The following is a 61,211-nucleotide window of genomic DNA, read 5'->3' on the forward strand; positions in this document are numbered from 1 at the left end:
TACTATCTTCTTTTATCTCTTATTGTGGAAGCTCCTATTATGAAAAGCCCTTCATATCTTAATCAAAGTGTCATTCCTCTGTTAGTTTCCTGATTACTTCGAGCTATCAATAATGTTTGACCTTGCTGGAGCATCAAATTTTATAACCGTATAATCTAATATGTTAAACCATATAGTTATGTTATCCCTTGCAAGTAGGTAGTTGCTCAGATATTCATATTTTATGAGACTAATTTTGAAGAAAGTTACATATGTGTCACTTTTGACGATTTATAGATTTTTATGATGATCCATCTAGCAAAAAAGTCCACATGAATTAGATTTACCGAGAAATGAATTATCATGATCTACCAATAATTACAAATAGCCATGTTATTCTTTACTGCCCCTTCAACATGATTGTTGATTCACGGACTTGTGTCGTTGGAAAAAACTATTAGGTCTTCCCTTCAATTATCCAAAACACCTCACAACGAGGCAAAATGCCATATACAATAGAAAAGTAAAGCAAAAATTTGGAATGACAATTAGCTAATATGGATAATTCACAGAATTAATCAGCATTGGACTTTTTTTGCAGGCTTAGCTCTCTGTATGTGTTTGAATTATCTTCCATCATGAATGTTTGAATGACCCAAATTGGAATATTTCTTATACAAATAATAGAACACCTTCGATATTAGGGAGGGATAGAAAAATGTAAACCAGTATCTGTAAATGCCTTGCTTCCATGATCATTGATAAAATTCCAGAATTGGTGGAGAGGCTTCTTGGCATGTTACTTGTTAGGTTCTCAGCAAGAATATCATCCGAAAATTAAATCAAGGCTAAGTATTATTCTTAAGATTAAACAAGATGAAACTTCTAATTGGCTAATTCAACAAAAATTGATGACTCTAATACTTATTATTGGATCTTTGGATAATTTATGTGATAACCGGTTCAATTACTAACACACACTAAGTCATCAGATGTTCTTCTGTATATCAAGCTCATATAATCCTTAACCATCAGCTTTGAACGTAGATTCAGAAATCATATTTGTGAAGCCACAGTGAAGGGAGATTTTGTATTGAAAATTAGGGGATAATACGAAGATCACTACGAGATCAAAGGGATTTTTGGACTTTGGAGTAGGAATTCAAGGCTCTTTAGAATAGGATGGATGTAAACCATAGAAGTAAAAAACAATTGGAGCCTACGAAGTTAATCAAATTGAATTTTAAAATCATTATTATAAGAAGAAAACTATGTAAAGTAATCAACGGACGTCCATGATGTTGTATAAATACTTAAGGGTTGCTTGGTTTGCTGTAAACTGTGTGAAGGAATCAAAATTCAGGAAATCTTTTTGTTCGTTTGATTTACTGCATAAGTGCTAAATTTTACATGTCGTAAGTTTAACTTTTAGTTCATTGAACTAATGTTTTAAAGGAGATCTCTCATGCTGCGAGGGCAGATGCTTATGTCTTGTCTCTTAAAAAATAGCTCCCATCACTCCGTGTGTTGTTTATGTTAAGCTGATACAATAACTGCAGAAAAACTTCACAGAAGAATTGCAGGAAGCGGAAATATGTAAACCGCAGGGAACTGAGAGAAGGAAACTTCTAGAGTTTGATCTGTATATTCAAGCTACAGTACACACACACAAAACAGAGCTTGTTGTAAAGAAAAGGGTGTGATTGCAGGAAATTGCAATCAAAGGTGAAGATGAAGATTTCTGAAAAAGTTGTTATTCTGTAGTACTCGACAAGTGGAGCTAAGAGCCTAATTTTGGAGATAACTTATCACATAAAGCTTATTTGGTATCGCCTACCCTCAAGTTAGCAATGTTTTCTTGGATTGTTAACTTGTTTCATAGTTGAACAAACCTAGTAGAAGCATGAGGGTTGGGGAAAATATTAAGTGTTTGATCTTGAGAAGTAATGTGATGAACTGTAATATGTTGTAATTTGATACAATATGCTTAGTGCAAGTATGAAATGTAGGATTATTATCTAAGGCCTGAGTTGAAATGTTATTGCAAACGAGTGCAGTAGGTTGAGATAGTGAAATATGAAATTCGCTAAGTAATCTTCTTAAACCAAATAATGTCAGTAGTAGCTATGGCTAAGACACGATGGTCAGCTTCGATGCACGAACAAGCAATAGTAGTTTGTTTTTTAACAAGCCACGAAACTAGTGTTGTGCTAAGATAAGCACAATAGACAGTAATAGAACAACGATCAGTTTTATCAGCAGCATAGTTGGAGTCTGAATAAGCATGTAGGTCAAGATTTGTGCTAGAAATAGGGAGGCCAAAGTGTAGTGTTCCACAAAGTTATCTTGGAATTCGTTTTAGCAATTGAAAGTGAATATGATATGGCTGGTGCATATGCTGACATAAGTAGTTGACAACAAACAAAATGTCCAGTCAAGTAATTGTTAGATATTGTAGTGAGCTTACAAGTTGTCGATAGAATTCCTATTGAGAGTAAATAGCAGAATCTGTAGCAAGAGGAGGTAATTTGGATTTCGAAGGGGAAAGAACTAGTTTATAGTCCTTCATACCATATTTCTCAAGTAGTTTAGCATCATATTAAGATTGATTTAAATGAATTCCAGCAGCAGTGGAAGTCACTTTTATCCCAAGAAAATAAGCCACAAGCCCAAGGATGTGCATAAGAAATCTAGAATGCAAATTTGCTAACAACGTCTCAATAGCTTTATCATTATTTCCGATGAGTAAGATATCATCAACATAAACAAGAATGTATAGTCAAACTAGGCCATGATAATAAAATAGAAATGATGGGTAAACAGAGCTTACAGTAAAATCATAGTTCACAAGATGAGAAGAAAAGTAGAAAATTGCTTTCGAATAGCCTACTTAAGACCATAAATAGCTATCTTGAGCAAGCATACATGATTAGAAAATTAAGGATATTGAAAACTAGGAGGCTGTAGCATGTTTACAGTTTCATCAAGTCTCCCATGAAGAAAAGCATTTGAAGCATCAAGTTGAAGAATATTCCATTTGCAAGCAACTGCCACAGTGAAGAAAATATGAATGGCGGGGAATTTTGCAACCGGACTAAAAGTATCATTGTAATGTAAGCCAAATTTATGTTTAAATCGTTGAGCTTTCAATTGAGCTTTGTAACGAGCAATAAATCCACATCATAATTATATTTAGTTTTAAATAATCATTTGCAACCTAAAACTTTTTGATCAACTGCACGTGTCTTGGTTTTGTAATGCTTCAAACTCTTCACACATAGCTGATCACCAGATAGCACATGCTTGTTGGCTTGGGGAAAACAGGAAGGAGAAGGTGGAATAACAGTACGTTGAATATAAAAAACTGGTTTGGGTTTAAGCTTTCCATTTTGGGTTTAGGGCGATGACCTTATGATCGCGCATAGGAGCTGGTGGGGTGGTGGGTTGAGTAGAAACAACAGGGGAAGAGCTGGGAAGAGGTAAGGAATCGAGATTTGCAAGAGTATTTTTAGGAGGAATGTGCTGAGAAGCTGAAGAAAGAGATGCGACAGCTGGAAGGTATGATCTGGAAGCATTTGAAGACGTACAGGATGAGGAAACAAGCACTAAAGGTGGAACAGTAAGTGATGAGGAGGAAGAACTGGGTCAGGAAGAGTAGATTTGTAAGGAAAAAAATGATTTATGGAAATGGATATGCCTGAAAATATGAATATGTTCAGTGACTAGATTAAAACATTTAAACCCTTTAGATTGAGAAGCATTACCCAGAATAATGCATGGACTATATCTGGGTTCCAGTTTGTTTGTGAGCTTGGGAGGCAACCAAGGATAACACAAACAACAAAATGTTTTGAGGTGACTGTAATGTTGAAGGTGTTGATAGAAACATTCATAGGGAGAGATATTATGCATAATTTTGGAGGGCAACTTGTTAAAAGGTAACTAGCAGTTGTAGAGTATCCACCCAAATTTTTGACAGTAAATGAGCATTAAATAGTAGCACACAAACTATTCAAGCGATTATGTTTACATTTAGCTATACCATTTTGCTTATATGTGTAAGGACAACTAATTTGATGGACAAATCCAAATCGTTGAAGTTGTTTGTGAATAGAAGAATTGTCATATTCACTTCTGACATCAGTTCTTAGAATTTTTATAGGTTTTTGAAATTGTTTTTCAACAAACAATTTGAATTATGAAAATTTAGATTATGTTTCAAATTTGGAGTACAAGGAATAAACCCTGCAAGAAGGATAAAAATCATCAACAAATAAAAGATAACATTTATAAGATTGCATAGATGAAACAGAGGAAGAACCTTATAAATCACTATGTATAATTTTTAAACATTGAGTTCTTTTTGGAGAAGATAAAGAAAACAGTAGACGGTGACATTTGGCTCGAGCACAGGACAAGCACTGAGGGGTAGTAAAAGCCAACTTGTGGGACGGTAGAATTGTTGAAAGTAAATGCTGTGTAGAAGGAGATGGGTGACTGAGTCGTTGATGCCAAAATTTAGAGGAGGTTGATGTGGTGATAAAAGCAATAGGTGATGCAGTAGAGGACAACCAAAGAGAGGAAGCTGGAAGTTTGATATGGTACAACCCATATAGATTGGGACCTTGGAGAAGAATCTTGTTGATCATGGAGTTCTTGTTAATTAACCCATGAGAATCAAAGAAAATAGGAGGATTAGAAGAGGTTAATTTGTGAATGGACAGTAAATCATGAGAGGGCTTGGGGACTTGGGGACGTAAAACATAGTAGGTAGATTTAGCTTATGCAAAGATGTAGGAAGTATTCCCCGACCATAATTAACAATAGGTAATGTTTGGCCGTTTCCAACCTGAACTTGAGAAGAGCCAATGCATGCCTGGAGGGACTGAAGATGAGAAGGATTGAATGTAAGGTGAGAGGAGGTGCCTAAATTTAGAAAACAATTAGCAGTAGAGGTGGCATCGTGAGTTATATAGGTATGTGGGGAAGGCTGAAAGGAGTGCTAACATTGAAGAGCTGAGTGGTCAGGATTTTTGCAAATATGACACTTAATATAAGATCATGAATGATTACTGCATTGTGCAGGGCCAGGCATATGTGCCCGTCGTGAGTGTAAGCTGGCGAAATGCGACCTCTACTAGTTGTGGGAAAGGAACCACATCCACGGGAACAGCTGTGAATGGTAGTAAGTGCCGATGGCGTATCAGCTGATGCAGTAGAGGAAATGTGACAAGTAGGATCAGCAATTGAGCTCTTTGCTACATGATAATGCATAAAAATCATCTAAACCGATAGGGCGTATATTAGTGTGAATTGCAGTTTAAAAAACTTGATATGAGGGAGGAACCCATTCAACTTATACAAAATTATATCCTCAAAATTAATGTTAAAGCTGGCAGCCACAATAGCATCTACTTTTTGCTTAATTTTAGTAAGGTAATGAAGCGTGGTTTTATCCTGCTTTTGAAGTTGGGAGTTCATGTTTTCAATTGAAGAATGCGAGAATGATTTGTAGATTTCAGACAATGCTTATGGTTAACCAAATGTCATGTCAGGAATTCAAGACATATGGTAGCAAAGAAGATATAATTGTGGAATAGGAGGCGACAACCAAATTTTGATCAATAAGCATTCAAGTTTGAAAATGGGGATTAATACTAATGGGGCCATCAGGTGAAACTAGTTGTTTAGATGGTTTGGAAGTAGAGCCGTTGACGTAGCCATTAAATCCATTTGCACAAAACAGTTTCAGAGTTTGGGATTTCCAAATGCGGTGATTATTGGCCGTGAGCTGAACATTTATCACAGTTATGACATTATTCATGAGAAATTTAAGTTGAGGAGGATAGGAGTATCATTCATTTTAGGTGGAAGAGCAGAGGAAATAGAAGGAGAAGTCTCAGATTGGATCCATAGAAGAGCAGCTCAAGGGAAAAAAAGTAACCAGCAAGTGTAGCAATAATTGCAGAATAACTTCACAAAATAATTGCAGGAAGCAGAAATATGTAAACAGCAGGGAGCCGAGAGAAGGAAACTTTATATTGAGTTTTTGTATCTGCATATTCAAGCTTCAGTAGTTGCATATATATAAGTCTGAATACAAAACAGCGTTTTTAAAAAACAAAGGTTGTGATTGCTGGAAATTGAAGTTAAGGTGAAGAGAAGATTTCTGAAAAAGTTGATATTCTACGGTACTGGACAAGTGGAGCTGAGAGCTGAATTATCATCTTTTGGAAATAGTTCGACATAAAGCTTATTGTTATCAGTTAAGATCCACTCAAACCCACCAAACCTCAAGAAGTATAGGTCAATCAGGCATATGATCAATCTCGAAATTCACCAGAGAAACCCAGACTTGTATAGAGAATACAAAATAAGATTATTAAACAAAGAACTCAATTATCTCAGATAATATATATTGATAATAATATTCAGTCTTCTAGGAACTTACCTTAAGATCCATCTTTTGGAGCTTGTTCGTAGCAGAGGATTGCTTCAAGCAAGACTTAGCTGTAGAATCTAAAGGCTTATCAGGAGACAACTTGAACTGTATTATTTTGCATACATAGCACTTATAATTATTCTATTTATATAATTAATATATAAACTTTTCTATTTACTTTAATTACCGTGCTGTTGACGCCATCACTCCTATTCGTGATTTTGAAATTCTACACAATGAATAAGAACTGTTAAGGCAGCGATAGGATCTCGCTAGCGACATGATTGATGACATGTCACTGATGATGCAGAAGAGGTATGGATGTGATGGGATATGGCTGGCGACGAGACTGACGACGAAGAGGATGTCGATGAGATTGACGTGCAAATCTTGTTGAGCGGTAAGAAATCGAAGAACAATGAGAAATTTTGACAGAAGTTAATAGTAATGAGTATCTTTGTTGCTGTTTAATGTTTTAAGTGCATGTGAGTAAATTGTAAAGTTTATTTATTAAATATGTAAATAAAATATTTTTAGGTGTTATATATATAAATTATCTTATTTTTATAAATGTTGATGCTAAAAAATTATCCTGTTCTCTGTGTAAATCATTTTTTAATGAAGGTTGTGTAAAACTTAACATACCTGTGCATTTCCTAAGTAGTATTTGAATTGACTGAAGATTTTTTTAAGGTCTTTATTCACTACATTCTTGTTCTTGTGGAAGGCCACATGTTATTGTAATAAATAATGGCATTAAAAATTTAAAGTTTAAATTAGTAAATTAGAAGCAAAACATTGGCAGAACCCTCCCCTTTCTTGCAAATTGGTTGATTTCAACACTTATATTTTTAATTTTTGTTTTTTTGTAGTTGCGTCATGTTGGCTTATCTTTTAGCTAGTTTTATGCAATAATTATTGCATACAATATTATCCTCTATCTCATTTAAAAAATTTTGGGTAGCTCATTTTTTATCATTCTCCAATTTTAATTCAGATGAGGACTTATATTCTTAAGAAGAGGTTTATGTACACAAAATATTGGAGCCATTGTTAGAACTTCTTGACATTGTTACCTCTACTTGGTTTTTTCCTATTGTTGGGATCCTCGTTTGGTCTTTGTAATACACAAAATAATGTCAAGTTATTCCTTAGGGCCACAAATTGGTGCCCTTTCTCTGTCATATTTAGTACTACATCCTCTCTCAAGGCTAAACAAAACATAATTTTTGAAACTTTGTGACTATCTCATTTTTTATTTTATTGAGAAAGATATCAAATTGGCCTTTTTGCATACTAGGAATGATGAGGCTTTTAGGCCTGATGGTTTTACACATAAATTCTGTATAGATACTTAGCATATAATTGAGTCCTTTCATTGAGACTGTTTAGCATTTTTCTCTTCCTCCAAGCTCCCAAATCTGGTCAAGCATTCTACTATTACATTGATACGGAAAAATTTCCACACAAACTTTAAATTATTATCGGCCTATATTGCTTTGTGAGAATAGTTATAAGGTTATTGCTAAATTTCTTGCAAATAGACTTCCTAAGCTCATTCATCTTGCTCCTATTCTTGAAAGAGATATTGTGAATAAGCTCATCCTTGCTTATTAGCTTCTTCATGGCGTCAACTCTTTTGGTACCCCTAAGATTTTTGTACTAAAATTAATATCAAGCATGCATTTAACAATGTAATTAGACTATTTTTTTATACTAGATTAAGTTACTTGGGCTTTCCTAGAAATTTCATTAACTAGACTATTGCATCTATCCTAAATGTTCATTTTTCTATTGCGATTATTAGGGAGTCATGAGGCTTTCTCTCTACCAAACTCAGGCCATTGTTCAGGTTTTCCTCTATTGCCGTTACTTTTAACATTTATAATTGATGTTTTCTTTAGATTAATGGATGCTAATTGTGCCAATTTTGATTTTAATGACATTGTCGGCAAGAATACTTTCATCTTTGCTGGTGATATTTTGGTTTTTGGTAAAATTTATTACAAACTATAAATTGCCTAAACATTGAGCTTGATGTATTTAGAAATTTCTCTTGTCTTTGCATTAATATGATCAAATCTACTATTTGCTTTTCTAAGGCGTTGCTATATAGATTAAGGAGCAGGTTTGTGACATCATGGGTTCTGGCTCTAACTCTCTTCCTTGGGACTATCTTGGTATTACAATTTTCTCTTCCAAACTTAAAGCCAGTGTTTATACTTTATATTTACTATGCAAATTTAAGTTAATATGGAGGCTTTATAATAATGGCGGTTTACTTTCTTCTTGGTGCTTTAAAGCCTATGGCTTCCTTTGGGCCAAGCCTATTTGTTAAGCTACATTCTTCTGATAATCTCTACAAGTTGTGGCTGTCAATATTCACCGTTGTCTCTCCTTTAATGTTAACAAAAATTAGAATTTGTCCTTTTTCAGGACTTGTGGCTTAAAAGGGAGTCACTCGTTGCAAAATTTAGGAATTATGCGATATCTTGGTTTGATTACAATTCGGCTAGTAGAGTTCAAGATTTCACTGTGGATGTGCTGCATGGATTTAGCTGTTTTTGGTTTTTTATATTTGCTGCTGCTGTTGCTTTGGTTTTCTAATTATTTCTTTAATTCTTGTTTTTCTTGCGTGTACTATGTCCAGTTGGTTGCTTCTAACATAGAGGAGGTGCATGCAATTCTCTCCTTGTTGAGGACAATAATGGTACCATTTTATCTATGTGGTTTAGCGTGGCAATTCTTGTCCTTGTGCCTCAGATTTTATCTGATATTTGGCAAATATTGCTCTTTTTTTTTTTTTACATTCCGTTGTCTTTTTTTTTTTAATTCTAAAGTTTACTTACACGCAACCCTTTTTGATCTGTTAGTTGGGAACTTTGGTTACCAAATAAGTTGTTTTGATCGATTCTTGCATATGTGATGTGTGTAAGAGTTTTTGTCTTAATTGATCTAAATATCTCAAAAAAAAAAAGTGTACTTACTTTTTGGGGATATTACCATTATCTTTATTGTAAGCATCTTCTAATTTCTATGGAGTAATAAAATAGGAGTTGGGATTCATCTTCTGCCCCACAAATAAGTCAAAAGAATCGCAATTTTCACCACCTTCCTTGTCTTGCTTGTGCAGAGCTTTGGCTTCTTACGAAAAGTATGTGTTCTTAGCTGTAAGAAGGGAATAATTCGAAGAGGCAGAATAAAATGCACTTTTTGACCACTATAAAGAACAAAGAGGTTTACATAATTTTCTTGGGGGAATAGAGTTTTGATGGTCAAATTAAATTAAATAATTAAAATGGAAGTAAAAAGGTGATCAGTGGAAGAAGAAATTATTATATGGGATTAAATATAGATTATGTAAGTACATATTTGTATATTTATTAGGTACTTCAATTTAATAGAGTGCACAAAGAGTATAAAGAAATACATAGTTTTGTATTTCTAAAAAACATACGAAGTGAATACATAAATGTACACTTTGGTGCTCTGAGTTTGGAGGCATGCATATTCCGTACATTGTATTATCACCATGACAAAGTCACTTAGGATTTGTTTGAGATGGCTACAGTTTTTTATAAAGATGATTATAAAATTGCTGTGGATGAAGTAATTATTATGAATACATAATTTTTTTAAAAGAAGTGAAAAAGTAGTGACAAAAAGAATTATTAGACATTTGAGCTATTAAAGCTAACTTACACATACATATCATATACGTAAGTTTCGAACACGACCTTTTGGTAAGTAGCCCAAGCCCCCAATCAATATACCGAAATGAACCGGGTACTGTGGCTTTGAGAATTCTTGCCCCGGCCTCTCTACGGACCTCTTTCTTTCAATTTTTTCGCGTCATCGAGGAGAGTTTTAACGCTCAAGTTCCGAGGCAAATTTTTAGAAGGTAGATTGGGTTTTAAATAAGACAATACCCAGATATAACCTTTAGATTGCGGTGCATTGGGAGCCTCCTACATGTCGTTGGTGAGTAAATTGATTTATCTTGTGTGATAACCTGACACTGCAAATTTATTGCTTCAGTTTAGTTGTGGCCTGCAGTTTTTTATTACTGATTCTCTGCTTTTTCTTACAGGTGAATTGTAGCGTTGCATTGTGGGTCATTTGTTGCTTTATGTAGGTAAACTGTCATGCACTAACAAGTTTCCTGCAGTTGTTCGTAGATGTTTGCATTTGCTGTAGCCCTGCAACATGTTTTCTCTTTCTCTTTTCTCCTTTTTTTTCGTTTCTTTTTTTACTAAATAATAATAATAATAATAATAATAATAATAATAATAATGATAATGATGTTTATAACTAATAATAATTATTATAACAACAACTAATTAACAATAATAATAATAACATAGGAGATTACGAAAAGCTTAAGTGAAATTGTACCTGTTGTTTTTGGTTGAGTCGAAGATTTAAATGAAGTTAATGTTAGGGAATTTTGGGTGTATTAGCTGTTGGGTGAGGAAGTGATTTGCTGTAGTGTAGAGTAGCAGGTCTTGGTTTCAAGAGGAAGAGATGTCAACAGTTGGCTATTTGGGTTTCACAAGAAGACCAGGAGGATGGGAGGCTCGGCTTGTTGCAGGTGTGAGGTCCAGCTGGTTGGCTTACTTAGCTGTTGGTGTGGATCGGGCAAATCAGCAAATGATTTGTGGAGTCGGATTGAACGGAATCCAGAGGGAGTTCGGCTACTGGGAACCGTGGATGGGAGATCAGAAGGCTGAAGACCTACTTGGCGTGAGGTGTTCGACTTGTAGGAAGAAGTCAAAGGATTCGTGTGTGTGGAAGCGGGGAAGGGGTCGACTAGAGATTCAATTGGAGGGATGGTGGTCATTTGGAGCTCAGAGGAGTGAGGTATGGTCGGATTGGCTTGCGACTTGAGTTGGACAACAGGTGGTGGAGGTTTCGACCGGCTGTAGAAGTTGTGAACAGGAGTGTGAAGTAGAGCATCGAGGGTGGAAGAGTAGCAAAAAAAAAAGACGTTGGTTAGGTACCCATTGAGTACTCATGCATGGTGACTTTCGGGATGCCGTATCTATCCATACTCACCCACTTTCCAAGCTTTTTGAACGCAGTCTGCCACAGACTGATGGCCTTGAGGCTTGTTGCCCTTTACCCTGACTGCAAAATCGCATATTAAAATTTATCTTGGTCGCAGCGTGATTCAGTGCTGCGTAGTGTAGTGAGGATTGCAGTAATATACGATACATGGTGATTAGCAATGTAAATCGGTTTATCCCCCGATGTTGAGCACCTACCCATACCCATCCATGAGGCCATGAGCGTACCCAATATAGGGCTATGCGACTGGAGATAGTATTCGATCAACGCGAGGGATTTACGGGTTGTTTTAGTGCCTGCTCGATAGGCATTTCAATAAGATTCACGGGATCCTTCGGCGAAGCCGAAGTAAGTTTTGATTTGATTTGAATTTTTTAATTAGTTATATTAATAATAATAATAATAATAATAAGTTATTATTATTATTATTGTTAAACTCTAAAATGATAGAAACAGGTCATTCACTCACAACTGTCTTGATTTGCATGCATTTTCTTGCTTTATGCGCCATTGTCTCAAAATTTGTGTCGATTTCACCGTGTGAGTGTAATTGGATAAAATTACAGCCCATTTTAGGTGTTGTCAATGTTCCATACGCAACGACGTAGTTCGTTTCACGATCAAATGTCGTTTGGAGACGTTGCACATCAATTTAGGGTATTGATCGTCCGTTTTAACCGATCTTGTCTGATTTTATTGCGAGGCGTTCCCTCATAGGCAAACTCGACGTCTTGATTGCAATTGCATAGTCTATTTAGTAATCGGAGTTGTTTGACCCTTCAAGTGACGCACCGTGTTGCTGCGCACGTCACTTAATTCATCGATTTTACCCCTTTCGCATATTGTGATGTAAAGGTTAACCGGTACCTAAAAGAAGAAATAGCTCATTAAGTGCGATGATTGTACTCTCAAAAATGTGTGTACAAGAGATAATGAACAAATAACACAAAGCCAATCTTAACAAGAAAATCAAAGAGAAACTTCTCCAAAACTGCCTCTAATCCCTTACATTAATTAAAAAAACAAACCACCTAAACCAAAGCCAGAATCAGAACTGAGGCCCCCAGTATACTAAAAGAACTTCCAGCCATCCAAAAACAACCATCCACTGAAGCAATACATGTAGAGCAATGAACAGTAAAGCAGACGAACTTTTCAGACAAAATCGAACAAGATAGTCATGTGTGGAAAGAAATCAAGACAAAAGTTGTACAGTAAGCCAGAAGCCATCCAAAAATTAATTAGCTGCCCACTTTTGCTTCCTTAATGTAGACAACCAGAGCCCGTGCAGGTACTGTTTGAATGTTTTTTTTTTCCTCTTAATTTTATACGCATGTGACTGTTTGTCTTCTTGTGGCTAACTCTTCTACAGTTCTACTCTTTTCACTTCAAATCTTTCCCCAGGTGCTAAAATCTGCCCCTCTTTGGCCGTTCATGTCAGTAAATGAACAGCGAAGGAGCCAAAATTATCTGAAGCAAGCAGTAAGTAGTAGAAGGATTTACATACATATCATATAAGTTTTTTATATTTATATATCGAATTTCAGAATTTAAATAGTTATTAATGTAATATTTTAATAAAGGATTACATATATATCATTTTATTTCATGCTATTTATATATCTAATATAAAAATTTTTAATATTAAAATTTGTGTGAAATATTAAAATTTATAAGTTGACATGAGTGGATATGAAATATAGAAATGTTATATGTGATATTAAAGTTGAATATAGATGATGTACATGAAATATTTAAATTTTAGGTGTTAGATATGTAAATAGTAGGAAATAATATGGTATGTATGTAAATATCCCTATTTTAATATCTTATTCACATAAATAAATAAATAAATAAATATATATATATATATATATGTGTGTGTGTGTGTGATTTAGATATGATGCTATATAAATAAATATAAAAAATTAATGATCAGATATGTAAATAGATAAGAATTTTAATTATGATAGGTATATAAATACCCCTAAAAAATAAGAATGTTTATATCAATGCCATTGAAATTACTGTATTTATCATCTTTGAAAAAAATGAGCAAACAAATTCTTATAATTGCCCAAATTAGGATAAAATCATTACAAATTTGATGAAATGTTGAGAATGAAAGTTGATAAATTTGTTGAGAATTTTATAATTTGTGTAAATTTAAAAGATAGTAAAGATGTGTTGCGTAATTTATCAGAATTGAATGTTGCAAATAAAATTTCACTTAAATTTAAAAATATTTTAACACGATGTAAAAATATTTAAAAAGGTTCAGAACTATAATTAGAAGTTCTTACGTAGCTTGAACCTTCTTCGAACCTAATTTCATGTATGGTAGCCTCAAGGTATATATACTTAATTCTGATTATAGTAAGGCTTTATGATAAACGGATCACTATGTCTAGATCATCAGAGATGAAGATGGTGCTTGGAAAAGAGATATTTTAGCATGTTTCTTTTTCAAACATTCATGATAGTACTAAGCACAATAACTTATAATTCTATTGTAAGGGTATTTTTGATCGATATAAACTTTTGGTTATATTTCTCTAAGGGATTTTTTGGTTGTCTGCAAAGGAAGTGTAAAGTATTACAAATGCAGAAGTTTTGAAAATATTGGAGTTTGGTTTGAAGATAAACAAATACAGTAAAATTTTGATACATTTGGAATACACATACTAGTTCAATTTTGTGTGTATTTGGAATTCATCTGATCTAGGGGCGTGTTTCAAATGCATCAAAAATTAATTGCAGTTGTCATTGCCTGTTGCCACCATGCACCGGCTGTTGATCACCTTTTGTTGCCAATGACCACCACTACCAACACCATCGCCGCTAACCCTTGCTCGCCATGGCTACGGACCACCACCCATCACTAGCCACACCACTGCCAATGTTGGCAATTAATCACTATGGTTGTTGTGGGCTAGAATATATGCGGCGATAGAGCTAGAAAATTTTTCGTCTTAGTCTTGTACATATATCTAGCACTTAGATAGAATAAAAAAGGAACATAATTTTTACATGGAAACTTTGGAAAAAGGAAAAAACTACAGGGCCACGCCTAGCTAAAAGGATTCCACTAGTAATTGCTTAGGTTATAAGTGGACTCGTCCCTAAAATTGAGGACGATCAAATTATAATAATCAACTCCTGGGTTGAAATTCAGTTACAAACGGAGATCGAAAATCCATTGATGTTTGGTGGTCGGGCACAAATCCGACTTAAATTGACGATCGGGCAAAAGTCCGGTGTTAGTCGGCTGTCGGGCAGAACTCCGGCGTTGGTCGGCTACCGAGTATAAATCCGGTGGTAGTCGAGGAGGAGTCTGGTGGTAAGAGAGCTCTCTTCCTTTTCTTCATTTTCTTCCTTTTCTTCATTTTCTTTTTGCTTCCTTGCTTCATTCTCTTCTTTTCTTGCTTGGGTCCCCTCATGAGAAATGATGGGTCTATTTATAGTTTTTTAAGAGTGGCATGGTCAATAAATAGGAGGAAGATCAAGGATAAATTAGGAGTGATTTGAATGGACGGTCGATGTTGAACCCCTTGATCGTGGACCATTTATTGGGCATTTGAATGTTTTAACGATAGCAAAATTTGGTGATCTTGGTCCCATTGGATTTGTCTCGTCGAGTCGCTCGATTCGACTATAAGTTCCAGCATCTTTTCTCATTCTCCCTTCTCCTTCTAACTTTCGTGCATTTGAAGTTTTCCATTGTTTTTGGTAGACGACATACCCTACTCAACTTCAGTGACCATCCCTTATGTAGAAGTTAGAATTTTTGCTCTTCTCTTCTTCCCTACATTCCTTCTTACTTTAGATGTTTTTCATTATTTTTGGTAGGTGGCATCCCCTACCCAAATTCAGTGCCCATCTTTAGTGTTGAAGAATTTTTTTTTTCTTTTTCATTCTATTTTCCTTTGACTTTTTTCTTACAATAGAGGCATTTCAGTGTCTGAGATAGGCGACATCCCCAATCAAGCTTCAGTGTCCCACTTTTATGCAAAAGAAACTTTCTCTTACTTCCCTTTTCTTCTCCTTTGATTTTTTTTACATTAGAAATATTTTACTGTTTGAGATATGTAACATCCCCTATCAAGTTTCGGTGTCCGTTTTTTATATAGGAGTCACAATGAGAATTTATTCTCTCGATAGACAACTCTGACAGAAGAAGATTAACAACCTTTGACATGTAAGAATGATTTGAAAATATCTAGCGATAATAGTTCCAAGGAGAAGAACCAATGATTCTTAATAGACATACATAATTTTGATAATATTTGAGCAGAATTTTGGCGATGATTGGCGACTAAGTGAAAGAGTGGCGGCGATCGATGATTGATCAGAAGTTCGACGAGATCGATGATCGAATTGAAGTTCGATGATGATCGATGGTTAGGAGGAAATTCGATGGCGGTTGATGGCCGGGTGTGGAAGTATGAGATGCGCTAAGAGGGAGGGGTGAGTTGGATATTTAAGAACTTTTTTAATGAAAAGAAAAAATCTTTTTATAACTTGGTGCGAAAGTAAATTACATTCACAATAAAAAGATAAATTATAAATTTCACCGACGCTATTAAGCGCAACATAAATAAATGTGGAAATAAAGTGTGAACACACCAGATTTATAGTGGTTCGGTTAAACCTTGATCTACGTCCACTCCTGGAAGGCACACTCTGAGTATTGCACTAAACCTTTAGTGACTCTCCTTTAGCCTCCACAGCTAGGCGGAAAAGCCCTTACAAAATCACTTCCACCTCCCGATATGGCGGAGGAGCCGGGTCCTTTGACACCAAATAGATCTTCTTCTCCTCAAAACTTTCCTCAAGACGAACCTTGAATCTGATGATACTAAGGTGGAAGCTTGCCGGAGAAACCGTATGAAATCCCCTCCGCACATCCTCGAGTCCCTCTCCATGGATCTTCTCCCTCTCAAACTCCATTCTTTCCTCTCTCCCTTTCAAGTCTTCTCTTCAAGTTTTCTCCAGAAGAATGAAGACACAATGGCTGCTAAAAACTCTTACAAAGTCTTATGAGAAAGCTTAAATAAAGGGCTTAAGAAAACCCTAAAAAAGTCAATTCAGCCATAAAAGATCATACAGTACGATCGCAGGATTGTCTAATATGATGAGCAGAATTTGATCTGTTAGTACTATATGATCACCATTTGTACTGAATGATCACCAGTTAGTAATGTATGATTAGTTTAATTTGAATGTTCCTACTATACGATCACTAGTTACAGTTGTATGAACAATTCAATCAAAAAGCAATTCGTTCAATATGAAACATGGGACATCCAAAATCGTCTTTATTGATCGTACAGTATGATCAAAATTAAGCTGATTCTATTGACTAATCACATGATTAAATTAGATAATGTTTTGAATATCGTACAATACGATCATGTTGGTACAATACGATTAGAATAACTTTTTAAAAGTTTGCCTAATTTAATGGACGAGCTTTCTAATTATAACGAATAGTCTAGTACAATGTGGTGTTCGTACTGTACGATTAATTATATTTTAAAAAATATTTTTCCCAGGAAAATAAAACATTTTAATTAATTTCTGTAACACCAAATCATATAGTACGATCCATATCGTACAACACGATGTACATAAAAATTAAAATATTTAAAATCATTTTTGCTCCCCTTGTGTGTGTGCACGATCAGCAAGCTAACATAAATAATTACAGGATTTGACTCAAGAAATTAAAAAAATAAATAAATTAAAATTACAGACACATTTAACATAACGTATTCTACCCAATCTTGAGCCTTGAATCTTTAAAGAACGGTGCATGATATACCTAAAATATTAGTCAACACACAAATAAATATGCACTATACATATTAAGAAAAATAAAGATAATCAATATTATTTGTTATCATCAAAATCATAAACTCGGAAGCCCGAGTTACAATAGTGTGGAGAGATAAAGGAGTAGTTAGAGGGTGTGCCGCTTTATATGCTTTAGTGATTGTTGTTTATACCTGGAGTTGATATTTTCATCAAGTTGTTGATGTTCTTCTTTTTCTTTCTCATATGTATATGAAATTTATTTAATTTCATTTCAAATTAGATGATGAGAAATATTTTATTAGGCTCATTTAACTTTGAGCTAATGTGAGAGACATTCTCCTTCGATGTTTGAACTATCTAAGATTATTAGTCAAAGCATTTGTTTGATGACATTAAATTATATAAAAGATGTCAAATCCCCAAGGGATTGATCATCTAATGATTGAGATACAAGACATCATTTTAGGATATTTGACCTATCCAAGGTTGTATGTTAGAGTGTTATTCAATCTGGATGGAAGAGGTTAGATCAAATTCTTTTGGGAATTATCATTCAGTGATTGAGACAATATATATTGTATGTTTCTCAAATCATGAATTTTATGATTTGATTGACATCCTCCTAGGTTGTTTAACCTATCAGAGATTATTTGTTAGAACGCTGCTCGATGACATTAACCTATATGAAAAATGTCGGATCGAATTTCCCTAGGATTGATCATCCAGTGATTGAGAGATAGTGTGTTTCTCAAATCATGGATTTTATGATTTGATTGACATCCTCCTAAGATGTTTGACCTATCCGAAATTGTATGTCAGATTGCTGCTCGATGACATTAACATATATGGAAAAGGTCGGATCGAATCCCCCTGGAATTAATCATCCAGTTATTGAGACGCAATAAAGATTGTGTATTTATTTAATCATTGATACAAATATTATATTTGCCATTAATTATCATTTTTTATTCTCTTTAAAGAATGAGACAATATCATAACAGAATGAACAATACGTTATTGTATTATGTAAGGCAATACAATAACTCCATATTATGACGTAGGGACTTTAAAGTTACACCATGTTTAACACAGAAGGGATGCTCACGTGGACTACACAATAACTTGGGAGAAAGTACATGACACAAGCTAAGCAGTACTATTAACAACTATTGATAATACTTGTAAAGAAATTTCTAAGGATACCCGAGCTACACCATATTCAACATAGAAGAGATATACGATGAAACGAGATATACGATGAAACAAAAAAAGTAGTAAAAAAGACCCAAACTGCAAAGTCATTTAAGGGTGCTCTTCTTATATAGATATAGAAGTAAATTCTTTCATGGGAGAAGCCTTCAAGGGATATTTTTGTTTTGAAGATCTAAATCCTCAATGCTTAAGGTAACTGATGGGCGTAGTTGAGCATGATTAAGATAGCATGGTTGTGCCACTTTTTGGTCTCCTCGCACCTCACCGATCCCAACATGAGTGAAAAATTTTAGTCTGAGGTGTGGAATAAAGACAACAAACACTAAAGATTGACTGGATGGGTCTTCCAAAAATAGCATTATAAGCTGACTCTAATTTCACCACAATAAATTTGATTGTGTGAGTAGCTTGTTAAAGAAATTCTTCGAGTATAACTGAGAGACTAATTGTCCGTTATACTCGTACAGGTCGATTATCATATCCATATAGTGGTCCTGTGATGGGTTGAAGGTTTTCTCTGGTGAGAACCATATTTTGAGAAAAATAGAGTAGAATAAGACATCCATGAAGTTCTCGTTGTTCACCAAAATTTTTTGGACGTTGTAACACAGGGCGCCTATCCCTATATTGATTATGAGTGGATCTTGATAAGGACTTTTCACTCCCTCCAAATCAGAATTATAAAAAATAATAGAATGATAAATATGAGACTTTTTTGGTGTCGACATTTCATCTACAATCAATAAGACTTGATTAGGCAATAAGGGTTTGCAATGGCTTTGATTTCACCAACTATTTGATGATTATTCAACGGATGTCTTTGCTGTTGTTGTTGAATTTTGCCCTCCAGTGGGACGAGCCTCATCTTGAGTAGGTGAATTTTGAATAAACTATCGAAGGTAGCCTTGCAGATAAGTCTCTTAATTTCATTCTTGAGCGACTTACATGCTTAAGTGGTGTGCACACGACTACGTTAGAAATGAAAATATTGAGCCCGATTTCTCGTATTCGACTTCAAAGGATTATATCACTTAATATTTTCTTGATTTCGAATGACCATCAGTACATTTGCTCGAGATACATTGAGTGGTCTATATTCTTCCACTTGTTGAAACTCGTGTGGGGGTCTAGGAGGTAGGTTATTCTTCCCTTATTTGGTTCGATGTGAGAATGAGTTATGTATTGTAGGAGCATTTTTGTGATTTTCTGAAGGTTGCTCAAATTATTTCCTATGAGCATTGATGGCTTCATCTACTGATATTTGTGCTTCCACACGATGGATCAAGTCAGCATAAGAAGGAACCATGTCTCGCATAAGCGCCGAGTAAAAGGGACCAGGGCGGAGGCCTCAATGAAAAACTCATCTTAGTAATTTAGGATCCACTCTTGGAATTTATCGAGCGTCGGTGGAAAATTGTTTAAAATACTCATTTAGTGATTCTCCTTCATTTTGGTGGATCCTAAAGAGGTGAGAAGAATCCATAGCAATTCTTCGATTGTCAATGAATTGTTCAATGAATAATTTGGCCAATTTGACAAATGTGGGGATTATTCAAGCTGGAAGTGAATAGAACCACATTCGAGCTTGCCCCTTAAGTGTGGCAGGAAAAACTTGACAGATAAGCGCGTCTGAGGCTCACTGGATATACATGATGGTTCTATAGTGATCAATATGCTTGTATGGGTCGGATGTCCCATCATAGGAATTGATGCTCGGTAGTTTGAATTCTGCTAGAATGAGGTGTTGAAAAATGGCTTCAGTCAGGGGTGGTGACTCCTAGAAGTCCCACTGATAAAGAGGTTGTCTTACACCTCCCATATGGAACTCTTCTCGGACCAATCATTGTATTTCATGTCGTAGGGCATTGCGAGGGAGCTTAGCAGCGTGCGGTAGAATTAAGTCTTCAACGATGTTCGGAGGAATGTGAGGTTGCCAACATGTATACTAAGGATGAGTAGAACTTGCAGTGTCAGAAAGTTTGTTGTCTTGATGCGATTGCATATGCCTCCTTGACGGAGGAAGAGGAATTTCTGCGTCAAGATGTTCGAGTTGAACATCTTCGGCTAGTGGTGGATCTTAAGTGAGAAAAGCCTCCTTCTGTGGTGCTAGCACCAGTTGTTGAGTCTCTCGCAGGGGTTGAAGGATCTCATTTTGAGATTCATCCATTTTTCATTTTTCAGATACGTTCTTTTATGGAAGGTCTTGAAGTTCATTCCCCAGTAGCATTTAACCCCCAGGATAAAAAGAGGCAAATACTTGGCATCCATGATTCATAGACTGATTCTTGGATTGATGGGTGTTGGAGCGCGAGGCTCCCAAGATGTGATTGTTAAGCTTATTGGTCATTGAAGAAATACTTAGAATTATGGGATTATTTCTCACATACGACTCTAAATTATTGCGGGCTAGAATATACGAGGCGATAAATTTAGAAATTTTTTCGTCTTAGCCTTGTACAGATATCTTGCACACAAATAAAATAAAAAAGAACACCATATTTTTAGTGTAAATCCTGTAAAAGGGAAAACCACGAGGCCACGCTCAGTTGAAAGAATTCAAATAGTGTTTGCTTAGATTACAAGTGGCTGACTCATGCCTGAAATTAAGGACGTTCAGATTACAATGATCAGCTCCTGGGTTGAAATTCAGTTACCAACGGAGAAAAAAAATCTAGCGACGTTTGGTGGTCGGGCGAAAATCCAACTTCAATTGATAGTCGGGCATATATCTGGTGTCAATCTACTGTCGAGCAGAACTCCGATGTCAGTTCGCAACCGGGCAAAACTATGGTGTAGGTCGGCTGCCAGATGGAAGTCCAACGGTGGTTGAGAAGGAATCTGGTAGCAAGAGAGCTCGCTTCCTTCTCTTCTGGCTTCCTTGCTGCATTCTCTTCTCTTCTTGCTTCCTTATCTTCTCTTCTTGCTTGGGTCCCCTCTCATGAGAAATTAGGGGTCTATTTATAGTTTTTTGAGAGTAGCACGATCAGTAAATATGAAGAAGATCAAGGATAAACTGTGAGTAGTTTGAATGAATGGCCGATATTGAATCCCTTGATCGTGGACCTTTTACTGGCATTTGAATGTCTTAACATTTGAATGTCTTAACGATATTAGAATTTGGTGATCTTGGGCTCATTGGATTCGTCTCGTCGAGCCACTCTATTTGACTATAAGCATGTCGCGTTTAGAAACTATTTGGTAATCCAAATTATGGATTGAACCTTCCAAGTACACTTCGGGTCTTTGATTTGGACCTATTTTAGCTCAGATTGGGTTGAATTTGGTGTCATTGGGTTCGTATATTTGAGACATTTAGTTCGACTATAAGTTTGCTAAAATCGGAGTTCATATGGTTTCCAATTTAATTTTTGAAGTTTTCAAGTTGATTTTGCATCGAGATTCGTGCCCGATCAAGATAATTTTTTGATGATATATCAGTTGCCCATATTTTCGAACGTTGAAGCTCCAATAGTCCGAAAATATGTATTACAACATTTATAATTAATCGAATTGCAAAAAAATGTCAGAAAATTCCATTCCAAAAAATATAAATTTTCTCAAACTTTATCATAGAAGCTCCGTTAAGCTCCGAAAGTGCTAAAATTGGATTTGGAACGTCGAAAAACTGTTTCGGGGATCCCAAAAACATCCGATTTGAACTGTTCAGGCAGAAAATTTGGGCTCGAACGCATTTTGGCGGCCGAACTGAAAACCTTCCCGCATGTATGTAAAATTTTATACGAGAAAGCTGCTTTAAGAATCAACAAAAAGTCAATCTCATACAAAGCCTAAGTTAATTCTTATAATGAGCTTCTTATTTGTATGTGAATATCATATTCTTTTCAAGCACTTGCCCAAAAGTCAAAATATTACTCTTCAAACCTTACACATAATAAATATTAAAAATTATTTGATGAGTTCCATCTTTAAAAAGAATTAATTAGGATTTTACCTATTTCCATTCACCATAACTTTTAAAGAGTTGCCAAAATAAATTAGGCTCTCTATTTTCTCCATTTCAACAAATATATTTCTATGTCCATATATATGATTACTAGCCCTAATATCCAAGTAATTTTTTTTTTTCTATCTTCTTCTTTTTTGAAAGTTAGCAACAAGAAATACTCTTCCTTTTTCTTCTTTTCCAAGTTAGCTCTTTCTTGTTTATTCTTATTATGATAACATTTGAAAGCATAATGAACTACTTATTGCTAACATATGAAATGAAAATGAGGTTTATTGTACCTTCGATAATTTGGCTCATTCTTCAAATTTCTCTTACTTGAGTTCTAACTTTATTATTATTATTATTTCCATATTCTCCATGATCACCACCATTTCTTTATATTTTCTATGCTTTTTTTAGGCCATTTGGAGTAGCACCCATATTATCTTGGAAAGTAGATGTGCTAGTTACATTTTCAAAATTAGCTTCATCTAAAGATTGGCATATGAAGTATGCCTTATTGTCATTCTCTCGGCTTTTCTTCCAAGAGTTCATTTGAGACGTCGATAATGTTTCCTCATCCACTACAGAAAAATCACGTATTATCAGCGATTTTTTTTTGTGGAAATTTATGCATTTTCCGGCAGATTTTCGGCAAAAATTTTTTGAAAGTAAATCGAGCGTCGGAAATTTTTTCTGAACTCAACTGGAAAATAGTCCGCCGGAAATTTTTCAGAAATTTCGCCGATAATTAACGACTTTCTTGTAATGATCATGATATTAAGGCTTCGTTTGGGATAGCTTTCTTATTGCTTTCTAAAACGGCTTCCTAATACAAAAATTTTTAATTCAAGAAATTTTTATATTAAAAAGTTGTTTTAGAAAGCAACAAAAAACTATCCCAAATGAAGCTTAAATATAATCTTTTTCCACCACCTCCTGAATGCCTTGGGAAACAAATAATGCCTTCAGTAAAATACTCCAACTCTCATAGATCTCATTTGTGAGACAAAGCCACTTATATGTTCATGCAACTTGCCATCATCTTCCTACCAACTTTTCTCTGATACATTTTGATAGAAATTTCGTAGAGAGGATGGATAAAGAAACTACTCAAGCTTGTATATAACTAATTGCTATTGAATTTGGCCTATTCCAAATAGCAAGGCATACACTCTATTTATACTACTATATACAGAATTCTATGTCCAACCTTTAATCACCTAATATCATCTAGCTTATTCTAAATATTTTTGCAACAATTTTCATATAAAATTTTACAGTATATGATAGATTATAAATTTTCCAATACTTAAACCATAAAAAAATCACCCATTACCAACGGAATTTTCCGGCGGTCAATTTCCTAGCAGTTTTCCAGCGGTTTTCTGACGGAATACATTGAGATAACTTTTCTGGCGACAATTTCCGCCAAAAAAATCTGCTGTAATTGCCGATTTTCCTGTAGTGTTTATACCATCTGACTTATTTTAGAGACTTATACAATAATCTTCGTATAAAATTTTCTAGTTACTCAATGATATTGACACCTTAATTTTGATTTATATTTTAAACAAAGGCAAGTGGAGAATCACAAAATATAGTATTCAATTACAAAACTAATAATAATAAAAAATTGTCTATACTTGTGGTGTTAATATATCACCATCAGCTCTAAATTCAGTCCATTTTGTCTTTGGCATGCAATCAATGTGCACATGGTTATCTAAAAATTAAGAGAATCTCATCTATGTCAGTTCACTATCTTTCTTTCTTTTATTTTTGTCTTTTTGGGTTTTGATTTAAGAGAATTTGAAGGTAGAAGGTAGAAGATAGAAGAAAACTGGAGAAATTATTTTGTGTGGTCATCGAATGGTCCAAAGACGAATCAGAACGTGCCACATAACACGGTTCTGAGCTATCCACAGCAACGGTACATAGCAAAAAAATAATGTGACGCATTCTCATTCACATCTGGACACTATCAGAATAATTTTTCGAAAAACTGAGACACTATCATTGCTAGAAGAGGAGATTTTTCATTTGATTTCCTTTTCACTTAAAAGAATTACATAAGAATAGACAAATACTTTTATATACAAAATGATAAAAACTTAAAATCATAAAATATTTAAATAAAAAAAAAACACTTTTCTCTTGTAGTAAAATTTATACATTATCTAATTTCAAGCATTAATTTATAATTTTTTTTTATCATCACAAAATATATTGAAACCATTTTTATTTTTATTTTCCCACTTTTTTAACATCCAATATCTTGTAAGAGCTTTGCTAATGTATTGATAAAAAATAGTCTAAAATAACAGAAAAAAAAAATTAATGAAAGCCACAAAGAAGTCCACTGTTTGAGATTAGCAGCAGCCCTATCCCTCTTTATTGTCTTGGTCTGCTTTCATGGCAGGGTGTTTCTGTAGCATCAATTTTCAACCTTTTTAGTAGTATTATTATTATTTTTCTTTGCTTGGGACCAGCCCCAACAGTGATAAAATTGAACTATGAAGGACAAATCACTACGCAGGTCATCTTGATCTGTTGGTTCGAAGTTTTGGTTACCAACTAAGAGATCTTGAATTCGAATCTCGCGTATGTGATGTTCGTGTGAATTTGCCTTACAGTTCGTTTGGGACTGTTTTTCTCATGCTTCTTAAAGCAGCTTTTTAGTATAAAAATTTTGATACTAAAAAGCTTCTTTAAGAAGCAATAAGAAAGCCTAAAAAGCTCATTTAAGAAACAATAAGAAAGCCGTCCCAAACGAAGCCTTAATTGGCCTAAACGTTCCAAAAAAAAAAGGACAAATCACTGATGTTATCTTGTAGCCTAATCAGCTCATTCGGATCGGTTGGTTAGGAGTTTTAGCTTAAGCATGTGATATGCATTTCTTCTCTTGCTTGACACATTAGAAATTAGTATTATAAAGAAGGTAATAGTAATGAGTTTCAGCTATAGTAAAAGAAAAAATAGTTTTCACATAACAGGTTCTAAAGCTCAATTAAGAAATGAAGCAGATCAAATGAAAAAAAAAAATGCAAACTGCTAACTGATACAATAAGAATTAGAAAGAATCACTTTTCAATAAGCAATGAGAGCCAAACATTTCGACAACTAACTCTTCTCTGATCTCTTCAAAGATGAGTCTTTCAATCTTCAAACCAATCTTTCTTCCCCCATCCTTGAAATGGCTCCATTCCTTCCTGGTCCCAGAAAGGTCCACATCTATCAATTTCGCTATTCTGGCAACTTCCTTTCTATGCTTTTCCAAGGAAAATACCTGCATTTCCATACTTCTTCTGCCATTACTCAAGCTATCATGAGAGCCCCAAATCCTCTCTTTAGGTTCCTTTCTGCCATTTTCATCCTGGTGGAGCTTGCTGAACCAGTTAAAATATTGTGGTTCTTCAGACATGTCTGAATTCAGAGATGAGGTTGATAGGTTTTCTTCTTCCATAGCTACACACATACGAGTAAATAGAAATAATTGTTATTAAAAGTAACTTAGCTATTGTTTGTTTGATTCACTTGTATCTGGACTGCTATTCTGTTTTCAGCAATGCTGAATTTTTATTTGAATTCTTCTTTGAATAATAGTTACATAATTGAAATTTTAATACAAAAGAAATGGTGAAGAACTATTGCACTCTGTAAGCAAGATCGAACTAAACCAAAAATGTGAAATTTGATAGTTGAAAGATGGTACCTATTGAAGAGGAAAAAAACTTACAGTGATTGTATGCAGAGCAGGCTTCATCTGAATGCAATTCGAAGACTGAAACTGGACTGTGTTGCTTGCTATTTTCCATAGTTTTCCAGTGCTTTGTACCGTCCAATATTTCTTCACAGGAATTGAGTAATCTGCTAAACCGGCTAGCTCTGGCCTCGATTCCCATTGCAGTGAAGCAGCTCAATACAGACCTGCTCTCCAAATTCAGAGCTTTTATAATGAGCTTCCAGTGCAGAAGCTTGGGAAGAACACAACTAAACAGCTTCCCCCCTCTCCTAGTTTTGATGACGTGGGAGCTGAATCCAAAAAGCTTCTTACAGGTTTTAACAGGCCAGCATTTGGCTTTAGCCTGATCAGATTTCAGGAGATTGCGAGAATATCCATTCTCCAAGAGGTAGACTTCAAGAAGAAATGGCTCCTGCTGCTCTTCAAGAAGCTCGAAGAGCCGCCGGCCATGGGAAAATGTCTTGCCATGAAACTCCATTGAAGTTTCAAACCAGAGCTTCGAGATTAGGTGAGCAAAAGAAAATCTATAGGGGGAGAGGGAGAGCACAGAGAGAGAGAGAGAGAGAGAGCTGTGTGAGAAACAAAACAAGGTAGTTGAAATGAATGATATTGGTATTTGTGACATTAATTAAGCGAGAGGGAAGACCTGATGAGTAAAGAGGCTTAACATAACTATATAAGTCGGTATGAGGACCTGGACAAGCTTTATCACATTAATGGGAGATAGAAAAAGGCTCTACGATGTCTGAATTTGGAAGATAGACTGAGTGAGCTCAAAAAGAAGAAAGAATGGGACCAATAGTATATTAGTTGGACATTCATCCATTTAAAGTGGAATTTAACGAGTAAAAAATATGAATTATTATTATTGTGTTCTTAAAATTTTATGATGATTTAGGTAATTTAATATCATGATATTATGTGAAGATCACACACATATAAGTTAAAAGCAAAATAAAAGACGAGAATCTTTTACATTTTTTTAAAACAATTATTCTATTGTGAGTCAAAGGATATTCAGCTTAGTTGTTCTTCTGATAGGAGGGGAGACGAGCTAATTAGGAGGAAGAAAATTAAATATTGTAGTTAGTAGAAGTTGAATGTTAATTATCGACATTGCATCAAGTAATGTTTGTTAGAGAATATTAGATGAGAGATGATTGAAATGGTCATCTTTTTCACTCTTCTTATCAGAGAATAGATTGGTTGAAAAGAAAGATGAGCACCAACATAGGTTATTTGCTTGCAGACGTCAGATATTGGTTGTTAGAAGATGTCATACATTGGTTCTTGGTAGATGTCAGAAGTTGGTCGTTGGAAGACGTTAAATGATAGTTGATAAAACTTGTTAGAAGTCTGGTGATCGTAGATAGTTGGCTTGGTTTTTTCTCTTGATGGGGGGGAGAATGAGAAGATAAGTGTTCCATGTTTACGGATAACAAGCATTAAGCATCGATCATTAGAAGGTTTGAGATGTTAATCGATAGGGAACATTAAATGTTTGATGATAAGAAATTAGCTTGACAAGAGGATATTGGTGACCAACAATAAGGACATCGAATGTTAATAGCTGGCAAATATTGAAGATAGTCATTATTTTGTATTAAATGATGATTAAGGGGGAATAACAAAAGTGTAGTGATGGTGGGAGGTTATCTTGAACATTTTAATCATATGAGGGAAAAATGAGATGTTAAGATGATGAGCATCGAATGTTAATAATTGGCAAACATCATATATCAATCATTAACAAACATTAGAAGATGATTGATGGACAACATCATTATTCAAGTGATGGTGGGTGATTGGCTTGCCATTATCCTAATAGGATAACAAATTGAGTGATTGAGAAAGCACACATCATATTTGTAATTGCTCAAACTCTTAAATATCAAGATATTGTTCACTTTGGCCTAAGAGCCTCATGATTTTGTCATGTTGTTGCAACTACCTAATAGGTCACCCATTCTAGAATTGCTTCAAGATGAGCGCACTTAACTACTGAGTTTCTTAAATAAAATTTCAATCATTACACCAAAAGGCATTTCGATATTTAAGAGTTTAGCTTCTTTTACTTAAGGGGTTCACAATTTCCCCCACTTAACTAACTGACGTTCTCGTCAGCATCTTTATCTCAGAATCATGCACCAAGCAGATAGAATTTTAGAGGTAGCCCCTACAAGTTTAAGTGGTGGCTCTTGTTATTTAGCACTTTATCCATATAAGGTTTAAGAGGTATTTCCCATGGTGTAACACTTTATCTTGTTTGACACTTAGTTCCTATCTTTTGATTGGTGTATTGCTTTGATACCATTTGTAATAGTCCAAACTCTCAATTATCAAGATATTGTCTGCTTTGGCCTAAGAGCCTTACGATTTTGTCTTTTTGATGTAACTACCTAATAGGCCACCCATCCTAGAATTGCTTCGGGATGAGCACGCTTAAATGTAATTTTTTTTTATTTAAAAAAATTTCAACAATTACGCCAAAATACACATCGATGTTTAAGAATTTAGCTTCTTTTACTTAAGGGGTTTCACAATATTGGTGGTTGATGGTTCTTATATGTTGGTTATTGGTAGGAATTGGACAACATATATGAATGTAGGATGTTCGGTGATGATAGACATTCAATTTAGTTTTTCTTTTAATAACAAGGGAAACCAACTGATTAAGAAGATAGACATTAAACATTATTGGTTAACACATGTCAGACTTTAGTCATTGTATCAAATGATGGTCAACAAGTTAATTAAAAAGAGTTACAATATACGTGCTATGAATTTTCTTAGAAATTCATGATTTCTTAATGTTGAAACTCCTTTGAGTGTATAAAAATAAGGTATATTTATTGAATTATAAAGAAGGTATTATGGTTGTTTTATAAGAATTGTGATTACTCTATTGAATGGTTTGAATATGTCTACTTAATCATTTATACATTTTCTAAATATCTAGTGGTGTAATGAACTAGAAATAGGGCAATCTTCAGTTCATCATCTATATGGTGTTGAGCCACTCATTTCAACTACAATTATCCAAAATTTTCAGGATGATTAACCCCTCAAATTGCTTAGAGAAATTTCTAATGGCACTTTAAAGTGCTAGATTTAGACTTATTTAGAGTAGGATTTGTAAGTTGTTTGTATTGTTGGGTTTATCTCACTGAACCACACAATCTCCATAACATATTTTTAAAATGAAAATTTATTTTTTTTTAAAATATTTTTATTCTTTAGAAATTTCTAACTAGAAAGTTGCAACTCAAAAGAAAATTTGAGGCACAATAAATTCCAGGATATTATGTTGAACTTTTCTAAAGGTTGTGAACCAAGATTTTCAATCAATTGTTGTCTTATATGTGTAGAAGCTACAAGCATTGTTGAAATAACTTTTATTGCTTATTTTTTTAAAATATCAAGCTTGGAATCCTTTAAATTTTGTGATAACATTCTTTAAAAGGCTCTATATTTATAAATGATTTTAAAATGTAAAAAATCACTAGGTGTCTCAATATACCTAAATTAGCCAATTTTTTTTTCGAAAATGAGTTCAAAATATCTAGTGCGTCGGCTAGCACACATTAGAAAAAATAATCAATTTTAGCCATAAAATGATAATTTCTCTAAGGTGAAGTAAAATTTTGAAGGTTAAATATATGACGATAAAGAACCCGTAGGAAACTATTACTGATGAAATATGATTCGCAGGAAAATATTTTTGACAAAGTATGGATGGTCTCTACTGAAAATATTGATAGATTAAAAATCACTGCAATACAAGAATTCCAACAGGTATATCGAAGGGTCACAAGCCCCTAGAATTTCTAGCGACATTTGTCCATTGATATATCTGATGTTGTAAACCACTAGTTTTTTCGATGAATAAAATCCACTAGTTTTTTTCTAGAAATTTTTAGGTCTTTTTCACCAGTGTTTTATTGAAACACTCATATTGTCATTAAGCAATATTCTCAAATTTATAGAGAAAAAATATTAAAATAATGTATTCCTAACTATTTTTATCGACAAGATAGAAAACATATCCAAAATAAACCATTCTAAAAGCAATTACATTATTAAAAAAGTTACAAGATGAATTGCCTAATTATCTATTCACATTCCAAATTAACATACCCAAAAAAAAGATCACTAAAAAAAATCAACTTAATCTAACCTAAATTTTACTAAAATGTAACCTACATTTTCACAAATATTTTAAATCTTACCTAAGTTCTCATAAATATAGTACTAATCAAAAGAAAAACAAAAAGTTTAACTAATTTATCAAAAAAATATGAAACTCAACTTAAATTTAAGAAGAATATTTCATGAAAATGAGCAAATAAAATCTCAAATTGTTTTACCAAGAGTGGTAGTGGTGGAGGGAGTCACTATATCAAAGTAGCTAATGATCTTTAAATGTTTTATTCTACAAAAAAGATAAAATAAATAAATTAGAATTTAATTTAAAATAAAATTTTCTTTTAAAATATCGATAAAATTCCTTAGAAAATAAAACAAATTTAAAAATCCATTTATATTTCTTCATCCACAGATTAAATTCCCTACAAATTCTTAAGAGATTGTAATTTTCTAATATAAGCTCAAACTTTTCTCCAAAAAGAGTAAAAAATATATACTTATGGAGGCTAATTGTGACTTGAAAGTAGCAACTATGGGTCTTTATTCTTATTTTTAGAATCCAATCTTCCTCTTAAAAATGAGTCTAATTGTCCATTTTACATGAATTTGAATAGTGAGAGTAGGAGTTTTTATCCAAGTTTAAAGCTAAGTTTTATTCCTTCTAAAATTAGTCCATCATCCTTAAACTCAAGAGTCCAATAAGAGAGATGAGGCTTATGGGGTGGGCTTAACTAGAATGGTGACAAAAGGATGCTACTTGAAGAAGGTCCATGGTACATCTTTTACTTGATGATTTGTAATTTTTAATTAATTATTTACGATTATTTTGTCTTTTCTTATCATTTAGAGTGTCTTTTGCTGCAAATCATTTTACATGTGTACATTTCGCTCAAAAAATTTCTATGTGCAACTCTATGATGTTGATGTTTGGATTTTTTTTTTAATTTTTTGTTGTTAAGATTATGGTGTATCAATATTTGATGATTTCTTTCAATAATATTATGAGTTTTTTTTTTTGGAAATATTTTTATTTGATTGGTATACCTCACAATTTTTTGATATGATTTTATTTTCATGTTAGGTTATCTTTATCTGATAGGGTAAAAAATTATCAAAATTATGAGTTTGTATTTCTTGATTTATAAATTTGAGATTTTTATTTATTTATTTATATGTTTATTAGAATTAGCTAATGTATATTGTAAATGCTCCCATAATGCATATATTTACCTAAAAAAGTGTTAGAACATTCCTCGTAGTAGTTCTTTTTTTAGTGTACATTTCGCTCAAAAAAATTTCAATGTGCAACTCTATGATGTTGATTTTTGGATTTTTTTTTATTTTTATTTTTTGTTGTTAAGATTAAGTTGTATCAATATTTGATGATTTCTTTCAATAATATTATGAGTTTTTTTTTTTTTGGAAATATTTTTATTTGATTGGTATACCTCACAATTTTTTGATATGATTTTATTTTCATGTTAGGTTATCTTTATCTGATAGGGTAAAAAATTATCAAATTAAATTATGAATTTGTGTTTCATGATTTATAAATTTGAAATTATTATTTATTTAAATGTTTGTAATTAGCTAATATAAATTGTAAATGCTTCCATAATGCATAGATTTACCAAAAAAGTCTTAGAAAATTCATCATAGTAGTTCTTTTTTTGTAAAATCTTTGTTGATTGATGGTTACCAAGCTTATATTGTGTTATTATAATAGAAAAATCCATTGAGTAACATCTAGGTTTTCTCCTTTTCATTTGTACAATTAATATAACCACTAGGGGTCACAAGGAGATGAAATAAAGCTTCATATTATGCTCCTCAATATGTTGTTGTTTCCAACTTTATGTCTGTCATTATTATTATTCATACAAACAATGAATAAGAATTTAATGTAGTTGAATCCATACATGAAAAACCTTCTGAAAAGGTATTTTAGAACTTAATTTTTGAAGGTGCTCGAGAAGTTAAGGCTCTTGAAGAGAATTTCTTTTGAGATCTTGCGTCTTGATGCAGGATACTTTTGAAATATTCAACCTCACAAGAATATAGTAATGAAGAGGTAGAAGATGAAAGAAAAAATAATGAAAATGTCCCACTATTCCCTCATAAAAAAACTACATTATATATACTTTCCAAGCTTATATATGAAGATTGCATCTTTTATAGTGTTATTATAGAGAGATTCACCAACTCTAAGGAGACTTCCTAGAATTACAATACTCACATAGCTAGATGAAGGACCCTAATAATGTGTGATCATACTTTAGAAGGAGCTTATATCTTTCTTGGTCCTTAAATATTTAAGTTTGCACCTATTGGCAGTTCAAAGACCCTAGAACAATTTGTTGCACTCCTACTAAATGAGGAGCTTAAATATTTCTTGTTCTTTATAAGTGGATGCTACATCAACTTTCAAGGTTGGAAGGTTAATTTATATTCTTTGCAAATTAAAAATAATATATTAATTAAAAAAAAAGCTATAAACTTATAGTTAAATTTAGATAGAAATTTAATATGTAATTTACAGATGGCTAAAAATCTATAATTTAGAAGTCTCAATCTAACAATTAGCTAATGGTGGTCTCAACTTGACTTAGTTTTTACTCATCGATGTGACCCCTCATGGATGGAACTTCAACTAAGGCTTCGTTTGGGACGGTTTTTTTACTACTTTCTAAAACGAAGTTTTAGTACAAAATTTTTTATTTTTGTATTAAAACTCTGTTTTAGAAAACAGTAAAAAAGCCGTCCCAAACAAAGCCTAAGTTCTCATCTATTATACAATTAAAAAACCTATAAAGTCCTCGTTAAATGTTAAGCAAAAAATCTTCCAAGTAAAAAAGATTCATAGTAGCTTGATGCCTTCACTAGTTTGTAAGAGTGATAAGTTACTATGCTAGCTACTTCTTTAAGTATATAAGAACCTTCCAAATTTGGAGCCAACTTGCAACTCCTTTGGCTTTTGACTTGTAACATTAAGCTTCGATAGTACCCACGAGCCGCGGTACCGAGCGAAGAGCGAAGGGGTGACGCGTTTGGCGTTTGGAGTCCGCATAGAATAATTATCCCCCCCCGGGGCGCAAATTGCATAGTTATATATAATTGTGATATTTTGTAACCTTTTTTTCTTTTGGTGGAAGTAAAAAAATCATAAAATATAATTTTCTTAAGCAAATATTCATTCTAAAATTATTTGATATTAACAAATTGGATATAATTTTTAAATAATTTTAATAGATTTATGCTGAACTCCTAAATTCTAATATATTTTAACTCTGTTTATATGTTAATATTTTTTATATGAGCTAGCTCACGAGCTAACGAGTCGAGTTGAGGCTGAATAAGACTTCGCTTGTTAGCTCTCATCTAGCTCAGCTCACGAGCCATTTATCAAGCTGAGCTTAATCCAACTCACAAATCAGTTGGACTCACTTACACCCCTAAATGAGATTAAGCTGATCTTATGGTCTTCTCTTTACTTATCATTCATTTCGAGTAGCTTATAGTCAGCTGCTCCATCTGTGGTTTCCTAATAGCCACATATTGTGTAAGTTAGCCCTACCACTTCACATATATTTTAATTTTTTTAAAGTTAATGGAGCCTTGCGTTCTATTTCATTTTTAGAAATTAGAAATTATACAAACCACAGCAAATATAAAGCCAAAATATGATTTTGTTGAATAAAATATTTTGTTCTACTTTCGCGAAAGAAATGAACTACCACATGTGTTACTTTGAATAGGAAGAGAATTTTGTTGGTGACATGTCATTATCAGTGGGCTCAACCAAATGTGTAGTTTTTCCAGCTCACTTCTTAATTAAGGCTTCATTTGAGACAACTTTTATCTCTGTGTTTTCTTTGCTTTGAAAAAATTTTTGTACTAAAAAGCTGTTTTAATTAGAAAAAAAAAAAAGCTATTCCGAACTAAGGCTTTGATGGGGACAAATTTTTATTGCTTCTTAAAACATACAACTTTTTTATTGCTTTTTAAAACTCCGTTTTAAGAAACAATAAAAAATCGACTCAAAGGAAGCCCAATATCTATGTTTTAGTCTTTATTATGGGTAATGGAGACACTCTACACTTCTATTTCAAAGCTAGAAGTAAGCTACTTTTGGCCTTCTCCTTTATTACCACAATATTCATACCTCAAGGTGATAAATACATCGTAGTTGCCGTAATTATTCATTAGAGCTATTATAGTTATAAAAATTGTCTAAATGAATAAATTTTTAGGCAAATCATATAATCTACACACTTTGTTACAGTGCCATTATCATAATATATGATTTATATGTGATAATATATATCTCATTGAAGTATTCATTTTGAATATAAACACTCAAAATGCAGAGGATGTTAAATTTGTTCTTAATTTAAGCCTATATGATCTAAGATTAGGATATTTTTAATATCGTTGAATTTATTTTATCTAAATATGTTATTTTGATTATAAAGTTTATTGAAAATTTTATTCACATATACTATATTAATTCATAAAATTTCTATCTAAATTGGTGGTTGTTTTGTAATTGAAATATTATGTTATTTTTTTAATGCCTTTCAATTTTAATTTAAAAATTGGTTTTTGCGGGGTTTTATTTTTTTGTTTAATTAAATTCAGTAAATGGGCTGTAATATGGCCCAAGAGGTCTACCTGAACTGCTCCGCTAGGCCAAGCCCAGCCCAGCCCGACTCATCTCCAGCACTTCTCTTTTTTTTTTTTTCCTGTCTATAAATTCATCTTGGACTTAAGATCGGGCGCCAGATTCATTTCCGCTAGCGTTTGGGTTAGGGTTAGGGTTAGGGTTTACGCCGCACCGCTTCCTCCTGTTCTCTCTAATACCTGAGATTTTTTTGGATGTGGAAGGCGATGAAATCGTCATTAATCTCGGAGGCCCTGGTTCTGTTATGATCGATACGTTATTGATTTGCTCTAACTTCGTTCAATTATTTTGGCGCACTTGGTACTCTTGTATTGCTTTGCTTTTATCACTTTTGATTGCTGCGATTTTAAATAAGTTCCTCGTTCTGAACTGCGATTTATTATTAGCATTACAGACACCGAGGCACCCATTGAATGTCAGCAACAGTTGCTTCATTTTGAAAAATTTTCAGAATTTTATGAATATGGAGTCATACTTTTGGATTTGTCTGATTTAAAATTTTATAATTTTTTTAAATTGTTTAGTAAGAAGTGCCTAACGCCTATGATGACAAATTAAAAGGCTTGTTTCTCAAAACATTCGCAGTGGCCGCCTGAGAGCTTTCGCCTTGCCAGGCTTGAGAGCTTGTGCTGCTTACCAAAACCTTCCTTGGATGTCTGAGGCTTTCTCTTCTTTTCGTCTTAAGTTGGCTTTGATTGGAAGATGTATAATTGTTTTCATTGCTTAGAAAAGAAATTTAGGATATAAGGACATTTTGGACTCATTGGGTATGATACCGCTTTGAGGATTTTCTGCAGGTCTTTGTTATCCTGTTTGTTCCTTTCAATGTTAAGAAAAAGGATTAGAATGTATTGAACAAAGTGTTTATCAGCGTCATATTTGTTTATCGTTTTGTAAGTAGTTAGAATATTTTGTAAAGTGCACAAGTTTTTGCTTGATGGTTTTGGGCAAAAAGAGGGCTCTGAAGTAATTATTTTGGGTATGAAATATGTCGTTTTTCTCTTGTTTAATTCTTATAATGGAGTCTGTTATTGGATATTGAAAACTATGTTCTTTTTAAATTATTGAATTATTTAGATTTCCAGAAGCTGTGCAGTTGTAAGCTCTGGTTGAGCAGTATTTTCAAATGCTGCTAGTTATACATTTTGGTCTTGGTTCATGCTAGATGCCTATGATGACAAACTCAAGGCTTGTTTCTCAAACATTCGCAGTGGCCGCCTGAGAGCTTTCGCCCTGCCAGGCTTGAGAGCTTATGCTGCTTAACAATTCCTTCCTTGGATGTCTGAGGCAATCACTACTTCATTTTGAGGATTTCATCTTTGGTTTGCAAGGTGGCTGTTATTTGTTCGTTTGGCTGGATTTTCAAGGGATTTGTTTCATCATGTCTTGTGAATCATTGGAAGTATTAGAAACTTAAAACATCTTATTTTCAGGTTAATGGAAGCAAGTTTTTCCTGTTGGTTGTCCAAATCATTGCTAGTATGCTTAATTTATGCCATTGAAAACTACTATATTTTTTAGGTACTTTTTTGTATTCTTTTTCCATTATGTTAATTATATTATTATCAATAATTTTTATATGGTTCTATAGTTTTTCTTTAGAAGGATAGGAATACGTAATACATAGAAACTCTTGTAAGAAAGAGTAAAATATCTTGATGGATTGATTATTGAATATTTTGTTACTTTTCTAAAAGTTTTAAGGGGTTTATATCGTGGTAGAAGTTTCTTTTGGTATTGGTGAGTGCACAAATTTTAGGAAAGGCTTGTTTGTTAGCCATGTGCTTTGTCCTCATTGTTTTCTCAAAAGCTTGAGTAATTGATACCTATGGTATGCCATTGTATGGAGGTTCTGAGGATCATGATAGGTAATTAGATGGATTGGTGGGTTGGCTGATTGGTAAATTTTTTGCAGTTTGTTCTTGAGAATTATATCAGGCAAGGGAATAGAAGTTAGAGATCAGGATAACCTGTGCATGGTGTGATTGGTTGAATTTGGTTGCTTAATAGATTATCAGTGATCTCTGAGTTTGATTGAACGTGCTAAGATCAATAACTGTGATTGTGATATTTGGACGTGCATTTCGATGAAAATTATGAGAATATGATTGATTTTAGCATGTTTATTGAAACTAGAGATTTTATTTTTATCGGTGTATTAGTAAATTGATTTGAGAGGCTTTATTGAAAATGTGATGTGGAAGAGATGTTGGACATGATGATATTCATATAGAGTTATAAAAATACTTGGGATATGAAATAATTTATTAGCTTATGAATAATTTTAATATAATTATGAAGACTAAAATGATGTTAGATGAGTGTAGGATTATGTTGATTTACTTTTTTAAGATCAAAGTTGATGTACAAGATTATGAGAATTATAGAAGAATTATGTAATGTGTCATGCTTTAACATTATGGAAAAAAGTTATTGAGCATAGGTTATGATGTGATATTAATGATTTTTAAAATTAATATGGATTGGTGTTGGGTAATATACATTTATTGAGAAGTGTGATGGAAAGTATAGAGATAAATTGCATGATGAAGTTCCAAAAGAAGGGTTATGGAGAGTTTTAGAAAAGAAAGAGGGTTAATAATGCTTGTGCGAGTACTTCACTATTTTAGTTGGTTTTAGTGGGAGGATGTGATGGAGAGATTGACATGCTTATTTAAGTTTACCTTTAGTTTTATCAACAAAAAAAATATCACCATCGAAAAGCATACATAGAGGATACATTCTCTTGTAGATGTTTAGTAATTTAAGTAGTAATAATTTTAGTGGGAGGTTGTGAACTTAGACTATCTAGTTATTAATAAAAGCACGCATTTTAGATATCTTGAGTTTATTGTGTAAAGTGCTATGATTTAGATGAGGATATTATTAGTAAAATTTAAATTAGATAGTTCAAGTGGAGTAATGCATCATGCTTGTTGTGTGATAAAATATGAACCTCTCAAACTTATGTAAATTTTATAAGATGGTGTTGAGGCTTGTAATCTTTTATGGTGCATAATGTTAGTCATTAAAAGAGAAGCATAAAATTAGAATTAAGTGTTATATAGATGAGGATGCTAAGATGGATGAGTGATTTTATCCTTAGAGACATAATATGTATCAAGCCTATGTGTGAAAAGGTTGAAGTAGCTAAGTTTGAATAGAGTTGCCTTTGATGGTTTTGTCACATAAAATATTAGTCCGATGACAACTTGGTTAGTGATGTTGTTCTTTGAGCTAGTTCTCATTGTTGTTGTCATGCGGCATCAAAATTTTTATTTTTAGTTTCCTTGAATGAATCTACCTACCTCTATTGTGATGAGTCTATCATTCGTTTGAGTACCATTTCCATACAATGTTTCATTGCTTAGCTATCAGTATTGATGCTTTTTTCATATTGGGACATTTAAGTTATTTTTTTTTTTAATTTTGTTTTGGATTTCTCGATGGGTTTTCACATAAAACAACGGCCTTACAATGACCCGGTTAGGAGATTTAAGAAGATTTGATTAGAAGATATTAGTAACAACCTTTCTTTTTTAGATTTATATGAAAATTTGACCTTTAATAGGATACAATGGAGAAAAAATATTCATATAGCCGATCCGGGTGGGATAAAAGGCTTGATGTTGTTGTTGTAAAAAACGGCTCTACTCAGACAACGGGGGCTTTGTTACTTGATGGCAGGTCACCTTTTGCATAGGGCCAATATTGATTTCTGCTGCTACACGATGGGAGGGGGTGCATCCTTTTTAATTTCCTCCAAATTACAAGCTGCTATATCTTTGCTTAGGGCTTCAATCAAGAGATTTTAATTTAAAGTTTATAGATAATGATTTTGCAATTTGATTTGCTAAAATTTAAGTTTTAATGTGTGAGATGTTCTAAGGCTTTGATTGAGATTGTTTTTTTTTTTTAATTTTTATAAGCAGTTTTTTAAGAATAAAAATTCTAGAAAATATTATTAAAAAACAGTTTAAAAAAATAGTAAAAAAAAAAATTTCCTAACCGAAATCTAAGTAGATATGCCTCTTCTAAAGCTTTCAATCAAATCATTCTCTGACTTGGTGTTTTATTTTGTATTTATGTGTATCGAGATTTACATTTTTCAAATTTTTCTAAGCAATTGTTAAAAATAAAGTTGTAGCAATTTTAAAAGTAGTTCTAAAAAAATTAATAAAAGAAGAAACCTATCCTTCTAATGCAGAATCTGCCAAATTGTGCTTACAAAGTTAAGTGGGCAAACAAAAGTGTGAATTTTAAATGATTTTTATAGAAATTTAAGGCATAATTAATAGGCAGTAATTCTGCGTCCTCCCACCTGACATAGAGATGCGTCCTCCCAACGCCAAAAAACTCGGTTTTTGCTCGGTATTGCTAGATATTATTTGGTAATAACGAGGAATATCATCATGTGAAGACCAATATCGAGTTATACCGAGTTATACCGAGCAATATCGAGCACATACCGAGTTTTTTCTAGAAAAAACTAGGTATTTTTTGTATTGCTCGGTATAGCTCGGTATAGCTCGGATTGGTCTTCACATGATAATATTCCTCGTTATTGTTTGGTATTGCTCGATATTTGCTTGGCATTTCTCATTTTTTAGCGCGATTTTAGCTCTGGGAGGACACATCTCTACGTCAGGTGGGAGGACGCAATAAAAATTCCAGTTGGAAGGGCACTTTCTAAGTAGTATGCTAATGTCATAAAATCAAATTATATTCATCTAAATCTCCTATTATGTGATAATTACTAACGTAAATTGTTTAGACATAAAAAATAACAAATAAAAAATTTTTATAAAAATAACCCAACTTGCATGAAATCTTATCAAAATCTTATAAATTTAACAAAATGTTTTATTAAATTAGTATTACTTTGAAAAAAAAGGTATAATTAATTTGATTACACATTAAAAATTAAAATTAATTAATAAAAAATTAATGTAATAACAATTCTTTCAAGAGATGAATGAATAGTTTCTTTGATAAAATTTGATTAAATTTATTCACTAAAAAAATATTATGAAAATAAAGAAATTTAAAACCAATAAGTTAAAACCCCTTTTTTACTATTCATGAAAAAAAATTACATATTGTTAACCTATAAAAATAATAAACAAAAAAACAGAGCATGCATGCATTTATACAAACTTCACTGTTTGTACTGAAAAATTATTACATCCTTTGACCGGACGCCGAGGAACGTTCGGAGGCCAAATCCTGCCAAAGAATAAGTTGTACCGAGTAAATACCGAGCAATACCAAACAATAATGAGGAATACCATCATTTAAAAACCCAATATCGAGTTATACTGAGCTAAATTTTGAAATGCCGAGTTATACAAAAGTTGTACCAAGTACAATTCGGTATTTTTCGGTACAGCTCGGTATAATTTGATATTGATCTTCAAAGAGCGGTATTTCTCATTAATATCAAATAATACCTAATTGTACCAAGCAAATACCGAGTTTTTTGGCGGAATTTTGCCTCCAACCGGACGTTCCTCTGCATCCTTACACCGGATTTAATAAAAGTTCGTACTCTAGAGAGTGATGCCATCTCTACCTCATTTAGCAATACTTTAGCTTATTTTTTGAGGGATAGCTTCAGGCTTTGAGACTGAACTCCTTTCTCAGGTATTCCTCCAACTGATTAAAAAACGAATTGAACCCACCTGTAAAAATAATTAATCAGCTAATCCTCCAAGAATATTATGAGCAGACTATTCGCAACTTTATGATTTATTCTTTTGTAAGGAAGAAATGTGAATATAAATCAATGGTGTATGTAAATGACCATTCATGACACTTACTAAGCTATAAATTTTGAACCCTAAGTTTTTATTAAAATTTTGCATACTTAATCGAGATGTGTACTTAGGCTTTGTTTATGATGACTTTTTTGTTGCTTCTTAAATCAGTTTTTTAATAATTTTTTTAAAAAATTTTCTGCTATAATGATTATTTAAGAAACAATAAAAAAATCGTCTAAAACAAAATCTTAAAAAGGTGCCGTATTTAAGCAAGAAGTTACTATAACTCTCTGTTTCCAAAATTTGGCATCATTTTCCCAAGGCCAACTCTCCAACTTAATGATCAAGACAAGACCACTCTCAAAATGGAAAAATTATTAGGTGCGGAGTGCGCACCATCCGCACAAGCACTCGGTACCCAGCGGCACCGAGTGAGATACCGCTAGGTACCCAATATTTGTGCGGATAGTTCTCCCCGTCCACACTCCGCACCTAATAATCTCTCCTCAAAATGGGTGTGATTCCTATATCTCTTCAACTCAAATGTCTGATGTCTTTACAACCACTACCCCGTGTGGAGGTCGCAAGTTCTCAAACTATTTTAGGGTGATTGGCTTTAATGGTTTACTCGATGGCTCTACGACTTAGCCCACCTAAGCAACTTATCTCTAATACCGGTTGAATTTCTCCAAGTCTCAACTAAAATGCTTGGATGTTAATGAAAATCTCTCACTTGCTTTGTTTTCAATGAAAACAATTTTCAATTCTTCCCTATGAGCTAAATCTATAGTCATTTGTTGAAATCTGGACTGCCATTAAAAACCGTTTGAAAAATCAACCTATGCAATAATACTCGTCTAAAGTAAGAAACTGAAGTGGAAGAATTGACTAAGATTCAACAGCCCGTGCCATACCTGGGAAATGATCAAGTCTTCCTTCACAATGGTTAGCCCTTATCTATACTGAATACTGGTCAAAGCATTCTTCCTATCCCCTCTATAAGCTTTTACATTCTAATATTGTTTTCATGGTCTTAACCCAACACAATCTTCTTGCCATTGATAAGCTCACTACTAAAGATCACCATTCAATCTCATAGATGCTTTCGATTTCCAAATAAAGGATATAACAAACAATCAAACAATATTCAAGGCTTTGATATTTTTTCTCCTAACATATTGAATAATAACTTTGTTGGGACCCACAAGGGGGGTTAAAACCCCTTTGGTTTCCGCTCTAGGTTCCACCCGACCTTGCTATTTCGACTCTTGTCGGACCACTAGCTGGGTTTAACTCAGCCCGCCCCTGCCTCCTGCTATTGTATCAATACTTCCCTCCCCAAAATACACATTGTCCTCAAGGTGGAAGAATGAGAATTATCTCATGTTCATTTCGTTTCGCTCCCATGTAGCTTCATAATTAAGTAGATCCTTCCATTGAACTAGGACCTCATTTGCTCATGTTGTCCTGTGTGGTGATCCCACAACCTTCAAAGGTTCCATATCCACACTTCCATGCCCTCAATTAATGTCGCCGGTGGTGAGGAAGACGGTGTTCTGATCTCCGATAGTATGCCTCAATTGTGATACATGTAATACTGAGTGTATTGATGATAATACTGTGAACATCAGACGATATGCTACTGCCCCAATGCGCTTCGTCACCTCATAAGGCCAAAAGTAATGTGGTGATAGCTTCTCATTCTTCCTCTTGGCCAGTGTCTCCAGTCAGTATGATATAAGTTCCAAATAAACTTTGTCCCTAAGCATGAATTGCACTTCCCATTTGTGTTCTTCATAAGTTGTTGAGCTCTCAGTAAATGCCCTTTGAGTTATGCAATTATCCAATCTCTCTCCTTCAAATATTGATTTAAACTAGATAATGGTGTAGTACTATGTCTGTAATATATTATATGAAATGGATCCCTTCCATATAGAATCTTGAAATGGGTCGTTTATACGGATGTACGTAAAGATGTAATATATCAATACTCTGCCATGCTATCATTTGGCACATAGTTTTGGTGTGTCATACACAAAACAACGCAAGTATGTCTACACGCTCCTTTGACTACTTTCATTTGGTCGTCCATCTGTGGGGGATATGTTGTGCTCCTTTTCAGGACTGTCCCCAGCATCTTGAATAACTCCTTTTAAAATAGTTGATGAACACCTTATCTCTATTTGATACTATAGATTATAGAATACAATGTAAGCCCACTACCTCTCGAATAAAGACTGTGTCAATTGAGACAGTGGTGCAAGGAAGCTTCAGTGGAATGAAATGAGCATACTTGCTCAGCCGATCTACCACCATCAATATCACTGTATATCCCTCAGAGAATGGAAAACCCTCAATGAAGTCAATTGTCACTTCATCCTAGTCCTTCTCAAGTAAAGCTAATGGTTACAACAACCAACCCCCTTGATGCCATCATCGGGTACTTATGTTGATGACACACATCAGACATTGCTACCATATCTTCTACATCCCCTCCCAATTAAGTCAACTAATAGTCATTGTGTGTCTTCTACACTCCTGACTATCCCACTATCACATTGTCATGAAACTCTTTGCAGTAGCTTTGGAATGCAAACTAAGGTTCATGTTAACACAAATCTCATATGGTAGAGTAATTGTTCCCCCTTTAAAGCATAACCTAGGTGACTATTCAAATCCTTCACCAACTCTTCCCTAATTTTCCTCAATCCTTCATTCTGCTCACTCTCCTGTATCAATGCTTCCCATTCTAAGATCATGGGTACTGACAAGGTTGCCAACTAGGGCTCCTGACCCTCCTGGACAAGGCATCTGCCATTTTATTGTCTAAGCCCTATCGATATTGGATCTCTAAATCATAATCCAAGTAACTTGGATAGCCATCTCTGATGCTTCTTAGTGACCATCTATTGTTCCATCAAATATTTCATACTCATGCAACAAATAGGGTCGCTGCTTCTAAATAGCCAAGACAATTGCTATCAACTCTCGCTCATACAAAAACTTGAGCCTTGCTCTGTCTGTAAGCAACTGGCTGAAATATGCAATAGGTCTCTGGTCTTGCATGAGTACTGCTCCTATCTAATAGCCGGATGCATTTGTCTCGACCACAAATGATTTTTTAAAATCTGGGAGCGTCAATACTGGTATACAAATCATGGCTTTTTTCAACTCATGGAAAGCTTGTGTCACTTCCTCCCCCACTTGAAGTTATTTTTCTTTAATTGCTCTATCAAAGTCTCGCAATGGCTCCGTATCCTTTTACCAATTTTCGGTTGTAACTGGTGAGTCCTACGAACCGACATAACTCCTTCAAGTTCTAGGGAAGAGTCCAGTCCACCATGGCCTGAACCTTGGACTGGTCTCCTGACACCCCCTCCTTGGACACCACATGCCCTAAATACTCCACTTGTGGCTGCCTGAACGAGCACTTGTTCTAGTTGGCAAACTTTTAATACACTCTCAAGGTATCTAGTAATGCCTTCAAGTGTTCCCAGTGTTCTGTTACTGTCCTATTTTATATCATGATGTGATCAAAGAATACTAAAACAAACTTTCTTAGGTGCTATTGGAACACTCGGTTCATGAGAGTCTGGAAGGTAGTAGTGGCATTATTGAGGCCGAAGGGCATCATCAGGAACTCGTAGTGCCCCTCATGTATTCCAAAGGTCGTCTTGTACACATCAGATATCTTCATCCTTATTTGACGATATCCTAACATCAAATTAATCTTGGAGAAGATCATTGCCCCAAATAACTCATCCAAGAGTTCATCAATCACTGGGATGGAAAATTAATCTAGCATTATTTTCTTATTCAAAGCACTGTAATCTACAAAAAACATCTAGCTGTCATCCTTCTTCACCAACAGAACTAGACTAGAGAAAGGGCTCCCACTAGGCATAATGATCCTTGCTTCCATCATATCCTTGATCAACATCTCTATTTCATATTTCTGAATCTAGAGATAAAGGTAGGTTCTTATACTTATATGAGTCCCCTTTTTTAGGTTGATGGCGTGCTCGTACTCTCATGGCAGTGATAAGCCAATAGGTTGTCGGAATACATCCTGATAATGTTGTAGAATCTGCTAGACCCCCATTGGGATTTCCCCTGCCTCTTGTTCATGGACTCCTATACTATGCAACTCCACCAAGTACCTTAGGCATGTACCCTTGATTATCCTAAGCATGATTTTAAGTGATATCATAATTTTGCATAAGCTAGCATCCACTTGTAGCACTACCTTCTTCCCCTCTACCTGAACCTCCATGGTCAAAGATTTCTAATTCACCTTCATTTCTCCCATGATTTGTAGTTACTTCATCCCCAGAATCACATCCATACTTCCTAAGTCTAAGAGAAGGAAGTTTTCCACCACCTGAATATCCTACAAGATCATCACCACCCCCTTACATATTCCCCAAATCCTCTCTATCTTACTCGTCCCCATCATCACCCCACATCCTTCCATCTCCATCAACTGCAACCTCAAGCGGTCGACAACCCGATTTGAGATAAAGTTATGTGTAGCCTCACTATCCACCAATGGTTGTTCCCCGATTTACCCCCTACTTTCATGGTGTGCTTTGGAGTGAATCCTACGACTGAGTATAAGGACACATCCGCCATATCTAGATGTAATGTGTTGTTTCCTCTACGATCTCCTCTAGCTTGTTCGCACTCTCCTCTTCCTCAAAGATCATCAAAATTTGAAGGGCTTGATTCTTGCATTTATATCCCGGTGTAAATCTCTCATCACAACTGAAGCATAATCCTTTTGCCCGTTTATCCTACACCTCTGCTTCTGTAAGGCACTTGAAATTTCCTCCAAGGAGAACTCCAGTGCTCTTCTCCTTCGACGCTTCCATCTGGAATGACATCGTTTGGGTCCTCGGTACCAAGGTCGTAGAGGTATTCCTGTAAGACTCTCCCATGGTGTTGCTCCGGCTGGCTTTCTCCCTCTGATATTTTTCTTCCACCATTTAAGCAAGCTCAATCGTTTCCTCAACCCTCTAGGTCTCAACACTCTAAGCTCTACTCATATGTCTTCCCTAAGCCCCTTCATGAAATTCCCTTCTAACGCTTCCTCAGAAATTCCCCTCAGTCGTCCTAACACAAGCTCAAACTTCTCCCGATACTCCATGACTATCCTCTCTTGAGTTAAAGCATAGAATTTCTTGTGGACGTTTCCTTCTAGAATGGCTTGAAAACGTTCCAACAAACACTCTTTAAATTTCCACCTGAAAAAATTGGATACCTAGCCTACCTATATTAAAACCAAGCTAGGGTTTTCCCCTCCAAACATAGCCCTATCGTCATGAGCTTTTTCACTTCCATCAGTCCGTTGATAGCAAAGTAACGATCCATCCGATATACCCAATCCTGAGCATCTTCCCTTTAAAAAATTGTCACCTTTAACTCCATTGATATGGCATCTATACCCCAATGGTCTCGCATCCATCTGTTAGTTCCTCCCGTGTAATGATGGTGTGATTCTCTCCATTCCTCCATTGGTTGATTTGGACCCCATGGCTTCGCCCAGCCATTACCACCTTCGGTCCACCTCTTACCATACCTGGGTGGTCTCCCAAAAGGTTCGGCCTTCCCCCTTCTTGCTGTCCTTTCTTTGCTCTCCACTTCATCATCATCCTCATAAATTTCTTTTCCCTTTGGTTCAACCCTAGGAATCGCCGATGAAGCTTTCAACTATATCTCGATCATCTTCTTTATCATGTCTTCCATGTTTTCAAAGCGATTCTCTATGGATGAGAGTATTTCTTCCACGCCACAATATTTTTCCTCCATTCAAGTCTTGAGTTGTTGCATCTCGCCTTTTGATGCATCCATCTTCTTTGTTGTCATTTATCTCGTTATGATACCAATTTGATATGCATTGGAAGTAAAAACCAACGAAAGGAACATTACAAAATTGCAGGAATACTAGAAACAATGGTTAATTTTATATTATCGCTTCAATAAAAAAATAAGATACAAGTGATCTATGATTATAGAGGTAGATAGACTCTCCCAAACAACCTAGACGCTGCTAGGAAGCTCTCTAAGAAAAGAACTACAGTAAAAAACAAAAAACATACATCCTAAGAGCAACACAACCAGTTCTAATTAAGCTCTCCAATTTCCCTCCCAAACAGCTCACTTTCCTTAATTAATTTCTCTCTTATTTCAATTCAAAATTAGAATTCATTCAATACTTTCCTCATTATTCCTTCTCTTAACATATTGAATCATAACTTTGTTGGGCTCCACAAGGCCGAAACCCCTCTTGTTCGCGCTCTATGTTCCGCATGACCCTGCTGGTTTGGCTTGTGCTGAACTGGCAGACAAGGTTGGCTTAGCCCGCCCTCACCTCCTGTTGTATTGCTGGTTCCATAAGGGCTTATATCCAATCAAGTCCCCAAATTCGTGTGCTCATGCTCTGCCATCCAATCATGTGGCATTGCCATCTTGAACATCCAAGAAACTCCCCACACAAAACAATGCAAAATTCATGTACTCGTGCTATACCATCCACCAAGCCTTCTCAACCATGTGGCATTGCCCCTAAGATAATTTCTTTCTCTATCTACTTCGCATATGTAGTCCTATAATTCTTGTGTACTCACAAAGAGTTATATACTACCCTTTTTCTGAATCAATTACTCTTACTTATAAACCTCTTGAACTTATGCCTCATGATGCATGGAGACCCACCCAATCATTTCAACCTAAGGTCATCATTATTATATTTCTTTTGTTGATGACTCTTTTAAATATTATTAAATGTTTCTTATGAGATATGAATATGAAATGACCCAAAAGTTTATTCACTAAAAAATTTGGTTGAACACCTATTTTAAACATCTTTCAAAATTTTATCTTTTGATGATGGCAAAGAATATAATAATACCGTTCTACAAAATATTCTCTCTAGATGAGGCATTCAACAACAATTCAAGTGTCCTTATACCCCGCAATAGAATGGGGCAGCAGAATACAAACATAGGCATTTTATTGAAATGGTTTGAACTCTACTTATTAAAGCTCAATTGCCTCATCATCTTTAGGTAGATACCCTCTTCACTACAGTTAATTCAAAAATTAACTACCAACCACAAGCACAAATCTATACTCTTCCTACCAATTCCTCTATTAACAGAACACCAAACTAATCACATTTCAGAGTTTTTGGTTGCAAATCTTAACCGTGTTTACAACTTGATGTTGTATTACAAAAGTAGATATGTGCTTCATAATCTGATAGAGTAAACTTTAACTAATCATATAGTGGAAAGAGTAAATATTTGTTTATAAACGTTATTTGAAAACCTACCAAGCCCCAAGTTTTATCATTTTAAACAATTGACCCGGTTAATCACTTAACCTTCTTTATCACAGTGAGAAGGGTCATGAAAATTAGTATACCACATCAAATCTGACCAAATTACATTTTTATAAATGATAACAAAAGAAGATTAAAAAAATTTGATTCAAATCAGAAACAAATAATCATATCCAAGCAGAGTTCATGGAAAGAATTTGAATGGTAAGTACCTGAGACTGCTGGTCTATCTTTTGCTGACGATGACCATCTCACAAGAAGTGTACCTGGGATCTGTTCAAGTAACTAAACAAGAAACACGAAAGATAATCAAGGCTGGTAAATTAAAAATGAAGAACTTGCCATTGTTTCTAATGATATAACTGTACATACCGAAACACAAAATACACATTGTGACTTTGATGGTTGGTTTTCACCAGCTTTTAACAACTCCAGACCATTTTTAGGAGCTATATTAACTTGTACCTCAGATAAAGTAACCTATAAAAAAAGTAGCAGCTTTCAGAGTGGGAAAATATATCATGTAAAAAGGTTCTTCCAACAAAAATATTACCGTCATAGAAAAGGAAGAAAGGTCAATTTTGCAAGAAATGCCTTTATCCAAGAAAAAAGATTCCATTGATTTTAATACTTGAAATGCACCACACTGACGTTTCAAGCCCTGAAGCAGATAAACAGTAATCTAATTAGTGGAGAAGAACTTCGGAGAAAATCACTCAAGCTAAGACAACAAGAAGGATTATTGCCGTGAGACAATATCACATGCAGAAATTTTTTTCCAAAACAGCAAAACATTCCTGTCAATCAAAACTATAGAACTGAATAAGGCCCAACGGGAAACCAAGCAATGAAGCAGGTAAAGATAACCATTGTATCTTCAATTTCAACTCATATTTAGAACAATTTGAGAACGCCTTCTACTACCTGATTTTGCTTTTCTAAACAAACAAATTAATTTTAGGGTGTTTGGTGAGTGACAGGCGCACTTTTGTGCAGAAATGCCTAGCTCTATTTAAAAATTTAAACAAGTAAGCTTTCTTAAAACGTACTCTTGTTAGAAGCAGCTTGGAAAAATTTTAAGACAAAACTCCTTTGATAGACTTTATAATACGCACAATATACTCTACCCTTTTCCAAAATACTCCCATTTCTTTTTAATTAGCTTGTGAAATACTTTCATATAGGATGGATTTTACAAAACTCTTTGTCATCATTTAAGAAATTGCAAATTCTTATTAAACAATTGTGTTATAAATAATTACTTGATCTGAATTATAAATTTGATTTAATTTCTATCTGCATAATTAACTAAATTAATCCTTAATAATTAAAATATAATATTTTTAAATAAATGTATTCGATTTTTTATTATATAATTATGTTAATTTTGGTTATTTAAGCAATTCACCTTACTCTCACATCAATTTTTAGAAAATAAGTACATCCATTACAATAATTCAAACAACAATTTTACCAAACAATCATATATTTTACTTGACAATAAGGCACAACACAAATACAAAACAACACAGCATAAACTTGTGCTTTAAAATACCCAACTTTAGAGCACTCGACTTAAAAATCAACTTTTCATGATAGCAATAGAAAGACAAAGGATATAAAGCATGACATTTATCACTGAAAATATGCATGATTGATAAACCTCAAGTGTAAAGGAAATTTGGCTTCTCATAGGTGTATTAGATGAAATAAAATCCTTGCTTGGGGGAATGAAACTCCATGCAAGGCCCCATCGAGCTGTTTGACCTTGGACAAACTCTGTTGTCTTCACTACAGACACCCCAACCTCACGGAGCTTTGATATTAGAAACTTTAAGTTGGCCTTTTTCCCAACCATTGTTGAGAACCACCTACACAAAGAATATAGGGAAAAGGAGCTGGTCAATTATCCATTAAAAAAATACTAAGAATAGATAGCAAGGTACAAGTTATAGGTCATCAACCACTTCACCTGAAAGAACGTTTGAGAACAACACTATCCTCAATGATGCGAGTGATAAAAGCTTTTTCTCCACCGGGGCAAACCATCTCCTCCGCTGTCCCTCCACATGAAGTCCTAGGATTGAGATTGGCTTCCTCAAAGCTCTCAAAAAATGGAGGATTGCACATGCAAAAGTCAAAACTTTCACCATCTTTAACAACACCTACAAGTACTGGAGGATCTAGGGCACTAGGCTCCTTTAGATCTTGACATAGAGGCTGAGTGTTCTCTTCAATACACAGATCGGGATTACTCTCATTGGTGATATCTCTTCTACTCGATGTAAAACCACCTAAACTAAATGGATCATTAGCATTCCTAATCTTGATGAGTTCCAATAGGTGGGGGTTGCTCTCCACATTTTTTGTAGCCCACTCTAAAGCAACTTCTGTTACATCTAAGAACAGAATTCAAACGCATCGCTTAGGTATTGCATCAAACAGGTTAAGTAAAAAAAAATGAAGGTTTATCAGAAATGCTAAATAGTCGAGAAGAAAGCGAGAAATCTACCAGACCCAACAAAACTCCATCCTAGCAAAGATGCACCAAGAAGCGGGTAAATACAATTAGCGCCAGTTCCAATGTCGAAGCCTTTGATTCTGTGATCCGATCCATGTGTTGCGGGTATAAGCTCAGAAGAAAGCAGATCATTAATCCAGTGAATATAATTTGATCGATTTGGCACCGTCGGGCAGAGCTGCCCATCAGGAATCCACCTGCAAATTAACCCATCAAATCTTAAATTCCTACATTTTTTTTCAAGCAAACGCAAGAAAAGCCCTCATTTGAACAATGAAACCAACTTTTTCTACCAATTTTCAAGTAACACAAGAAACAAATTTACCAGTTCACGGCGTGGTCGTGTAGAAGGAGGACGCGGGTGAGTTCGCGGGTAGCGTTGAAGTCTTTCCAGTCGATGGTAGGGCGGCCTGAGCGGGAGAAGAAGACGAAGGGCTCGAATGAGGGATAGAGTGATGCGAGTTGCGCAAAGTCCGGTGGATTTTCGGCGTAGCGATTACGAGGATGGATCGACGGCGGCTCTTCCCGCCTCCTCTTTCTGCTCAACATTTCTCTATGTCGATAAAAGAGGAGGATAAATAAAACCCTAGAACGGGTTGAAACCGTTGGGACTTGGCAGCTTCCCGCCCTTCTAAAAAGCAAGTGCTCATATACTCTGCTCTGTTAACCTACGAAAACTACGTTAGAGTTATAATCTCAACTATGCTCCCACCTTCGCATCTCCTCTTCGCCGCCCCAACATTCCCACTTTCCCGCTGCACAGACTTGAGAGAATTTGTCGGTCGCGGGGAAAGGAGATCACAGAGTCACGCCGGAGGTTGCAGCGTCGAGAAGAAATCGTCTCATACATTAATATTAGACTTATACTACCCAAATCCCTAATTTATATCATAGCCTTCCTCATGCCGTTTTTCTCCCATCTTGTTGGGCGAGAATTTGAAAGTAAGTTAGGGCAGACTAAACGGAAAATGGGAGTTCGCAGGAGGGGGGAAGGTAAGTTCTGATGCATGCTCTCATTTTTGTTCAAAATGATTTGATTTGCTCGGAGGCTGGTTTGTTGTCCGTCACCTACATGCTAAGTTTCGTTAAAAATTGACGGACCTCGTTAAAAAATGCTGGTTTTCATTCCTAAGTAATTTTGTTCAAAATTATTTTGTTAGCTTTTCCTGGGATGATTCTTTGTCGGACTTCAAAATGATTTTGTAGCTATTAAAAATTGGAGTATTATATATTTACCAAATTACTAATGAAGATGCAGAGGACAATATAGTTTGTTTATCCACAAAAGCTACATATCATAAAAAAAAGGTTAGGAAGACATTATCGTGAAGGACAATGCGAGCACTAGCTGTATCGGCCTCAAATGGAGGAAAATCGAGAGACGCCCAACGAAGAAAATTTGCGAGACTTAGCGGCAAGGGGGATTTCGGCGGGAAAAAAGACATCTGACACATGTGCGAAGACAGGTTTGGGGCGGGAAGATAGACGTCGTGAGGAATGCTTTAGACGGAGCGGTAGAAATAATATAAATTAGGGATTTTGGTGGTATATGTGTAATATTAATGTATAAGGTGTTAGATATGTAAAATAATAAGTATATGGTGGTATGTATGTAAATTTCCCTATAATCTAATAGGATCTGCATTTAATGCACTTTTTTTTTTTTTTGATAATTTTGTGGCTTGCAAAAGCTTCGGCTCTTCTAGAGAGCGTGTTCTAAGTGAATATTTATAAGACATTAAATTGTATATAAGATAATATCTACACATTTCACTCTTATTTTATGAAAATTTTAATCTTGTTTTATGTTACTTAGACCTAAGCTTATTCCTTCTGATGATGAAAAAGAACTTTCAATTAAAACTTTTTTATAGGTGCTAAGCAATTGGGCTTTAAAACTGAAAAATTTATCACATTTATATTAAAACAAATGATAGGAGAAATAATGATGAATCTGATCAAGATTACATCATTCCATTTTCTCGGGTTATGTTGACATGGACAAAGTTATACTTTTTCACTAGAAGTAGTCAATCTAATCCAATCTGACCAATAATTCTTGTTTATAACAATAGGTTGCATCATCCAGGAGAACCTTGTAGATCTGAGATAGCTATTTGTTTAAAGAGACAATTTTAAACCGACCTTACCTATTGGGTAGCCTTCCTTCATGCGAGGAAGCTTTGACATCATATCTCCCTGGCATAAAAGGCTCAATAGGTAAGGTGATAGCATTAGGAGGCACAAGTAAAATTTTCTACGTTGTGATTGTTCTCTTCATATTTAGGGCTTTAATAGTAGTTAATCTTTCAAATATTAAGATCCTCTTTCAAGGTACCTCTATAACATCAGGAACTTTAGAATATTTTCTCTTATATATGGGCAGTTAGGCACTCATCATGCGGGTACTTTAAGTTATATAAGGTCCTATAATATGGCCTTGAACAATCATTCCTATCATGGGCACTACCAAAACTTGAAGTCGCCAAAGTGGATGGTGGCACCAACATCTCCATTATAAAGCACAACATTTGCATGGAGAAAGTTGGCGCCATGCCTAAGTTTCATGGTGAAATGGTTATTTTAAAAATCCATTTTGTATAGATGAAAAATATAGAAATAGTAATCAATATTTGTTATTCATCCTAAACTTTCAAAATAAAGAGATACAAAAAAATTAATATTTAAATATATTATATTTGAAAACTGATAATGAATATTATTTATGAGTTTTTTTGTTTCCAAAAGTGATTTATGATTTTGAGTTAGTGACAAGGGGAAATCTTCAACTTTCATTTTGTTATAAATTAGCTGCAATTATAATGTATGTATGAATAGTAAAAAATGGAAAGAGAAATCTTCCCCAATGGAGTTGTTAGACATTTATGTAATGTAAATTTTGAGCCTAAATCTTTTGAGAGTACGTGCTTATGATGAAAATTTTAAAAGATATATCTGATTACAAATAAGCCACTATATAGAGATTTTGACACCATAGAGAAATTTTGATCTTATTTTATGAGGACTCATGAGTGCAATCTCGTATAGTTAATTATCTCTTTCGATGATGAGAGAGAACTTTCAATTAAAGCAAGTTGATAAATGTTAAATGCTTAGTGTATAGTAGTAAGAATTTGATTTTAGGATTCACATTTTAGCTTCAAGTGGATGGTTGGAAAAATGATAATGAACTTGATCATAATCCATAGTTCTATCATCCCATGTTATCATGGGCCATTGTGTACTTGGTCAATAGAGATAGTGAACTCAACTTGACTAAAAAATCATTATTACAAGCCATGGGTTTCATCGTCCAAGAGAAACATATAGACCTTTGGTGGAAGTTTGACTAAATGGATGATTTTAAATTGATCTTAGCTAGTAAAGAGCTTTGATTTTTGTCTTATCAAATGTAGAGCTAATAGGGAATATTCTGGCTATAATCATTAGGGTTTAGGATGAAACCACTCTATTAGAGAGCTTGGTTATAACAATTATTTAGTTATATCATTTGAGGATAAAATCACATAGTTAGAGGACACATGTCACATCTTTAATTGGAATGAGATCTTTTGAGAGTGATTATAACGATACACTTAAAAAGATATTGGCTCTTTATTTTTTTTAATTTTATTTTATTTTTATATTGGCTCTTTATGAATAGAGGTTAATCTTAAATTTGTCACTAAAGTTAAGCCATTACGTAAGGTGGATGTATTATCTTTAAACTTTAAGATGAAATATTTTACTTGAATATTTTTACACTTCATAAATTTTTAGATTTTTACATTTTATCGATATTTAATCCCGATATGATTTATTATGGGATATGAGGGCATTCCTAAACTGGAGTCCCTTTTAGTTGAGATTTTTTGTAGACATAGCTATCGCCGTGAAATATGTTTATACACTTGATCACTTTAAACCTTATCTACTCTGTCTTCTTGCTTACAAATGATTGGAATTGAAGATTAACTTTCGAGCTACCATATAAATGAGGTGACTTCGAGAGTTTAAATCTTATTCATAAGAGGCTTTGAAGATCTAATGTGAACGTAAAATAAAATATCTTCATATATTTAATACTTATATACTCATTTATGAATTTGATTAATTTAAAATGAGAATATGACTTACAATGATTCTTTCATTATGATATATTTCAAACTTATCACTCAAACTCTATTCCTGTTGTTCAAGTCTTATCAACTCCAATTTTTATGAGAACAAGGATTGAATTTGAACAACTAGACTTATAACTCTGCCCTGTAGGCAGAGTGGCCCATTCAAGAACTTCATACAATTGAAAGCAATTCACTTAAATACACAACTATTTTACATGTCTAAGGGCTTAATGTGGCAATTGTTCATGGGACTTCATTATCTTTGACTTAGGCTCTACTTGGGGCTACTTTTTTTACTGCTTCTTAACGTTGCTTTCTAATACAAAAATTAAAATTTTTGTACTTAAAAAATGTTTTAAGAAGCAGTAAGAAATCTATCAAACGAAACCTTAAAATCATGACTTTAACCCCAACACAACCCATCCCTCCAAGAACTAATCCATAAGGAGAAAACCATCTCATTAGAACTCTTTTAAAAACCTATGAAGGTTTCCATTCAGAAGAGGATAACAATTTAAAAACTAAAGGAAATACTAAACAAAATTGAGAATTTGTATTGATATAAAATTTAACATGCTTACTGAAAAAAAGAAAAAAAGTTTGAATCAATTACTTATTGATACAAATTGATCTCAATCTGCAAGAGCACATGCAGCATCCTCTTGTTCTGGTTCTTCTGGTTAATGCCTTGCTTGATAATGCTTTTCTATTGCTTTTTTTCTCATAAAAATGACAGATTTATGACTTTTATTTGAGCAAAAAGTTGTGCAATGTAAAGCATTATCATCTGCACATATCTCTTTAATAGATATGTCAGTAAATGAAAACAAAGCTCAGTCTGTCACCTATTAATGTATAATTGCTTCTTCCAACCTTCCTCCCTGCTTGTGTATTATAGTTTGATAGGCAAATAATTTAACTCAATCATATTATTTATAAATACAGCTTGTGCTTATTTCAAGCTTCATTTGGGACGAGTTTCTTACTGCTTCTTAAAGCAGCTTTCTAAATTTTTGTACTAAAAAGCTGCTTTAAGAAGCAATAAGAAAACCGTCCCAAATGAAGCCGTAGTCGTACCAAATTTATAAAGAGATATCCTATATATCATATCATATGTGATGTAGAACTATGCAAGATTACTATTTGATGTTGCTGCCACAATGTTTGTATGTTAAATCAGAAAATTCTTATCTCATTGTTTAAAGCCCCTTAATACAGTGATCTTGCATGGGTTCCTTAGTTAATGAAGGGAAGAATGATTAGAAAGAGTTTACTTAAAGAGAGAATATTTGGTAATCATTCACATTCAAGTGCTTCAACATAGAGAAGACAATGATACATTTTATTTTTTTTTCCGGCCAAATTAGGAGATTCGAACACGGGATTGCTTGGAGGAACCGTCAACCAACGAGCCACAACACGATCTCATGACACATTTGATGAAAGGGATAGAATATTTTCCCACATGACAACAATGATTTGTTGTCATCGAAGCAAAAGAATAGCAAATAAATAAATAAAAATGTTCCCTGGATTTTAGATATTGTAATAAGTTTGTAAAGAATAAATAAGCTTTTTATTTCTGCATTCATTAAATAGCAATGTGGCATAAATATCAATTTTCTGGTTGCAGTGTACTGAAAATCCTTATCCTGCCAGCTCCACAGCCCAGCACTGCATGGGGACTAATAATGAGAGGCAAACAATGGGTATGCACATTTTGTCATTGTTAATAAGAAAAATTATTTTGTGCAGTCATCGAACGGCGTTTAAAGGCAAATGAGAATACGTCACGTCATTTTTTTGCTATGTACCGCTGCTGTGTACCACTCGGTATCGGGTGATCTGTTGCATTATGATTCGCCTCTGAACGGTTCGATAATTGCACAGAATGATTTCTCCATTAATAGATACTATTCGAAATTGAGAGAGAAGCAACAGTTGTTTTCTTTTCAAATGAACTAATTCATTTTTTTTCATTAGCAGAACAACAATCTCAATAGTTATGTGGCTCGTTTTGATTCGTCTTTCACAGTGATTTTATCTAGCCATCTTGTTGAAGCATACAACTTTTCCAAATGGTCACATATAGTGTATCAATTCTATTTTTTATTAAAAAACTAGCAAGCAATATCATAATTCTAGAACATTTAAACTTGCCTTCATATAAAGGTAGATTCTGTAAACTGTACTAAAACTACTAAGTGAACAACAAATTTTTTTTGCAAAAGAATAGAAGACCTGAAAGAATCTAAAGCATCTAACAGAGCTGAGATTGCTGTATCTACACTTCCAAACAAAAGGAGTTCTATCTTCATTCACCCTTTAACCTTCGGGGAAAGGCATAGATACATTTGAATCCTGCCATTGTTGCAAAGCACCTTCATTGCTAAACACCTCCCATTGAGTCTACTCGATCTGCTCACCGATTAAGTCAAGTCCAACCAACAAAAATGAGATACCTTGAAACAACAAGAAGTAAAAGTGCAAGCCCTGAGCAGAGAGCAAGCTGCGAGCAGCAGCAGTTAGAAGAAGGAAGGCAAGTGTGAGCTCTTTTCGATATATTCTGTTGTGCTTCTTTTTTGGTTCTTTCTTTGGAAGAGTTGCTAGTTCTTTTGTGATGTAGTTGAGTTCAGGAGCTGAACCACCTCGCCGGTGTTTAAGTTCAGACAGAGATAGGAGGTCGCCTTCTGAAGATCGACCGGATTTCTTCGTAACAACCCATTCATAGGCACTGCCAAGTTTGAATAAGCCGGAGATCATGGCATTGAACTTGGTTACTGACATTGTGTTCTCAAATAAAAGGTAGGGGACAATGAAAGGGAATGATCGTGGTGAAGGAAGGATGTTCAGGAATGACATTGTAGCTGGGATGTAGCAAACTACCCAGGCTGGGAGTTCAGCTTCAGGGACAAACATTGTCATGGGGAGGATGATGCAGAAAAGAGTGAATGAATAGAATGGCAAGATGAGTTTGCGAAGAAGAAAGAACAAAAATATAAGGTTGGCCTTCTTCCAGAATGCAATCTGCATAGAAATTAAGGACACTAAATAGTTAGTAAACTGGAAGATGTGGGTGAGCAAAAATAAAAACTACTGTGTTTATCTTGTCTGCAAGATTCATTACCATCTGTTGCATTGCAGACATGAAAGATGAAACAATATTTTTATGTTGAAGCAACATACTCTAGTAAAAGGAAAATTATTAGGTGCAGACACCGGACGTGTAGATAAGTCCGGACTCCAATAAAATTTTGACATATGGAGTGGACACATGGATATTCATTTGAATTTATTTTTTACTTTATATGTTTAATATGTCCGTGGAACTTTAAGCCAAGCGCACCAAAAGAGCAATCAAAGCACAGGTAAAGCGCAGTAAAAAGCACAATAAAAGAGAAGTCAAAGCGCAACTAAAGCGCATGTAAAGTGTAGATAAAACACACAAAAAAGTGCAACAAAAGCGCACTCCATGTGTCACATTTTAGTGGATGTCCAGACGTATCTCTACGTCCGGTGTCCGAACCTAATAATTTTCCCCAGTAAAGACATAATAGTAGAGATCAATGTGGAAATATATTGATTATGATGTGTGAACAGGAGACATCTAAATAAAGTAGAAATAAAGGTGCAGATGATGGTATGGGTCAGCCCCGTGTTGTTGTTTTCAATGGTTGACTTAGGTTTCGTTTGGGACGGCTTTCTTACTCTTCTTAAAGTAATATTTCAGGGTAAAACTTTTAATTTTCATACTAGAAAACTGCTTTAAAAAGCAGTAAGAAAGCCTTCCCAAACTAAACCTTAAAAGTTTGAAAATTTATACCTTGGATCGGATAATGTCTGGCAAACAAAGTCTGAACAACTGCATTGGGCCAGAATGCCACCTATGCTGCTGCTTCCTGTAGGCCTCATAGGATTCTGGCAGTTCACATTGGCACTGAAAGAGAGCACAAGTTGAAGTAAGAATCGTAGTTCATGCTACAAACAATCAAACACATAAAAGAATTATGCAACCAAAGATTAGAATTCTTCCGTTACCTCCACATCATTCAAGAAGATGAACTTCCAACCCTTGAGATGTGCTCGAACTGCAATGTCCATGTCCTCAACTGTGGTCCGCTCCAGCCACCCTCCAGAATCCTCCAATGCCTTAATTCTCCAAACGCCAGCAGTCCCGTTGAACCCAAAAAAGTTGATGAAAACACCATTAACCTGCTGTTCCACCTCAAAGTGGAAACAAAGATTGATGTTTTGAAGCCTGGTCAGCAAGTTCTCATCTTTGTTGATAAAAGACCACCTTGCTTGAACTAAAGCTAACTCTTCATTCCCCTGCAAATTAACCATCAACACCACAGGCATCAAAAGATTATTCGAACAAAAAAGATGAAGAAAGATCTCAGCTCAAACCAATCCAACTGCACAACCTTGAAATGGGGCACTGTTAGCTTCAAGAAGTCCGGTGTGGGCTGAAAATCTGCATCAAAAATAGCAACGAATTCGTATTCTTTTACATAACTACAATGCATGGCTGACTTCAAATTTCCAGCTTTGTATCCATCTCTAATAATGCGATGCCGGTAGATGATTTGAACACCAGATTGCTCCCACTTTTTAACCTCCTCCCTGATGAGAGCCTGTGTTGTGGGATCATCAGAATCATCCAAAACCTGGATGAGCAAATTTGACTTCGGCCAGTCCAAATTGCAAACAGCAGCAATGGATTGCTGGTAAACCTTCAAATGCAGGCAACCTAATGTGAATAAATCCAGCAAAAGCCAGTATTCAATACACATTTAACAAAATATCATCTTTAAAAACCTACCTCTTTCTCATTGCACATGGGCATCTGGATGAGGACCATGGGGGAGTACTTGCCGCCTTCCAAATCATCGGCAATAGCTTTTGCAACTGGTTTGATCCTCTTGAAACGGATCCAGAAGCAACCAACGCAGAGAATAAAACGATCGGCGCTCTGAACCAGGAAAAGGACGACACAAGCGTTTGCAAGGAACTGCAGAAGCGGAGCAATGTACGTCATGCGGAAGCTAAGCCAGCTTGCGTAAATGGAGCCGAAGAGGCTGCGAACGCCAAAGGAGGAGGGAAACTTGAAGCCATGGAGGTTAGGGGGTGAGACGTGCCAGCCTATGAGGTAAGCGGCGATCTCGAAAGCCAGGAGGATGATGGAAAGCCAAAGGAAGATTTTGATGCATGTGTAGAAGCGACGGGGAAGAGTTGGACTCTCGCCAGAGTCGGAGTCCATTCGTCCGGCAGCGATGCGGCGGCGGACGGCGGCAGAAAGGCGGGCGGTGGCCGATGCTAAGTAGGTGAGACAGCCGGCTGCACGGTGGGCTTTGAGGAGGAGAACCCAAGTGATCTGCTTCGCGTTCTTCCCTTTCCCACCCTTCCGCGCTTCGGCGAACTCGTCGTCTTCCGGCGAAGAGAGCTCCGAGATCGACCAGTTGGGGTTCTCCATCTTCACGATCACAGGCGTGCCTCTATATATCTCCTTCACCCACCAATCGAAAGACGGCGCCATTGCAGCCAAGATCCAAGCTTTCCTTCAAATCTGGCCCCGGGAATCAAATCCCCAAAGCAAGCCTTCAGCTTTCAAACCGAGAATGCGGAAATCAAAGACAATGCCGTAACGCAGGTTAAGCTGTCATCATTTCCTCGCACGCAGCTCAGACAAGCTCTTGTTCGGCCTGCCCCTCGCCCTCTTCTTCTATTTCTCCCCACCTTAATATAACGTCAGACAAACCAAACCAAACTGCAACAACAGCTCCCCACGTCTTTGGATTAAAAGAAGGACGAGAGAACCGAATTAGGATTATTCCTTCATTGCTTTTCTTTTTTCCACAATTATTATTATTATTATTTTCTTTGAAATAGTTTCTAACCTTCCCTCAATAACCGGAAATCTAAAAGTGATTATGAAGTAATTAATGTAAATCGGTCAGCATGCGACAAGCTCACAGCTGCAGATTGACGGAGCCGGGAAGATCGAAGTCTTTTCTCTGTTTTCAAGCGCGTTTAGAGGAGTAAATTAGGGGAAATTAAAATTTTGATTTAACCAATCCACTTTCCGCAGCCGCACAGCAAAATGATCAATAAAAAAGAAATATATATACATTTAATCTTCTGAGGAAGAACACGAGGCCGTAAATGTTGCCGAAGGATCGTACTCGCTAAGCGGTTCAGAAGAGAACACGCGGTTTTGATCGCAGGCAATTGATCGTCTCCAGATAATCTTGTTAGTTTAAATCGTAATCTGAGTATAATACATACATCAATGCAAAATACTTTTAAGCTCGAAGCTAAAATGAAAAATTATAGTTGTCCTAAGCCTCCATGTCCATGCTATGTAGGGCGAATTATTACATCTGGTCACCGGACACTCAATCCGAACGCGCCACGTCATCTGAATACACTG

At 34.8% G+C, this 61,211-nt stretch overlaps 3 protein-coding genes, 3 non-coding genes and 1 pseudogene across 8 annotated transcripts; 4 read left to right on the plus strand and 3 right to left on the minus strand.

Moving 5' to 3' along the window:
• Window positions 1-25,406: 25,406 nt before the first annotated feature.
• Window positions 25,407-26,986, minus strand: LOC110095471. Its single transcript, XM_020821022.2, has 2 exons — window positions 26,203-26,986; window positions 25,407-25,931 (listed from the first exon to the last, which is right to left on the minus strand). Exons 1-2 carry the CDS (start codon window positions 26,831-26,833, stop codon window positions 25,537-25,539), a joined length of 1,026 nt encoding a protein of 341 aa, XP_020676681.1. The 5' UTR covers window positions 26,834-26,986; the 3' UTR covers window positions 25,407-25,536.
• A 5,287-nt stretch (window positions 26,987-32,273) lies between these two features.
• On the plus strand, window positions 32,274-38,929 carry LOC110095441 (annotated as a pseudogene).
• Window positions 35,367-35,459, plus strand: LOC114579406. The gene has a single exon (XR_003700348.1). It is a non-coding gene; the product is annotated as a small nucleolar RNA snoR8a (small nucleolar RNA).
• LOC114578362 lies at window positions 35,574-35,699 on the plus strand. Its single transcript, XR_003700341.1, has one exon. It is a non-coding gene; the product is annotated as a small nucleolar RNA SNORD14 (small nucleolar RNA).
• LOC114578368 lies at window positions 36,202-36,325 on the plus strand. The gene has a single exon (XR_003700352.1). It is a non-coding gene; the product is annotated as a small nucleolar RNA SNORD14 (small nucleolar RNA).
• Window positions 38,930-40,082: 1,153 nt separating the features above from the next.
• LOC110095485 (RNA N6-adenosine-methyltransferase mettl16) lies at window positions 40,083-51,640 on the minus strand. Of its 3 annotated transcripts, none has more exons than XR_002302968.2 (9): window positions 50,983-51,640; window positions 50,649-50,854; window positions 50,109-50,535; window positions 49,800-50,007; window positions 48,690-48,797; window positions 48,509-48,616; window positions 48,349-48,421; window positions 40,507-40,716; window positions 40,083-40,261 (listed from the first exon to the last, which is right to left on the minus strand). XR_002302968.2 is itself a non-coding variant. In XM_020821041.2 (9 exons), exons 1-8 carry the CDS (start codon window positions 51,204-51,206, stop codon window positions 40,649-40,651), a joined length of 1,422 nt encoding a protein of 473 aa, XP_020676700.1. In that variant the 5' UTR covers window positions 51,207-51,640; the 3' UTR covers window positions 40,083-40,261; window positions 40,608-40,648. The 3 variants fall into 3 exon arrangements, 2 of the variants coding, with proteins under 2 accessions (XP_020676700.1, XP_028549675.1); XM_020821041.2 differs by having other exon boundaries at window positions 40,608-40,716; XM_028693842.1 differs by having other exon boundaries at window positions 40,083-40,716.
• Window positions 51,641-55,445: 3,805 nt separating this feature from the next.
• On the minus strand, window positions 55,446-60,572 carry LOC110095434 (probable xyloglucan glycosyltransferase 9). The gene is made up of 5 exons (XM_020820976.2): window positions 59,604-60,572; window positions 59,206-59,514; window positions 58,820-59,110; window positions 58,605-58,718; window positions 55,446-57,808 (listed from the first exon to the last, which is right to left on the minus strand). The coding sequence occupies exons 1-5, from the start codon at window positions 60,315-60,317 to the stop codon at window positions 57,191-57,193; spliced, it is 2,046 nt and encodes a 681-aa protein (XP_020676635.1). The 5' UTR covers window positions 60,318-60,572; the 3' UTR covers window positions 55,446-57,190.
• Window positions 60,573-61,211: the final 639 nt, after the last annotated feature.

Source organism: Dendrobium catenatum, unplaced genomic scaffold (assembly GCF_001605985.2).
Source record: "Dendrobium catenatum unplaced genomic scaffold, ASM160598v2 fragScaff_scaffold_370, whole genome shotgun sequence".
NCBI lineage: Eukaryota > Viridiplantae > Streptophyta > Magnoliopsida > Asparagales > Orchidaceae > Dendrobium > Dendrobium catenatum.

Excerpts from the sequence above, each read along its gene's own strand:
- LOC110095434 (XM_020820976.2), bottom strand. The coding sequence starts at position 60,317 with ATGGCGCCGTCTTTCGATTGGTGGGTGAAGGAGATATATAGAGGCACG. Across the intron at positions 59,515-59,603 it reads CCATGTGCAATGAGAAAGAG|GTTTACCAGCAATCCATTGC; the intron begins GTAGGTTTTTAA and ends CTGCATTTGAAG. Across the intron at positions 57,809-58,604 it reads CAGACATTATCCGATCCAAG|ATTGCATTCTGGAAGAAGGC; the intron begins GTATAAATTTTC and ends ATTTCTATGCAG.
- LOC110095471 (XM_020821022.2), bottom strand. The coding sequence starts at position 26,833 with ATGTCACAAATACCAATATCATTCATTTCAACTACCTTGTTTTGTTTC. Across the intron at positions 25,932-26,202 it reads CTGCTCTGCATACAATCACT|CTATGGAAGAAGAAAACCTA; the intron begins GTAAGTTTTTTT and ends GTATGTGTGTAG.
- LOC110095485 (XM_020821041.2), bottom strand. The coding sequence starts at position 51,206 with ATGTTGAGCAGAAAGAGGAGGCGGGAAGAGCCGCCGTCGATCCATCCT. Across the intron at positions 50,008-50,108 it reads GTTCTCAAACGTTCTTTCAG|GTGGTTCTCAACAATGGTTG; the intron begins GTGAAGTGGTTG and ends TTCTTTGTGTAG. Across the intron at positions 48,617-48,689 it reads TTTCTTCCTTTTCTATGACG|GTTACTTTATCTGAGGTACA; the intron begins GTAATATTTTTG and ends CTTTTTTTATAG.